Below are 72,089 nucleotides of genomic sequence, written 5' to 3'. Positions count from 1 at the left end.
GCAATTGTGTCTTTATGTGAATAAGTAACAAAGTATTAAATCCTTTAAAACACAAAGTTTCAATTTACAAAAGAACGATCAATATCATCGCTACTGTAAGAGTATGTATGTTCTTGTTTGAACTGCTCTCTAAAGATGTGTGCGATTAGATTGCATAAAGAGCAATATACTTCGTAAACAAGAAAGATATGAAATAGGCATTTTAAGAAAGCTATGAGGTGGTTTTTTTTGTAACCAAAAAATTTATTTAAAGTTAAAAGAGAGAAAAAAAGAAGTAAGAGAAAGAGATAAAATAAGAGAAACCGACAAAGAAAGCTGTAAAATTAAAATTTTTTAGAAAAATTTCTTCAATGTTGTATATGTCAAAAGATATTAGAAGTGATAAAATAATAAATGGAATAACAACCCCCCCCCCCCCTTCCCAAGAAAACAAAACTGACCCTAATTGCTATTTTGAGCCTCAGGCCTCGAACCATAGGCCATAGTGACGTTTTTAAAATGCGTGAAATTGGCTATATTAAAAACATTCAAAATGGTAGAATTGTTCTATCTAATTAAAACTCTATTTCAATTCCTCTATAAGACCTTGATTTTAATGACATACATCATTTAAGTTTATGTCGACGATATTTAGTTTTTCAAAAAGAATCCAAAACTGACACAATTTTTTCATTTTTGCGACGATAATAAGTTAATCATTAATCACTACATGTAAAAATATCCTACGATGATAAAATTACAGCCATAAAATTAGAATATATTCAGTTTTTGTTATTTTCAAAAAACATTGTGTATGATTTAATTAACGTATTTTTATCATCTCGCCTCTAGGTGTAGATGATTATATAATCCTACCAAAATAACTTTAAACTTTAAAATACAAATTAAAAACATAAGGTTGTTCCGTTAAATTGAAGCTTTTTATAGGCCCTAAAAAGGTTTTCTTCTCATTGGGGAGAGGTAAGCTTACCTTCATAAAAAGAGAAATATCCCCTTAAAAAAATTAATAGTTATTTCTCGCATCGTATTATAAACGGCTTTCCGATGATATAAAATGTACAATTATAAGATTAAAACCAGTTTTTTAGCCCCGAGATGATTGTACATTTTTATATTCGTAGAAAGCTGGATATAATACGATGCTAGACATAGTTTTTTCCTATGAATGAGAACCGGTTCCTATCCACCGGATTCGAATGAATACGAGAATAGTTATTTCTCGTATCGTATTATAAACGGCTTTCCGCGGATATAAAATGTACAATTATAAGATTAAAACTAGTTTTTTTTAGCCCCGTGGTGCCGAAGGCACTGGCTTAAAAAACTAGTTTTAATCTTGTGATTGTACATTTCTATATTCGTAGAAAACTGGATATAATACGATGCTAGACATAGTTTTTTCGTATGGATGAGAACCGGTTCCTGTCCACCGGATTCGAATGAATACGAGAAATAATATTCTTTTAAATAAACACGAATAGTTTTAATGGAAACTGATGTCTTTGTGAATTGAAGAAAAGACTACTGTTTTTTTTCGTGTAAAGATATACAAAACCAGTGCCCAAGATTTATTATGCTTGATTAAATGATTATAAAACTGTAAGAACCATTGTTATAACCCAAGCCAAGTTAGAGTTTTTTGTTAGCTTACTCGGACTAATGGATGTACAAACGGACAGACATACAAGCAAGGCATAAAAATGGTTTAATACTCTCCCCTATTGTTTCAGGAATCACTGGAGGCATGGGTACTCTGAAATCAATCAAAAAACAGCCATAATTATGATGCAAGTAGTTAAACTTTTATCATCATCGGAAAAACACTTTTATAGGTGTTTCAACTATAATTAGAAAATCTTTATACGGTCAAAACTTTTAATTAATGAGGCGTAATGCAGGGATGGGGAACTGGCTTTGGAATAATAATTATTTGCCTCATTTAATTTATATCTGTCTAAGAGAGAGAGAGAGAGAGAGAGAGAGAGAGAATGATTAAAAAAAGAAAAAGAGATACATAGAGGGAGAAAGAGAGAAGAAAATATAGCGAAAAAAAGATAAAAATGAAAATTGTTTTTTTTTTCAATATAGCAATTACAATTATTTTTCCTGAATGAATGTTCTTAGATTATTATTTAGATAAATTGTTTTTTTTTTTGCTGTCTTCTTCATTATAGATAAGACAATTCTTAATCGGGGAGGGAGGGGACAAACGGCTGTTTATTACACTAGTCCCTAAAGTTTTGTAATAACGTTTTCTAATTCTTTGGTTTAACAACTTTGGTGACTTAAATTGAATTTTAATTGGTTGGTTCATCAAGTTGAGGGTTTAAACATTTCAATCATTTATTGTAATTTACAGAAGGGGTAATTTTGTGGCCATTGTCTTATCCCTTTATTTCCCTTATTAAGTAAAAACTTTTATATAATAAAAGGCAATTCGTCTGTATATATACACTTTGGTAGAGCTTAAAAGCAATTGAAATATTAATTTACAGAATATTGTCTTTTTCAGATTTCTAAAACCAATTTTGACAAACAAAATTTTACATTTTGTAGAATGAAAATAAAAATCCATAAAATTGTTAATCCAACGAACTAGAGAACATGTATATAATTATTTAGAGACCTCTCTCCCTAATCTATGCTTCGCTACTTATTAATTTTGTCATCCTTGTAAAAAAATATTACATTCTATTATGATATTGCTTTCTTTTCATTAATTAATTAACAAAGATCTTATTTTTATCACTTTTTTACGTAATATGAGAATTATATATTTTTATAAAAAATTTTCTAGGCAATTACCAAAAAATAACAAGAGAAAATTGGAGGAAAGGTTAATTTATCGTCTGGTGTCCTCTCCCTGACTTTAATCTTTGTCTGTATTGTCCTACTGTTTGTTTTTCTAAATACCTATCCCTAAAAGTAGAGATACCTTTCTCAAAATTCTATCTAAAACTGCCTATAGGCATACATTGATATATTTTCTTTATCGGGCATTTTCCATTTTGGGTAGGATTCGACCCTCACCTACCCCTCTCCGCCCTACCGAAAAAAGTATCGAAGTAAATCATTAAATCCGCATATAATTAAAACAGCACAAATTACTCAAACTAACAGCTATGCATAAGAACTTAAATTTTTGTAGGGGGGGTCAAGCGACAAAAATTAGGAAACTGCTATTTTTCGTTACAAATCGTTTTAGGCCAGAAATTGTTTATGGATATTTTCTGTTTTTTGAGAAATTCAGTGATAAGACAATGGCCGAAAAATTCATAAACATTCCTAATGATGATAAGTAGAATTATCCCTTCTGTTGATTAGAATCATTGGCTGAAACGTTTAGACACTCAACTTATTGAACCAACCACTCAAAATTCAATAAAGTCCCTAAAGTTCTTGAGCCAACGAGCTAGAAAACTTTATCATAAAAGTTTGGGAACTAGTAAACTAAAAAGCCAATTATCCCCTTCCTCCCTGGAGAAATTCCTTATTTTTAATAGTGCAGCTACTACGTAACTTAATTTATCTTTTAAATTGTTTTTAAAGAGAATGACAGAGAGAAAGAGAAGAGAGAGAGAGAGAGAGAGAGAGAGAGAGAGAGAGAGAGAGAGAGAGAGAGAGAGAGAGAGAGAGAGAGAGAGAGAGAGAGAGAGAGAGAGAGAGAGAGAGAGAGAGAGAGAGAGAGAGAGAAGAGAGAGAAAGAGAGAGAAAGAGAGAGAGAGAGAGAGAGAGAGAGAGAAAGAGAGAGAGAGAGAGAAAGAGAGAGAGAGAGAGAGAGAGAGAGAGAGAGAGAGAAAGGTGAAAAATGAAAGAAAGAAAGAGCCAAAAGGAGAAAGAAAACAGGAAACTGAGAAAAAGAGAAAAGCGGGATGAAATTTGAGAAAAAAGAAGCATAAAGATAAATAAAGAGAGAGAATGAGAGAAAAAAAGAGAGAAAGAGTGAAGAGCAAAAGACAAAACTAAGAATTAACGTTAAGATACATTAAATAGAAAGCTATAAAGAAAAGAAAAAAAAGAAAACTTGAAAATATAAAATAAAATTATAAAGGAGAAGGGATAATTAGAGGGAGAGAAAGAAAGATATATAAAGATAGAGATAGAGAGAGAGAGAGAGAGAGGGGGGGGAGGGCGATATTACTAATTTAATTTATCTATTTATCTTTCTCAAAATTTTATTCTTTTTCTCTCTCTCTCTCTTTATCAATAGTTCTCCCTCCCACCCCATAATCAGAAATAAGAATATATATCCTTAAAATAAAATTTTCAGTTCATAAAAGGGAAATTCAATTGAAGATAAATTAAGCTTCTTTCCAATTATGTTATTTGATACCCCTGGATTAAAACTAGTTATGAGTCATACTGAAAAAACATGAATCGCATTGTGTTTAATTTATCTATTTATCTTTCTCAAAATTTTATTCTTTTTCTCTCTCTCTCTCTTTATCAATAGTTCTCCCTCCCACCCCATAATCAGAAATAAGAATATATATATCCTTAAAATAAAATTTTCAGTTCATAAAAGGGAAATTCAATTGAAGATAAATTAAGCTTCTTTCCAATTATGTTATTTGATACCCCTGGATTAAAACTAGTTATGAGTCATACTGAAAAAACATGAATCGCATTGTGTTAAAGATGCTTTTTTACAAATGATAAAAAAATAATTACAGTTTGTTTACTCTGGCCAACAAACTCAGCCAACTAAAAATTCCTTATTATTTTTCATTTTACTGTCTGTGGAAGCCTGTCTATAATACGATGCGATAAATGACTATTCCATATTGATTTTCCATTCTCACATCTCTGTTCTTTATAAAATAAATAAATCAAATTTATTTCTCCCCCCCCCCATCTGTAGTATACATCAATCCTGCAAAAAAAACCTGTTTTTTTCTTGCATTTTTAAAATTGCAAATTTCTTTCAACACCACAAAAACGAGTTAGTAAAATCTGCTGGGAAAACGGTAGAATAAATTTGCATGTTTCTGATTATTGGTGGAAAAGTTTGGCCACTGATATTTTGTACAGAACAATCACAAATCAACCCTAACCCCAAAATTTGTTATCCAACGAATGACTGACCGTGTTTATAAACTTAAAGAGGTCAATCCCCTTTAAATGCACTATAAAAATTGGCTGTTTTTGTTTTTATTTTTCTACATTTTTGTATTACAACTCTGTGTGGTAAAAAGTAAAAAGTCACAAAAAGAAAAATTACACGGAAAGGAATGAGCAACCCCAAAAATCATCTTGCCGTTAACTTTTCCGCCAGAGAATAATGTCTTAATTCCAAAAAGAAAGGATTTATACGTGGGAAGTGAGATTTTATGAGGTAGTGTTTTTGGTAGAATCTTACAATTTCTTGACCTCTAGAAGCGCTTGAGGAAGGAGAAGGGGGTGGGTCGACCCTACATTTTTCAATTTAGTTTAATAAAAAAAGTATTTTTTTTGAGGGGGGATTTTTTTTCTAAGAATTGAGGTACCATCACAAAATTGCCTTATTTGGACTAATATGAAGCTTTATTGTATAGGAGAACTATGTCTGTCAAGCGGTTTTAGCGATATCTTATTCTGTAGAGACACAGACAAATAGACACATAGACATCATGTTACTTATATAAAGATTAATATTTCCCTGTCCTAGAGTTTATAAAAAGTGTGAGGAAGAAAAGTGGAAATAGAAATTACTCAAATTGACGAGTCTCCAACTCAACGGGGATAGACTAATCTAAGATAAAATAATCTCTCCTACAAATTTAAATATGACTTTTATACGTGTAAATTAAAAAAAAGAAAAAAGGAAAATTTATAAAATTTTTAACAACAAAAGGGGTAATCTTGATAATCATAATTAGAAGTGTAAATAATTTTATCGTTCATTGTCTTGTCCATTAAGATCCCGGGCAATTTTATCAAAATAAATGAGATATACTCTCAGTATGAGGAAAATCCTTAATTTTCTAAACCTGCGAATTAATTTCTAATCCATTAATTCAAAAATTTAATCTTTCGTCAAATCAGAGTTGAGTTCTACTTACGAAGTATTCTGATTTAATTCAGAACCTCCACCCCCCCCCTCTCTTTAATTCTCTCTTTGAATTTGATGTTGCTTCCAAAGAAACACTATAGTGCCTCCAAATTTCGTCTAGTAAAAAATAAGTTCTTTCTTCAATAAAAATTTTAAAACAAAATCTTACTTATTTATCAATGTTGATTTTTTGAGGACTTTTCACTGTAATTCATTCTTAATTTTTTTTCATTTTTAAAAATCTGAAAATAATAAAGATATTTTTAACAAATCTTAATAGTTGTTTATCGCATCGTATTATAGACAGCTTTCCGCAGATAGTCAAATTAATAATTAAAAGATGAAATGTAAAGAAGAGATGTAATTTGTAAATTACACAAACTTTTTCTGAATAAAACTTTTCTCAAAGGGATCTTAAGGAACAAGACCATGGATGATAAATAGATATGCAGCTCCAACATTCTAGATTACCCCATCTAAAAATTGAATTCGATGGGAGGTATGAACCAACCAACTTAGAATAGTACCAAAAAAGGACCTAAACTTAATAAATCATTAGTCAATGTATAAGAGAAGCGTTTATAAAACTTTGGGTACCAGTATAATGTACACTCCAATATCATCTCCCTCTCTGGTAAGACCGTAGACGTGTACAGGGTTTTCTAAAGTAAGAGATAAGACAGCTAAGGTTTATGGTTACTTTTAAAAACAACCAAAAAAATGACTGATTTTATAAATCCAAAAAATATATTGCTACATTAAAAAATGCATTCTTAAAGTATTTATTAAAGCCTGCTAAATATTTACATACAGAAGTTAAAAACTAAACTTTAGTTAGCTTGTTATTGCTGCGCAACTTGTCCTTTTATAAAAGTAACAGGATGTCTTCTGTGTGTCTGTATGTCTGAATCGAAGGATCTAACTAATGAACTGATATAGTTCAATTTAGCTTCTTATAGGAAGGTTAATAGCTATTTTGAGGGAGGGTTCCACCCTCCGGAAAGAAAACGCCCGAAGAAATGGCCCCGCAGAATCTTTTAAATTTTTCTTTTTAAAACAAAAAATTTAAATGGGGTTGGTCGCCTCTAGGGACGTGGCTGTTAATAAACATTATTGTCCTTGATATGAAAGTATGGACGTATGGACACTATGCTGATAATTACAGAGTAGAGTACTTATTAAACCCCTTATCTTGTTTTCAACCCAAATACCAAATACACATAACATAACAACTTTCATTATAATCCAGGGACAAGGGACAGTGATTCTGACAAACAATTCTAAATGAAAATTTTCACATAACCTACCTCCTTCTCCCACTTCCCTTTAGTTACAACAAAAAACAAGTAGCACAAAATATAAAACATAAACATAAAACTAGCAATTTAAAAACAAACTTTATCTCATTCGTGAGCATTAAAACTTAGGGTACTTTATTTAACTATGATTGGTTGGTTTAAACTAGCATGTTTAAAGGTTTCTACCAATAGTTTAATCTACAGATGGAGGATAAAAGATGTTCATTAATGTATCAATGTTTCATCCCTCCTGTAAGACTAAAAGGGAGATTTAATATCAGTGTAGTTTTCCAGGATGGTTTTAGGCTATTTTTAGGGGTGTTAGACATAATATATAAATCAGAACAGCTAAAATTTAAGATATTAGGTTTACATTTAAATTAATTCGAATTTATTTTTGTAATTCTTATTCTAATCCCATTTCTAAAATCTCGCCGCCCCCATAAATAGCCAGAGGGAAAAGAATTTTGACTCTTTGAACTTCATATATCTTAATTTCTATTATTTGTTGATCTTGTTGTAATTTTATCATTTTCTATTTGTTTTCTTGGTCCTTTTTCTTTTTCTCTTTCTTTCTCTTTTTTTTCTTTTTTCTAACAGAGAGGGGTGAGATATTGGACAGTAAATTTTACAGTTAACCATTCTTTTAAAACCGCGATATCTTATTCGTTAGCTCAAAAACTTCAGTAGTTTTATTGAATATGATTGGTTGGTTCCAAACTAGTAGACTTCTAACTTTCCCACTAAAAATACTAATCTACCAAAGAAGGAATTTTGTTTATCATAATTGGGGATAGTAAGATTAATTTATCGTCTATTGCAAAATCACCAGGGATGAAGGGGATATTAGAATTCAAAATATATTGGTATCTATAATGTCAAAGCACGTTCTCTTAAACGTTAGCTTAGAAACTTTCGAACTTTTAAATTGTTGGTGCAAATTAGTAGGGTTAGTAGGATTAATTTTGTTTATCTTTATTGAGGGATGTACATCAATTTATCTTCCATCATCTTATGCCTTAACATCCCTGTTAAAACCTCATTTAGTGTGCTGTGCATTGACTTATTTACATCTTATACATTGATGAATTGTCGATAGGGAGGGTTCATATGACGACCAACAAAGGTTAAGTCGTTGTATTTTTGTCAGTTGTATAGTTTCGTCAGGGAGGGAGGGGACATTGGACATTGGACTGTAAACAATACTGGTACCCAAAGTTTTATAGCACTTTCTCTCATTCTATGTCCTAATAAAGTTGATTTAAACTAGCAGTGTCCAAACTTTTCAGCGAACAATGATTATGTTGACATAACAACAGCTAAAAGCTTTACAGGGTAAATGTTTTAGATTAATGAAGAGTCATTTCTTTATTCCTTCCTACTAATGATTGTGGTGTGTAGTAGTGTAGCTCTTAATAACTGGATACTGGGGGGGGGGGGGGGGTATGCGGGGAAAAGATAATGGACGAGAAATTAATCTCTCGTTTTCCTATAAAGTTATAAAGGGGGGGGGGGGGGTCATTTCTTTATTCCTTCCTACTAATGATTGTGGTGTGTAGTAGTGTAGCTCTTAATAATTGGATATTTTTTTTTTTGGGGGGGGGGGGGTAATTGGATATTTTTTTTTTTTGGGGGGGGGGTATGCAGGGAAAAGATAATGGACGAGAAATTAATCTCTCGCTTTCTTATAAAGTTTCTCCTTTGGTAAACCAAAAGTATCGGGGGGTGGGGGGAGTTTTGAAAATAATAGTGTTACCATTTTGATCCATATCCAGCCCTTCCCCCAACAATTTAAAGCTAACAAATGGCAGAACAATGTTAAAAAGAAATTTTAGAGAAACATTTATAGTCAATTGCTCTTTCCCCCCACCCCTAACTCGCAATGACATAAATAACACAGAATATCAAAAATCTCAAAAAACAAAAAAATAAAGAATAAACAATTTAAAAGAAAAAGAACAGTTATCTGTTATACAGAGTATATGAGCATAAGTCAAGTTTGACGGTCGAACATACTTTAGTAATAGAGTTGCATATACAGATGTTTAATTTTTAGAAAAGTTGGGGGAAAAGCAGTTTTTTTTCTTGTGCAATATCCCTATATAGTTTGATTAATGTTATGTAGTCATGTAGATATTGGCATAAGTAGTTACTAATTATTCAGGGATTACAGGGATAAGAAGACAGTGGAAAATATATCAAGATACCTAATTTTTTAGTCTATTCGCCAGTCCGGCTGTTACACTGTTAAAAATTTTTTTTTTTTTTAGCATCAGGTAATACTATATATTCTTCACATTAATGTATAGTATCAATCTGTACATACTAGGAAAAAAACCTCATTACGATACAAGGAAGTTTTCAATGCTGTTTTGAGTATTAGGTAATGTTCTGTGAAGTAACAAGTAGTACTAAATAATGTATTTGTCTGTAGAGTATTATCCAATACGCTCTTGGGAATAAAATTCAGTACTGTAGAAGTAATTTTTCATTACGCTCCTTCGCAATTGTTGTTACCCTATATCATAATTTTTGATACTCTGGAGAGTATGAAACTGTTTTACTTTGTATGAAAGATCAGTTTATAATATATGATTATTATATGTACATATACATTTTGTTATATCAACAAACATACCAAGCAGAGCCATAAAACATAAATTTAAATGTAAATTTAGTAAAAAAATTATTTTAAAGATGTTTAGGACTAAACATTATCCTTAAAAATAAAAACTATGGTCAGTCATAATTACAAAAATCAAAATTATAAATCTGAGCATAAATAGTATCTTTTCATCTTTGTCTAAAACGACCAAGCATTGAAACACTTCCATGAGAGGTGTGCACGAATGGTGTCTGTTTCAATTATTCTTTACAGTACAGATTCGTAACCTAGAACGTATGAATAGTTAGTATTTTAATAAACCATTCTCTTGCGTATTGTCTGATATGCTACAGCGTATGAAATAGTACTAAATCAAGAAACATTTCTACAGCGTATTTTCCGATACCCTACAACGTATAAAATATTACTATTTTTATAAACTTTTCTACAGTGTATTCTATAGTACCCTAGAGCGTATCAATCGATACTAAAAAAATGTATGGGTTCTGTATAGTAATAATTATTGTCTTATATAGTATTACATAGTGTTATATATTAATTATATAGTTGTAGGGTACTTACGGGTCCAATACTCTCCAGAGTATCAATTGATACTAAATAAAAAAATTATTTTTAACAGTGTAGCTACTTGTAGAGGGAAAATCGTGATTTTCTTGGCTGCTATTTAGTAAAGTGGCTGAATTTTTTGGTTAAGTTTCTGCTAATCAATACACGTCCGACAGTCTATCTGTACTGCTCTTGAGCATATTTAATTTTATTGAAAATATGTTATTTTCTCAGCTGTAATCAAAGATAGGTTGTTTAATTATGATTTAAATTAGATTCAAATGGCCAATATATGAGTGTCTACTTTACAAATAAGTATGTCCGTATGTATGTCTGTCTGTTATGCTCACTTTTCAATACAGTAAGAAAGTTAGAATAGGGGAAAAACGTAGAAAATATTAGAATATTATTTCAACTTATTTTCTTTTTTTCCCTAGGTTAATATCATTTGTCTTTAAGGTTTTTTTTTTAGAATATGCAAAATATAAGTTTTTAAAATTATTTTCAGTTAGATAGAAAAAAGAAAAAAAAAATAGAGAGAGAAAGAGAGAGAGAGAGAGAGAGAGAGAGAGAGAGAGAGAGAGAGAGAGAGAGAGAGAGAGAGAGAGAGAGAGAGAGAGAGAGAGAGAGAGAGAGAGAGAGAGAGAGAGAGAGAGAGACAGAGAGAGTGAAAGAGATAGATAGAGAGAGAGAGAGAGACAGAGAGAGAGACAGAGAGAGAGAGAGAGAGAGAGACAGAGAAAGGAATAGAGAAAAAAAGAAAAAAAAGGTTTGCTAAGTAATGACGAAAAATAGGCATAAAAAGGAGATAAAATTTATCTAAAAACTGGCCTAATCCTCTTTGGACTATTATCCCAAAAATAACTGCATTTTCCCAATGGACACTTGATAACATTGTTTTATATATTACATCATCTAACTAGCTAGGGAAGGAGGGGACATCGAATTGTAAATCATTCTGGTTCCCAAAGTTTTATAAACATGAGCTTTCATAAGTTGGCTCAATAACTTTGGGTACTTTTATTCAATCTATATTATAAAAAGGTGTGATTTTTTATCATAATGATAAACTATGAAAAAAATGATCTTTTAAAATGACTTCCTGACTTCCTTAAAGAATACTATAGGGACTATTTTCATTTTGTGTAGCAACCTTAAACTTTTTTTCTTCAAGAAAAAGTAAAACAATTTGATTTTTACAAAAATTATCAAAATAGTGTCCTTTGTAGCAATTATGTATATATATATATATATATAACATAATATGTTATTTATGTATTACAATAAGTATGCCAAATAGCACCATAATTACCAGAGGATACAGTCATAGAACAATGTACGATGAATCAATCTTTAGTCCAAATATTCAATTTGAAAATCAATTATTATATAGGTTGCGGGTTAGTTTTCAACTTGTCAAATTGTATTAAACGAAAAAATTATTAAAGATGAGATTTATAGATAGGATTCAGGGCTCTAAAGGGATAAGACAATAGTCGATAAGTTGATGCACATCCCCAATGATAATCCTCGACTGTATACAAATTTCCTCTTCTATAATTACAATTAGTTGTTAAAACGTTTGAGCACTCAACTTTATGAACAAACCAATCAAAATTCAGTATAGTCCCCAAAGTTGTTGAGCCAACCAAAATAAAAACCAGCCCAATGTCCCCTTCCCTCCCTGGATAGGATAAGAGATGAAAAATTAATCTTCCAACAGTTAAAAGAAAATCTTCTATTTTTATTTTGGTAATATTATGGGATAACTTTTAAAAATGATTTTACCCCAATGCCTTAGTTTTGTATTTCTTTATCTTAGCTAAAATTTTTCAAAATTGGCTTAATCATTTAATTAGTAGGGCTGCATTTTAATGAAAGAAGAGATAGAGAGAGAGAGAAAGAGAGTGAGAGAGAGAGAGAGAAAGTGAGAGAGAGATAGAGAGAGAGAGAGAGGGATAGAGAGAGAGAGAGAGAGAGAGAGAGAGAGAGAGAGAGAGAGTTAGAGAGGGGGAGAGACCGAGAAAAAGCAAGAAAGGAAGAGAGAGAGAAAATTGGTTGATACAGAGGTAAAATAGAAATGTTTGTATAAAGGACAAAAATTAGCTTATTAACGCTTCAATAAATGCACGAAAGTGAACCAAAAAAAAATTTGATTTCCATCTAGAATTTTTTATGGAATAAATAGTAGGTAATTCCACAGGAAGTTTCAAACCTAAAATTTTGAATTAGTATCATAATATATATATTTGTCCTATGTAGAATGAATGACAGACCAAACGGACAACATAAATTATACACTGGATTTTCATTTACATAGGAAATCTAAAGTCATATTTTAGCTGTCTATCTAAAATAGAAACGAGAAAAAAATGTTTTAAAAAATATATTACAAACATTTCAAATGATATTATAGCTTCGCTACAAAAAAAAATGAGAGAGAAAAAGGGGGGAAATTATAACCAAATCCTAATATCATAATAATAACTAAATATTTCAAATGTGGTTGTCCTTTATATATATGTCATTTTAACACTCCCCCTTAGTGCCAATGGGTAGAGGGTAAAGGGATGAATACATAAGCAACTTACAGCAATATTTTTTTATTTTTCTATATCTTTGTTGTCCATTATGATCTCGCTAACCACTGCAATGTGAGTTCTTCATTATAAGGAATCTTCAAATCTCATGTGATTTTTGGTATATTACTTTTAAGTCTTGCTATGATTTTAGGCCTTCCATTTCAAATGGTCAAAATTAGATGAAAAATATCTGAGATAACCTACAATTTATTATGACAAAAATACAGACTTTCGGAGACATCTGTTTAAGAGGCCCTTTCCAAATATTTGAAAAACATTTACATTTCTTTAAATCCCTTGATTGGGTATAAAAGATTTTTCACTGTGAATAGCAAAACCTAAATTATACCATTACTAATAGCTATACACAGGGAATTAGGGATAGATAAATATAAGATAAAAATACCCCCCCCCCCTCACATTTATTAATGTCAGGTTTAAGGAATTGATGGCTATTTGCTGTTTTAAAGATGGTAGAATTCATTGACGTCCATGGGTGGGGGGTAAAGGTAAGTTTACCCCCCTCCCCCAAACTTTGAAATCTTTCATTTTACCCCTATCAAAATTTTAAAAAATAAATTAGATTACTCCCACCTAAACTTTTAAAACCCCTTATTTACCCCCCCCCTAAAAAAATAAAAAGATTGGACGACCCAAACTTCAAAAAATCTGCCAAGAATAAAATTTTACTTATACCTTTACTCCCTGGAAAACCTATATGTTATATTTAATATTTATTGTTATAAATATGTAACCTTCATTCATTCAAATTTAGAAATTTTGGCTTTTTATGGGTTACTTGTAAGGGGGGGGGGGGGGTTCTTAAATCTTATTCGTTGAACACAGTAATAGTGTCTGACTGATTATGACGTAACAAAAAAAAATAGCCAATGAGAGGCCGTTATTGACCAATGGTAAAATTTATAGTGGCCTCTCATTGGCTATTTTTTTTGTTACGTCATAATCATTCAGACACTATTACTGTATTCTTATTCGTTGGCTAAAAAACGTTGGGTTCTTTCACTAAATTTTGATTAGTTGGTTCCAAACAAGTACTGTAAAAAATATTAGCTATTTTATTAACAGAAAGGGCAATTTTGTTTATTGGGGATGAAGATAGTAAAAGAAAAACCTAATTATATTGCATGAAATATCCAAAATTAACCTGATTTGTAGAAACCAAGGGCCTTTCAACAATTGTGCCAAGTATGATTTTCTGGGGATGGTTTCAGGTATTTTGGGAGTGCCTACCTGCGGGTGGGGTGGGGGGATAAATCTAACAATTAGGGGGCATATTCCATAACCTTGGAGGTCCCTACAATCTTCAACAATATTTATACTAAAAAATATGTACACAAAATAGAAAAAGAAATAACGGGTACCTGAAATAACATATTAAACCATCTCTTAAGATCTAATCTATATTTATGTTCAGATAGGAATATGTTTATAGAAAAGAATCAATTAAAATTTGATTGCAATTTGATTGCACGATCTTTATCTTACAATACTAAGTTTGTAAGTCATGAAAAAAATAGCACCCAAAAATACTAGGTATCTTAATAATTTGAGATTGATCCCGAAGGAGGAGTGCAGTAAAAAAGCCTGAAACCAGTTTAATCTTTAAATAAAATTATAGCATAAAACCCTCCTGGAACCTATGTAAAGCTTCCCTAAAATTGATTGTAGTATTTTAGAACAAATAGTTATTTATCGCTTTGTATTATAGACAATTTTCCACGAAAATTAAAATTTAATCCCCAGCGGATATTAATCGGTTTCGAATCGATACTGTAAATACTTTTACCCCTCCTGGAAACCTGATTTTTATTTACCAATCTTTAACCCTCTTATATAAGACACTTAAGTGTTCTTAACCCTTCTTAATCAAAGGGGAAAATACATTAACAAATAACAAAAATAACTTATCTTTTCTGAAAAAATAAGATTTATAAATAACATTTTTTTGTAGAAAAAGTATCAACCATGTTATAATTTTTATTGGTTTTAAATATTTTATAGAATTTTGATTGGTTGGTGTCCATAGTAAGAGAGTCCAAAGTTTTCAATAATTTTAATCTACAGAAGGGGTAATTTTGTTTATCGTCATTACCTATATCATTTCGTTGGCTTGAAAAACCGGAGGTTTATTTTTAATTTTGATTGGTTGTTCCAAACTAGCAGTGTGCAAACTTTTCAACCATTAATTCTATTCACAGAATGGGTAATTTTGTTTATCTTGAATGGTTCTAAAAGGCCTCGGCATCAATTTACGTAATGGTCCTATTGAAAATCAATTACATATTTATAAAATATTAATAAACAAAGCTTATGTGTTATTAATACTACTAATAAAAGCCCCCTTTCAATATTTAGATTATTATTACAAGGAGAAGTACGTCCATAACTAGAGCAGCTATTATAAGCCTAGGTGGGAGGTGTCAAAACCCCCTACTTGCCCCTTTTATATTAAAGCATATATATAGACTTAACAAGTTCACATAATGGAGGTATTAATCTTGGATCTTACAACAAATTTCCATGTTCCCTATAAAATGAACAGTGTAGCGTGCTAAAATAACAATCTTACCACCCCAATACTTTACACCCCATCCCCTCCACTTCTACTGGATAAATGAATTGAACAATAGCTGTCAATTTTCCCCCCTGTCATAATATCCACGCATATTCTACATCCATGGAAAGACGTACGGAAATCCTCTAGTTACAGAAAAGCTGCACTAATAAATAAAGTATAAATCAATATAATCTAAGATTATATCACCTACATATTGATGTATCTATCATACCATGGTCTGAATTTGAATAAAAATAGAAAAAAGAGTGATAGAGAGAGAGAGAGAGAGAGGGGGGGGGGGGGGGAGGGGGGAGAGATATATATGTATAAAGAGAGGAAAGAAGCGATAGAAAGTAAAAAATATTTTTTGTCCATTATTTCATATTGTGACCTATTGTGTACAATAATTGTTAATCAATGAATTAAACATAATTAAATATGGCTTTAGAGTGATGTAATCTATTTTGATAGAAACACTACTCTATACGTATCTGATTAAGTTAGTACGTTTGTAGTATAGTCAGAATTGCAGGAAAGAATACTTTTTGAGAGAGGGAAGAAAGGAGAGAAATAAAAAAGAAGGAGATAGAGAGAGATAAAGATAGAAAGTGAGAGAGAGAGAGAGAGAGAGAGAGAGAGAGAGAGAGAGAGAGAGAGAGAGAGAGAGAGAGAGAGAGAGAGAGAGAGAGAAAGAGAGAGAGAGAGAGAGAGAGAGAGGAGAGAGAGAGAGAGAGAGAGAGGGGGGAGGGAGAGAGAGAGAAAAAAAAGAGAAAAAAAGAGAAAAAAATGAAAAGAATGAGCGAGAGAGAAAAAAAAAAGAGAGAAAAAGAAAAATCAATTTCTAGATATATAGATTAGATATATATTAATATCTCAAATTGACTTCATATATAACATATGAAGTTCTACATGACCAATTTTCAACATTTATTTTAATAGACAGACAGAAAGCGAGATAGAGAGAGAGAGAGTGAGAGAGAAAGAGAGTGAGTAAACAATGTGAGAAATAAGGGAGGGAGGGGACATTGGACTGCAAAGCATACTTGAATCCATTACATTATCTTATTCGTTGGTTACTTTAATCAAAACATGATTGGTTCTGGTTCAAAATATCTTTTTAACCCATAACTATTATCTAAAGAAGGGGTAATTTTGTCTATCATAATTGGGGGTATACATTAATTTACTGTCCATTGTCTTATCCCTTAATATCCCTGAGAAAAAAAGAAAATGAGAGAGAGAGAGGGTGGTATGGGGGGGGGGAATGATAAAAAACATCTGCCATTTTGTCAATTAAGCAAGCTGCATATGGTGGTACAAAGAAATAAAATTTATTTCAAAGAGAAGCTTGAAATATTTTTGTGGTTTTTTCCCTAAAATCGCATATGGACAACAAAAGAATTGTTGAAACGAAAGAATAAAAGTTTTTAAAGCTATTTCAGGTAAGGTTAAGTTAAGTAAAGATTAGAAGACCCCCGCATGGATAGTACCATTTAAAAATGTCTAAACAGGGTTAGATCAACCCGAAAGAGCTGAAAAAATATATAACACCCTTTCTAAATGTAGAAAAATTTCGTTTTTATTAACTATTCATGAAGATCTGTACAAGAAGATGATCAAAGTCCCTCCTCAGGTTATGACGTCATACGATAGAATAGCCACTAAGACTCTAGCATAAATTTTACCATTGGTCAATTACAGTGTATACTGGCCTCTCATTGGCTATTCTATCGTATGGCGTCATAATCTGTGGAGGGACTTTAATCATCTTCTCTGTACAATAAATTGATATTTTTTTGTTATTTTGAAGCACTCAATTAGAATTAGATCCATAACAACAATGAAATTCAATTTAAAAATTCATCACAATCAGAGAGAGACGAGACTTCAACCAGGGAGGGAGAGGACATTGGACTGTAAATTATGCTGGTCCCCAAAGTTTTATAAACAAGTTCTGTCAATCTTTTGTTTATAAACTTTGAGTACAATTTTATAAAATAAAATAGCAATGTTTATACTTTTTGACCAATAATTTTAATGTACTGATGTGGTAACTTGGGAAAATACTTTGAAATATTGTTCATTGTCCCTTAAGATCCCAGGAGGAGAGATGAGACTAACACTTTCAGACAGACACACGGATTAACATCATGAAAAGCTTAATTTTAAGTAGCACTGCTTCTCTTAATATAAGGCCAGTGTAAGAGAGAGTGAGAGAGAGAGAGAGAGAGAGAGAGAGAGAGAGAGAGAGAGAGAGAGAGAGAGAGAGAGAGAGAGAGAGAGAGAGAGAGAGAGAGAGAAAGAGAAAGAGACAGAGAGAGAAAAGAAAAAGGAAGGGAGAGGCAGTAAAAAAACGAAAAAAATTAAATCCAAAATATCAGGGCAAAATAAAACATCAATAATATAAAACGATACAATAAATTAAACCATTAGTATTTTTTCAAATTCTATAAAAGAACTTTTTAAGGGGCTACACCCCCTATTATATGAAGAAAAAAAAAATTCTGCCCTTTTATAAATTCCAGGGGCGATTTTAGGATATTGTAAAGTCAATAAGGACAATTTTGTAGGAAGGGAGGGGACATTGGACTGGAAATTATTCTGGTAACCAAAGTTTTGTATATAAGGTTACCATGTGTTAGTTTTAAAACTCTGTACTTCTAATTAATTTTGATTGATTGGTTCAAACTAGCAGTGTCCAAACTTTTCATTCAAGCTATTATCATCTACACAAGGGGTTATTTTGTTCATAATGATTAAGGATGTACAAAGTTTTTAGTTGTGTTATTATAGAGTTGCTATGAATATATAAAGAAACATAGCTAACCATCACGGAAAATTTAAAACGGATTGACCCTAATTAAAGAAAAAGCTTTGTTTCCAAAAATTTATTGTAAGGAAAACTTAATTGTGTAAGTACATAAAATACTAAAAACAACCTACTTTGATGAAAGACACCCAGACAGACTGAGAATGTACGAAAGTTTAAAAAGTACAAGACCATATGATCGCTTTAGGAAAAGTTTTGCAATATAGCTTCGACACCGATTAATATAAGCTGGATTATAACAGGTTCCATGCTGAAAAATCATTTATAGCATCGTATTACAGACAATTTTCCATGCATATTAAAATAAAAATCATAAAATCAATACCAGGTTTGTTAGCCCGGGCTTTAATGGTTTTAATCATTTAATTTTAATATCAGCGGAAAGCTGTCTAAAGTACGATGCGATAAATAACTAATCAATTTTGGCTTTTAAAATCTATTCGTTTTTCGTATATTGTAGAAAATATTCATTTTTTAAATATTTGTAAATCTCTAAACCCATTTGTACACAATATATACTGTAGAAAATTGGAGCCCTAGTTAACCCTCCAACCATATTTTACCATAAAATAACTATAAAGGTCAAAAGAAAAACATTAACTTAATTCAGTCCAAAAACGAAAAATAGTTATTCAGAAAAATAAATCAAGTACTTTTAAATTGCAATTATCCCTAATCGTCTAAAGATTCCCCAATTATTTGATTAATATTTCATATAAGAAGTAAAACAGACATGATATTAATCTAAAAAAATTAAGAATTTCTGTTTTTTACGATTATACCAAAGTTTTACAGGAATCCTCATTCAAGGTTAGTATTTGATAGTACAATTAACGACCAGAGACATTTAATACGGACATACGGACGGATATATAAAAATATAGAGTATTTTTGCAACCAATAAAAAGTATCTATTGGCCCTTTTTAGGTCATAATATTTTGTTAATGAAATTATTGGCTAAGAAAAGAAAAATGCACTAGCTTTATCTTTTAGCTGTTTCTTTATTTTTCTTATATTAAGGTATAACAATTGATTTTTTAGATTAAAACCTTAAAATGTAAGGGGGGAGTAAGGATGGAACTGGATTGGATTGTATGAATTAACAGTGTCCAAACTTTTCCACCAATAAATTTAATTAGCAAGAGGGATAATTACACATTCTTGAAATTTATCTATAATGCAAAGAAAAATGATTTATGTCTGTCCGTTTGTTCATCCATTAAGATATCTCTACCCACTGTATCACTTTGAAGGTTATAAGCTGTTTTCACTAACGAAAAAGGGGGATAATACCTCCTCCCCCCCACACAAAAGCAGTAAAAGGAACGTAGAAGAATAAGTGCTACCCATGATGTAATGTATCTGAAATTGATTAAGGGGTTTACCCCCAACATTTCTTGATGCCAAGCCTCTAGGGTAAAAGCCACTGGTATTAAATAAAACAAAATTGTACTGTTATACTCATACAATTACAGCCTTTGAAACCAGTCAAAGTTAAACCATTTTTTATCTGTGTCAATTGCACTACTTGAGTCTTTTATTTCTCATTACTTTTGTAACAAAGGGTGGGGGATAAGTCAATGGACGTTAAATTGATGAACTGTATATCACAAATTATGATACACAAAATACCCCTTTCTAAATACTACAATTAGGGGTTGAAACGTTTAGACACTCAACCTAATTAATTAAAATTCAATAGAATTCCCCACAGTTATTTAGCCAACAAATAAGAAAACATTCCTACAAATCTTTGGGGACTAGTGTAAGAACAGCCCAAAGTCCCCTCCCACTCTGTCTACTTGATTCTGTTATTTATCAGTACTTTTGTAAGGATGGGTAAGGGATAAGACAAGGAAAAATTGATGCACATCCCAATTATGACGAAGACCAATCTGTCCTATTTTTGATTCCTGTGACGTTATAAAAATGAGGGAGATGAGAGGGAAAGAAAACCTCTAAAAAAGGGATAGATAATCCCTCATTTTTGTGACGTCACAAGAATCAACAGTAGGGCAGATTTGGCTCCGTCCAAATTATGATAAACAAAATCAGCCCCTCTGAAGATTAAAACCCTTGTTAGAACCTATCCAATTGTCCATTCTGGCCATTTTCAATTCTAATCTTGCCCCTTATTGTAATTTTATGATTCCTTTCAAGGTCTTTATTAATCAGATTAATTCAAGGAGGAAGGGGATATTGGATTGCAGTAATAGTTATTTATCACATCGTATTATAGACAGCTTTCAGCGGATAATAGAATTAAAAATTATGAGATTAAAGCCAGTTTTGTTAGCCCCGAGGGGACAAAGGTCCGTGCTAACAAAACTAGTAATAATTTTATGGTTTTATTTCAATATTTAAGGAAAATTGTCTGTTATACGATGCTATAAGTGGTTTTTCTGTTTGACTCAGAGCCGGTTCTTATCCAGCGGATATTACTCGGGTTGGAGGCCATACTGGAAATAGCTTTACTTGCTCTGAAGAAAACTACCATTCCTTTTGAAAAAACTATTGTACATCCTCGTTTACTACTGTTTTATGAGAAAAATAGCTGTCCGTCTGTTGGAGAATTCGATTCTTGTAAAAAATTAAGATTACAAAAGGTATTGTTTGTTATTTAGCTGTAATGCTGATGACAGACACTCTGTAGACCAATAATGTACGTAAGTTTAAACAGTACAAGGGAAAAATAACTTATGAAATAATGGGTTTTAAAAGCCCTTTGTTTTGTACATTTGTAAATAAACCCATCAAAAACATTTAGTAAAACTCACGAAAACTTCATTTGTACAGAATAAATAGTGTACAAAATTGAACCCTGAACTAGCCCCCAATCATAATGCTATGGGTTGAATACTAATAAGAAACCATAGTAATAATTAACAAGGACACTAAGATACAATAGTAGCAAATCATTTTGGTTAAATTAGGGATCTTAAGGGATAGTACAATGGACAATAAGTTCAAGTACACCCTAACAAAATTTAAGATCACAATTGATGGTGAAAAATTTGTAAAAATTAATTAAAGATTTAAGCCAACCAATTTGAGATTATGTTTGTAAAACTTTAATCTTAATTTAATCTCCAAATCCCTCCTTCCCTGCCAAAGACAGACGAACATGTTAGGCATATATTGTAGTTTTACTGTAAGATAAGTAATGTAATATTTTAATATGGATTATTTCATCTTTATTATTTCTTTATTTTTATTAAAAATAAACAAAAAAAACTAAGAGGAGAAAATTTAAGGATAGGTATAAAGCAGATAGAAATAGATAGAGAGGGATAGAGTTAGATAGATAGAAAGATAGATAGAGATAGAGAGAGAGAGAGAGGAATATATAGAGAGAGAGAGAGAGAGAGAGAGAAACATAGAAAGTAGTATTAGAAGGATAGAAAGAGAAGAAAATGAGATAAAAAAGAGAGAGGGTTAAAAATAGGCGATAAAAATTTTAGCAAAATATTTTTAATCAGAATTTATATGGCTGTTAAAATTTACCCACGGAGGGAGAGGTTAATAGCATTTAAATCAATCCATAACCCATTAATCCATCCAATAATTTTAACTACCAATAGCAGAATTATAGACATAAAAATTGGGGGGAAGATTTACAATTTATCACATTGTCATATCTGGGTATACCTAAATTTATCCCACTTACTTCATTTGCTAATGGTTTTATACAGAAAACAAGGAAGACAACTTCCATAAGTAGCAAAACACGTTTATTTTCCAGAGTACAAATAGACAGATATATCAAATTATAGTTGTTGAGGGGAATCTTTTAAACAATTTCAGAAGCAAATCTTTTACATAAACCAAGAAAACTACATTTACACCCCAGAAATTAAATCTCATTTGAAACAATATTATAAGACAACCGGACAATGCTTATTTTGGCCAGAAAAATCTTCAAAAAAATCAACTGCTTTTCAACAAACAGAATACAGACTGAAGGACGGACGTACGTACGGACACATTGTAATTATATAGAAGCTATACTATTTTAAAAAAGGGGAGTAAGGGTCATAAAATTTATGTGATTAAGATTTAACTAGAATTTATATTCTTTTTACCTCTCTCTCTCATTTCTCTTCCTCTCTCTCTCTCTCTCTCTCTCCCTCTTTCTCTCTCTCTCTCTCTCTCTCTCTCTCTCTCTCTCTCTCTCTTAATCTTTCTTTGTTCCTCTCTTTCTCTCTCCCTCTCTCTCTCTCTCTCTCTCTCTCTCTCTTTTTTTCTGTCTCTCTGTCTCTCTCTGTCTCTCTCTCTCTCTCTCTCTCTCTCTTAATCTATCTTTGTTCCTCTCTTTCTCTCTCTCTCTCTCTCTTATTTCTCTTTCTCTCACTCACTCTTTCCTATCACTTTTTTCATCCATCTCTCTTTTTTGTTTGAAATAATAAAACCAACTTTTACGATCTGTTAGCTGTTCAATTAAAAAGGGAGAGAGGGAGTAATTCAGGGATCATAAGGGATAAGATAATTGTTGATACATCTCCAATTTTGATAAACAAAATAATATCATCTGTAGATTGAAATTATTGGCGGAAAAGATTGAACATTGTTAGTATTATTCAATCAATCAAAATGTGATACTACCCAAAGTTTTAATTCAACAAATGAGAGAATGGGGTTAAAAAACCTTGAGTACCACTTTGATTTACAGTTCAATATCCCCCTCTACCCTTCCCTGGGTCGAGATATAGAAAAACAGGACATAAAAAAGGACGTTGGTTTTGGTGCGAAAAATACATTGTATTTTTTTCACATTTACGACCCCCAAATATAGGAGACAAGTCTTATGAAAAATAGTTTTGACATAGATTTGATATCCTATTATATAAAGTAGTAGGGTTTTATTTAAGACCTCGCTAACTACTGAATCGATTGAGTTTTACGTTTTAGAAAAGGTTTGTTATGATATTGGGTTTAATTCAAGCTATATTATTTTCAGTTTTTCCTTTTTTTAGAATAATTTTCCCTACCATTTATTTTACCATTTGAAAATGTATTAATTCAGCTCATTCTACCTACAAACAAGATACAAACTTCCACTATGATGATAAACAAGATTACCCCTACAGTAGAAGTTTGGTTACTGCTAGCTTGGAACAAGATTGAATAAGTGTTTAAATTTTCAAGGCCAACAAAAGATTTGTAAAAAAAACTTAAGGTATCAGAATAATTTACTGTCTAATGTCCCCTCCCTCCCTGCTTGCATAAATGAATATTTTCTGAAAACGTGTATAGGTCTATAGCTGAAGAATAAATGACGTGTACATATTTAGAGACTGGCGAACATATCCTGATTATTGAGTAGCTACGCATTTAAAAATGGTAGGGATAAAAATTGGGCGAGAATCAGGGATCTAAAGGGATAAGACAATGACCGATAAATTGATGTACATCCCCAATGATGATACACAAAATTATCCCTTCATAGATTAGTAGTTAAAACATTTGGGCACTCAACTACATATACCAACCAATTAAAATTCAAAAAAAGTTCCCAAAGTTCTTGTTATTATAAAACTTTGGGGTCTAGTATAATAAACTTAATGTTCCCTCCCTCCCTGATGACAATATAAAAAAGGGTATGAATTTAAACATCCTTATTTAATGTGGAGATTTTTGTTTGGTTTTTTCAATAGCGCAGATACTGTATAAATGGGGGTCTGTTGTACGTACGTACATCAATCCATACGTCCGTATTATCGAGTCATTCTATGGCATGTTTCATTATTTTTTAGGCTTGATATATAAACTGTTTATTTAATGCTTTTTTGCAGGGATCTTAATGGATAAGACAATGGACCTCTAAATTGATATACATAACCAATGATGATAAATAGGATTACCCCTTCTGTAGTTTTAAATTTTGGTTGAAACACTACAATTTTAGAAATAATCTATCTAAATTCAGTAAAAGTAACCCATTGAGTAAGATAACATAGTTATCAAACTTTGGGTACCAATGCAATTTACAGTCCAATGTCCCCTCCCTCCCTCCCTGCTTTTTTGGTGATGGTGTTAACGTTTGGAATAATTTAGGTTTTGAATAAATTTGTCCTTGTTTCTATATGTGATTAAATTATAAATTCATATCGATAGAAAATGTATTGAAAATGAAACTTTAAATTAAAAGATTTATTTTAATCCTATAAATTCTAAAGTAGTTGTATGTGTTCATTAAAATTTCAAAGACCTCTGAACCGATAAATATGCAATTTTTAGGGAAGTTGGTGGTCGATTGATTTCAGGCTTCCCACATGAGAAATAATTTCAAATAATTATTTTGAGATGTTACTTTAAACCTAACAGAGTAGCCTCACCCCTTCATCACCTACGGGTGATGGGGAGGGTGGGTGGGATGGAATCCTCCCCCACAAAAAGGAAAATCATTTTTATGGTCAAAAGGAAGCTAAATGACACTGTATAGCATGTCCAAAAAATATTTGAGACCAACGGTTTTCTTTTTAACATAATTTTTATGTGTTCAACTCAAAAATACAAATTTGGGGCCATTTGGTCGAGGAATGTATTTTAAAACAAGAACAGTTACGTTCATTATTCATTTTTGTGTGTGTGTGTGTTTAAAAATGGAAAAATTGCACCAAAAAAAATGTAGGAAAGGAGGAAAAGAGAGGGGTACGATAGAGAAAAAAAAATACATAAAAACGTCGACTTGTTTGACATACTAACACGAGTTACTTATAGAGAAGCTTCGCTCCTAAAAATTAGGTCCTAATTTTTCATATTTAGACGTATATTTCTGGTATTCAATAAAAGGGCAATTTCTTTTGACCAATGTTCAATATTCTGAAAAACAATTCTAGTACAAAAATTGAGAGAATATGTTTATAAAACTTTGGGTACCAGTGTAATTTACTGTCCAATATTACCTCCCTCCAAGAGTAAGAGAGGGAAATATCTATATAGAGAGAAAGAGTTAGAAGAGTAAAATTGAAGAGAGAGAGAGAAAGATGGTATGAAAGAGAGAGAGAGAGAGAGAGAGAGAGAGAGAGAGAAAGAGGATATGAGAAAGAGTGAGAGAGAGAGAGAGAGAGATAGAGAGACAGAGAAAAAGAGAGAGAGAGAGAAAGAGAGAGAGAGAGAGAGAGAGAGAGAGTGAGAGATAGAGAGATAGAGAGAGAGAGAGAGAGAGAGAGAGAGAGAGAGAGAGAGAAAGAGAGAGAGAGATAGAGAGAGAAAGGAAATGAGAGAATCAGAGAGGAAATGAGAGAGAGAAAAAGATAAATAGGGTAGTGTATTAAAATCTGTTTGTTTAGAGCTATTTATATTTGGTTTTAATATTACCACCAGAGATCAAAGATATTTATTCTAGCCTAATATTTATAAAGTAACAGGATGTCGGTCGTTATATTTTTATCCAGTAAGATCTCAAAAACTGCTTGATCGATGGTTATAAAAATTTTAAGGGAAGCTTATTTAATATCCAGTGCAGGTTTTAAGCTATTTTGAGAGGTATATGAAAATCTTATATAGTTTTTATAGCAAAACAAGTTTGTAGTTCTAATGTCTTTAGAAAATATTTATTCTGATAATGTATCAATTATGACCACTTTTATTTAGTGTCATATAGTCGTCGTAAAAATGTTAATGGTGTCATTTGAATATGTAGACAATAAGTCAGTATTGGTTACTTCTTAATGTCATATTTTCGACAAAATCATTGAAATTACTTTTTAGATTACTTGCAACCATCTCCAAATAAAATCTAGCATAAATTGAAATTCATATACCCACCAAACTAATCCATCAATCAATCTATTTATCCATCCATCCATCTATCTATCTATTAAATTGTTTAGGTTTAAAATTTTAAATCAAATCTATGTGTATAGAACTTACTTGGAAATTATGACAGGGAAAAAATTGTCGTCAATTTAGGTTGCTAACAAGGACATCACTTTTTGGTCAGTTCGTTCATCTAGTAGGAGGGGAGAGGATGAGCAAAGAGAGTGAATAGATGTAATCGTCATTTTAGCCAGGTACAAGTATCACTTTATTAGGGTAAATTATGATCTGGTTTAACATCCAAGTAATAATAAATCTATTATGCATTCATTGAACAACCAAACTAAATGACTTTTAGAGTAGGTTTATGAACATTTAACACATAAATGGATGGTGAGAGGTACATAAAATTAATTGAAAAAATGCTTAGATTATAATGTTTTGTTCATAATCGACCAAAAAGGTGTTCAAACATTTTAATAAAAAAATAATCAAAATTTTTGTCTTAATCTTTTTGGTCTGCATGTATTTTTCTGCGTTTGGTAGCTTTTAATATTTTATAATCGCAGAAAAAAAGCCGAAGTTACTATTATTTTGTGCTTTATATAGTTACATACATTTTTAGCGTTTGGAATTTTTTATTTAGCTGCTTTAAATAGTAACATTTCTGTACATTAAACAAAATGGGGAAAACATTTCTATTTTGAAGGGGAAAATTGGTGAGAAAAAATATCGATTAACAATTTTTCATATTTTTTATTCCATATATTTTTTTGGAATATGTGGGAATCTAACACTTGAAAACACATAAAAGTGGTACTAAAAAAACTTTAAAATTAAATAAATGTTTAAGAGATCTTGATTAAAATAAAATAGCCTAAACCCATTACAGGACCTATGTGAAGCTTACCCTAAATAGAAAATCTAGCAGTTCAGTAGTAATTCAGACAAAAAACCTTACTCTTTTAAATAATAGTATACATGCTTTCAAATTAGCTTTGACAATATTTTTTCTAGCATTAAAATAATTTTTCACTTAAGGTCATAAAAGCAATAAAAATTTTTACGAAATCATTCAGAAATTACAAATCTATTTATATTATTCATTTCATATGATAATCTTTTAAAAGCTTTTCTATAAATTGGGTCTGTCTATAAGTCTGTCCCTACATCCCTACGTAACGGTTAGCTCTTATTGTTAATATAAGCACGTTAGAATCGTGCATTCGAATTAAACTTTGTATGATGATTCCTGTAACAGTAAGGTACGATTTAAAAAGCAGTCCATACGCCCATTTAAAGTTCTGACACTCTACAAGTATTTATGTTTGTTTGTCCTACCATCTAATTTCAGCTCTTCGCTTTTATGGATGTTGTCATCCTTGTTTTTTTTATTGATGTACAAATATCATTAAGAAAATATGTAAAAATTCAAATTACATTCATTTAAAATCATCAATTTAACAAGGATAATTATGGCCTTAAGTAACAAAGCAATAAGAAAAAGTAAAAATAAAGAAAAATATTTAATCAAATATATGAAACTGTACTGAAAACCCAAAAAAGTATTTTTAAATTTTTGTGATTTAATTTTGATTTAAACCAATTACTGACTTTAACAAAAAATTTAAAATCTTAAAAATTTTTGAGCAATTCAAGAAAGAATTTTAACGTGTGTATAATGGAATGACGTACTGAAAGACTCAAGCTTTGGAGTATTTACGCTACTAAAAAAATATCATATCAATACAGTGATAGTTCAATTGGAGTCAAATATTTTGTATATTTTATTTTTGTTATTTTAAGGAACCACTGCAAACACGAATGTAATGTTTTTAACTGTAAGATTAAAATCTGTTGGTAATTTATGATCATATGATGTATTAAATGGTGCGCTGAAATAAAAACAAGGATGAAAACGTCCACAATATAGTCAAAAAGAAAAAAATTTAAAAAAGTTAATACTTGCAGAATGGCCCCACATAAAAAAATATATTCTGACTATCCATAAAAATCTATATATTACTAGCGGCTTCGCCCCTAGCCTCTAGGGGATTTGCCCAAGATGTAATTAAAAAAAAAGATTAAGTACCTCTGATGCTGCCACCACTAATTTTAAATTAACTGCCTAAAAAAGAATTTTAATCTTTCTGGGTGGTTGGGGGTGTCCCAAAGGAAATAGCCTAAAACCACCACAGAACCAGTAGGTATATTCCCTAAAGAGTAGAATCCAATCGGTTCTGTGGTTACCGAGATCTGAAGGGACGGACAGACAGACAGACAGACATCATTCTACTATGTATTATAGATAATTAACAAAAATGAGGAAGAAACTGTGTCAAAGCCCCCCTTAAAATTGAAATTAGGATGACCTGCCTGCTCCTTTTTTCAAAAACATCCCTTGTAAAACCCTGTGCATGCCACTGTTTTTAAGTCTAGTAAGACCAGAGATCCAAATGGATAAGACAATGGCCGATAAATGCCTGTACATCCCCAATGATAAAACAGAAAATTACACTTAGCTTAATAAACCAACCAATCAAATTCAATAAAAATACCCAAGTTGTTAATAAAAAACGTTATTTTAAAAATTTTAGGACTATTATAAACAGCCTAATGTCCCCTTTCTCCCCGAATCAGAAGAAAAAAAATAAATGAAATGGGAAAGATATACTTGTAGAGTTGCTACGCATCTAGAAACCTATTAATAACAACCCCAGATGCAATTTTTCACAAATATGAAAGCGATACACGGAAAACTCAGAGATGCAGGCATAAAACAATGGAAGATGAATTAATTTTCCCCACAAATCCTTCATTTTACCCCATCAAAATTTTTAAAAATACATTAGATCAACCTCCTTAAACCTTTGAAACACCTCATTTTACCCCAACATAAAAGCTTGGATGTCCTTACTTGGAAACTAGTTTATTTTTGTGAAAGAAAGGGTTGTACAATAATTTAACTGTCGTGTTTTTTTTTTCTCCATATGCCACATTCCTGCCATTTATCATGGTAGCTACTTAAAAAAATAAAAAAAATAAACTTACAAAATATGAGGGCTAGTTTTTTTAAGATAAAGATCTAAGGTTGGGTTCTTTAAAAAATAAAATGAGAAAATCAGATGTATATAGGATACATACAAAAACAAAATTATTTCAGTAAAAAAATCGTCTAAAAAATCCATGAAAAATTATTGAAGAAAATGGGTATAACAAAAAGCTTATTTATAATTATTGAAAAAAGTTTGATTACTTGTTGATTTGTATTATCCAGTTTAATAAACTTTCAAGAGATTGTCCCTTTAAAAAATTACCACTTATTTAAACTTTTGTAAAATTAGTTTTTTTTTGTGAATTTTCAGAACATTTAATGAATTTATAAAACATTTGATCATCAAATTTATGAAAATGTACCACACTATAAAAAATGAACACGTAAATTAGACTTATGCTACATTTTAGAGGCAAAGCTGGTCTATATTTGAAAAGTTTGTCTGTATGTCTGTCGGCTACGTTATTTTCTCTACAACTATTCATGACAGACTGCTGAAATATTTTGTGAAAATTCTTTATAACAATGAGCATCCAGAATATAATATACTTAGTCCGTTTGTCTGTCGGTCAGGCTTTAAAAATAAAATTATAAATCATGAAAAAGGTTTATAGAAATAATTTCTCTACAGCGTAGATATAAAGTTTAAATTGAAATCCTTTAATCCAAAATTTGTTTTTCTTTGAGAAGATATACTTTTCAAATTGACTTCAATACTAAGATTTTAACTTTTTTTAATAGTCACAAAGCTTCTCTATAAATAAGACATGTCCGTACACCTGTATATTACTCAGAACGTTAGCCAAAGTGAATAATTTTTTTTTAGTGACAAATTTAATAAATATTGGAACATGCATAACTACAAAGAGAGGGGTAGGTTTCGGGTAAAATCCGTAAAGGTTATGTGTTATAGTAAAAAACAGTAGTAGAACGATAAAAATTTATGTTAACTTTTAAAAAAAATTGTTGTCTATAGTTCTTTTTAATAAGAAATACACATATTTAGTGAATATTATCGTTCTACTTCTATTTTTAAGCCTTAAAACACACACCTTTACGGATTCTTCCAGATACCTACCCCTCTCTTTGTCAAATTTAATGATTTATTGACAAAGCCTACCTAATTATATTAATTTTTCAATGGTTGAAAAGTTGAAACCTTTTTTTCAACATTTTCATTCTATTATAAAAACAATTCTAATTTTAACATAGAATAGGTATTTATGAATAATTTGCAAGTTAATTTTAAAATTAAAAAACAAAGATCTGAAGGTATAAGACAATGGCCGATTAATTGATGTATATCCTCAATGTTGATTCACCTAATTACCCCTTCTGTAGATTATAATTAGTGGTTAAAACGTTTCGACGCTAAACTGAATGAACCAACAAATCAAAATTCCATAAAAGTCCCTTAAGTTGTTAAGCAAACGAATAAAACTTGTTATTATAAAATTTTGGGGACTAGTGTAATCAACAGCACAATGTCCAATTATTCCTTGTCAAAACAAAGTCTTTATATTTTTAAAATGAACTCATAGTAAAAATGAAGCAAAATTAACAGTTCGCTGATTTTAAGAAGAAAAAACTGTTCTAAACTCAAATATCATGCTTGCAATTTTTATATTTTATAAGCTTGGAAATTATTCTACTAAACTTCACAAAAAAATAAATATTTCACAACTACTAATAATTAAAGTATGTTTGTATTTGAAAGTGGTTTAGGAGATATATATTACTATCTAACATTTCTTAAATATGTCTTTTTACCACTTTATTCCAGAATATCATGGAAAATAGGATTTTTAGCTTTACCCTGGAGAGATGATCGTTTGGGAGCGAAGCTCTCTTAAAACATTTTAGTAACACAACCAATATAAGAATCAGTCAACGATACTATACTAAAAAAGGAAGTTTCCCTAGTTGCATATGAAATGAATTAAACAGGGATGAATTAAAACAAGTGACTTTTAACCAACATTTTAATTAATACCTACTAAACAAGATGTATTATTTTCTGGTAGTAAATCCCTATTCTTTAACCGCGCATCCTCTAACGATCATAGTAGAGGGGTGACTCAAAAAATCAGTAATAAGACTTGTATATATTTATATTGTTCTTTTTTTCATGAAAATGTGGTTTTATTGCTGTGCTACTTATGGATATAATTGTCCTTTCGGGTTATTTTAATTCAACAAGTAATAATAAATCATCAAAAGAAAGCAGTAATGTTTTAATTACTATATAATAATTACCAAAAATTTTAATTATGTGTTTAAACAAGTAAACATTAAAACCGCACAAACCACTGCATAAATCGCAGGAGAAGAATAACAATTATTCTGTATCTAATATCCACTATTATAGAAACCACAGGCATGTAAATATGATATTTATTAACTTGAAATCACTGCTGTTAAGAGATAGGCTTCTGATAAATGTCCGACGAGCATCGCACTGTTAGTTCCGGCGCGAAATCAAGCAAAACCACCGACTGACTGAATTACAGAGCGCAAACAGAGTAGGTTTGGGGGTAGGGAGCTAAAAAGAGTAGTGGGTGAAATTTTATGTGGGAAGGGGCTGAATGCAGACGCATTATGAGGGAGAGAGTGGGAGGGGGAGAGGCTTGAAGTTTCCGCGGATTTTCTAGATCAGTGAATTAGAAAAGGAAAGAGAGGAATGAGAGGGGTAGGGGAGGGAATACCGGTGCTGAGTGTAAATGGAAATAAGGGACATTTTTAAAAGGTTCCGTGATTTTTAAGGGATACTATTTATTGTATTTAGTTTAAGATAGCCAAAAAACCTAGTTATAGAAAAAAAGTATTAGTAATGGCCTAAAAGACACTCACAGAAAATTATATAAAATGTATCATGAACTCTTTCTTTGTAAAAATTTGATAGACATACAGACACCTATAGTTTGTAGCGTAGCTTTTCTGCTAGAAACCGATAAAAAAGTCTTCAATTTGAATTCGGGAAGGGAGGGGTCATTGCAATGTAAATTATACTGGAACCAAAAGGTTATACACGAGTTCTCCTCATCTGGTGGCTTAAAACTTTTGGTACTTTGCTTGATCAAAATAGCAGTATCCTAAATATTCAACCATTAATTTCAATCTAAAGAAGAAGTAATTTTGTTTATTATCATTGTAGATGTACATATTATACACCACTGCTTCGTCCATTGTCTTTTCCCTTAAGATCCTTGAAACAATATTGTAAAGCTTTTATTTGGAATTGAAACTAATCGTGTTAAGATATTAGGATTTTTATTCATACAAGGTTAAAAACATCCTTTTAAGAGTATCGCAAAATATCCATCTAATCCAAAGTCCTTTAATAAGTAGCGTACATAGTGCTTTGTCAGGGGAGTGCGCAAAGCGCAACAGAAAATTTGACACCTCCCAAGATGCTGTGAGTATTGGTGCAAAAAATATGACGTAACAAAAAAATTAGCCAATGAGAGGCCGTTATTGACCAATGGTAAAATTTATAGTGGCCTCTCATTGGCTAATTTTTTTTGTTACGTCATATTTTTTGCACCAATACTCACAGCATTACCTCCCAAACGATTTTGACACAAAAATTGAGGGGGGAATGTTAACCCATGTTAATTTTGCCAAGGTGGTTGATACAACCCCCCTACTCCTTATTGCACGCCTCTGCTTTCACTAGAATAAAACTGATTGGCTTTTTATTACAAACAGAATGGTTGGAAAGATAGATAGATAGAAATTGTAGAAAAGCTTCACTTTTAAAACAAGTAGGATTATGTCCAAAGGTAGAAAAGTTGTTTGGAATAATAGCGCATTCTAATAGAGAGAGAGAGAGAGAGAGAGAGAGAGAGAGAGAGAGAGAGAGAGAGAGAAGAGAGAGAGAGAGAGAGAGAGAGAGGGGGGGGGGGGGAGGAGAGAGGGAACCATATAGAAAGCAACATTACAGACTTAATCAGAATAATGAAGGACAGACAGACGGACAAAATCAAATTTAAAGAAAAGCCTCTCTTTACAAAAAAAACTCCCCTGAAATGTAATATGAATATATGATTTACTAAATCTAATAAAGAAAACTTCTTTAATTCCGTTTCTCTAAACTAGGGGGGATAAAAATAATTCTTTTAAAAAGATTTTTTATTATTAAAAAACGGAGCTTTTTCTTTTGATGAGGTCCGTCTGCAAGTCTTTAACTTTTATCATTTATCATGGCTTGTTAAAATTGACCATGGAATGGTGATTCCTGTAAGCGTTTGGTATATCGATTCCTAGAACAACAAGATACAATGTTTAAGCAAAAATACTCTTTAATTAAACAGCATCATGTATCAAAGCAATTTTGAAACATATTTCCATACAATTTTGTTTAGACTTATAAATATATATTCTGCTTATTAAGTTCTGACGCGTTACTCGTATAGTCTGATTTGAGAGCCTTGTTTTTATGGGTGTTGTCATCCTCTCTTCTGTATAATTGTTGGAAGTGTTGAAGTGTCCACTGGCGATATTCCTGGTGACAATGATGACAACATCCATAAAGAGAAGCTTCAAATTAAAAAAAACATGAAAGTGTGTGAGTGGGTGTCCCGCCCTAAATCATAAGAAATGCTGATTACATACACAAATTTTAAAAGTACAAATAAACACTAAAACACTGCTTCTAAATGCATAATCAATAACTAGTTTTAAATTATCTTTGTCTGTACATAATCTGACTCTTAATTACCCCCCCTCCCCCCCACCCCACAACAAATATAGAAGCTTTATAATAGTCTTTTTGTGAAAGTGAATATCTATCAACAATTTTTGAGTGGCATTTGAACCGTCAGCCGGACGTACAACATACCTCTTATGACTAAAGAATTGTAGGTGCTTTTACACAATGTACCTGCTGAGCACGAATAACCCCCCCCCCCGCCTATTTTTTTTATTAAATTGAAAATAAAGGATTTGGGTAGCTTTTATCCCTATATGGGGATTTCAAATCCTGCGGGCCCCACATCTGCAGTGCCTAATCTTGCAAGTTATCAATTACCCAACTCAATTACCTAACCTCAAACTAAACTAATAAATAACAAAACCAAAAACTACCCTTCCCCCTTATTTTCAATTTATTTCAAATAAAATGGGAAAGAGTTATCAATGCTTAACAAGGTACTTTGTGTAAAAGCACCGAATTGAAAGTTGTGTTGCTATACAAAAATTGTGGAAAGAAATGAGAAAACATAAATCAAAGTTCTAAAATTGAATTTATTATGAAAACTATTTTCATACATATGTTACAGTGGAGAATTTGAACTTTTTATCCTTAAAGCTAAAGCAGTAGGATGGATGTTTGTTTGCCTTTATAAGCGATTGTTAATTTTCTAACTATTAACTTTAATTACAGCAAGCCCCCAAACGGCTGGCAGCACAGTCTCTGTACACACATCTTTAGAACAGGAATTGAAAGAAATAAGAAATAGCTAAGAATTAAAAATTCACAGGAATGGCACAGCAAACTAAAATGCGCGGTAATTTTAAATGTTTACGCGCATTGCTGTGTGCTGTGCATTTCCTGTGCATTCTTAGTTATTGAATATTAGACATTTTGAATTATAGAGTAGCTTTGTAAAATAATAAAAATATAAAAAAACATCACGAAACCTTTGCAAATTCCAAACTCAAAATAATGCACATTTTGATAATTCTTTTTAAAATATGGCAACTGTGCTTTAAAATCGCCAAAATTGGGTAACCATGATTTTTATTTATTTTTAAACCTTCAGCTGATTTTGTTTACAGCTAAGCCTAGAATTGTCGCGCAATTATCAAATAAATGGTGATTTTAAAGTAGCGAAGATCTAATTGTTAATTTTCTTAAAATCGTATTATCGAATATTGATTGTTGAATGGTGTTTCCTAGAGCGATTAGGCAAAATTATAAAATAGCAAAGCAGCAACCGTATTATTTTCAAATCTTAAAAATATAATCATGACCCCGAAAATATGAATAACCCTTAAAATTTAAAATATTAATTGTTTTTGTATTTTATTATTAAAAAGTATGTATTAAGACCTCGTAAACGGTAGGACCTATGATTTCACCATTATACGTAGATTTACGGCTTTAGATAGATTAATTCCTTAGGGGGTTCGCCACAATGGAGGCTGGATGTTGCCCCCCAAAAATAATTTTTGTTCTCGTTTTTTTTTTTAAGGGAAAGGTAGATTGCGGGTTAAATCCGTAAAGGTTGTGTTTTTTAAGTTGTTAAAAACACTAGTAGAACGCTAAAAATTTATGTTAACTAAAAATTTTTTTTTGTCTATAGTTCTTTTCAATAAGAAAAACACATATTTCGTAAATATTATCGTTCTACTACTATTTTTAAGCCTTAAAACGCACACTTTTACGAATTTTACCCGCAACCTACTTTTCCATTTATTATTTTTTCAGATGTCAAGATGATGTACTTGAAAACTGAGTTCTTGTATAATATTTTAAGTTTGTTGGGACAGGCAAGTTAACATAGGGTTAAACTTGGGAAAAATCGTGTTCATAGTCCCCAATGGTGATACACAAAATTGCCCCCTCTCCGTAGATTACAATAAGTGGTTGAAACGTTTGGACACTCAAATTAATAAACCAACTAATCAAAATTCAATAAAAAACCTCAAAGTTGTTAAGCCAACGAATAAGAATTCGTAATTATAAAACCCTGAGATCTAGTGTAATAAATAGCTCATTGTCTGCTCCCTCCTTAATATTATTCGCATCTTCTACAAAACCGCCATTAACATTTCTGACCATAAAGTTTTAAGAATAGTTGGATTTAATAAAAATATTAATTCAAACAGCTCGATATTATTAAAATTATCATGAGTTTTATTTTGAATGCCAATTTTTTATGATGTAATATTTTAGGCTTGTGTGAAACCAGAAAATCTGAATAAACAGGGAATATGGAAAATCTTCTAAATGGCAAAAATTAAAATTGACAACATCCATAAAAAACGGCTCAACTTAAAGATAATATAATGGACAAACGAAAATTTCAAATTTACTTTTTTTAATTATCAAACATTCAATAAGGGAAGGGGGGTTTAATTATCAAATATTGAATATTTATATATGTACAATTTAGGACGTTCTTCTACATTAAATAACACTTGTAGAGATTCTTTGCTTTTTGTAATGTTCCTATTTGCCTTAGGAATCAACATTTAACTCTTCGAAAGATGATTTTAGAGGCACGACAAGTTAAATATTACACCTTATTGAAACAGGAATCTTCGTACAAAGTTGGATTATGGTTTAGACTACCTTATTTAATCAAGGTTATTTGTTACAGACAAATCCCAAATAAAGAAATGCTTCGATTAGAAAATTTATGAAAATTTGATATTTCCTATTTAGAATATCACTGAATCAATTAATATTACAGCTGGATTAAAAAACGAAAAGCATTGCAGTTTCTTCGATCAAAATGGGGTAACTATTTAATATTTTATTCTCTACTATCGAGTATGCCTCTAGAGGCCTTTAGGTATACTTGAGGAAGGGGGGTTACCATAAGAGAGTAATTTTTTAACGTCTTTAGATAATCCAAAGCCTGAAAACAATTTCGAGCGGATTCGTTTTATTGTTGATAAGAAAAAGTTACATTTCTACACTTTATGTATTCTTATATAAAATAACATGATGTTTGTGTGTACCAAAGTATCTAGCTAACCTCTGAACCTATATAGTTTTCCTATACAATGTAGCTTCTCATAGGTCCTGGGAAGGTTATAACTATTATGGGGGAGGTTACCACAAACGTCCCTAGAAAAAAATATCATCCAAAATTTTTTCTCTTTTAAAACTAAATATTAAGTAGGAGGGAGAGAAGTCGACCCCACACCCCCCAAAAGGCCTCTGAGGTCGTAACCACGTGCTATACAAATAGTGACTGACTGGACAAAACTGATTTTTCTCTTTTTTTCAGAAATCCCTGCTGGTTATTACAGAAGACGACGTTTATACCAAGGAAAGCTCAGTCTTATAGTAGCGCAGCTAAGCTACAATATTTATATTTTAGTCCAATTTTAAATTTAACCTCTTTATGTTACTGCCAAATCCAGAATCGTCTGAATAAAAAGATTTGCCTTTAACTTTTCTGATTTTTAAAGTTCGTGTTTATTAATGTTCTTAGTAGCTAAGTTACTCTTTAATCAACTTTTTCTGTCCGTCATTCCGTCCGTAACTTTATGTGGGAAATACGATTTTCTCGGCTGCTATTGAAGATAAACAGCTGACATTTTTAGCTTAAAAGACATTGAAAATATTTGTTATTAATATTTCAGAAAGGTTTCGTGATTTCTAAGAATGCATCAACTGAACATCTTCTCTACAATTCATTTTGTCCTTTTTTCCTTCCATGAAATTTTAGTGCTACCCTACTAATTGATGTTGTTTTTATTTGTTTTAATGATAACAATTAAAGTATTTATTTTGATAGCGGATTTTTTTTATATCAATGATTAAAAATCATTTAAAAAAACATATTGTTCAAAGATGAGCTTTTTTAACAGGACAAGAAATACAGTTTTCGAGAATCGCTGGGTCTTGACTACATGGATTATAGGTAAAGAGGGGACTATGCATGAACGAGAGCAAGTGATTCTAGGCAACTTTCTGTAGTGATTCTAAATGTATTTTTGGTGAATATATTTGGGTTATGTTTAATATCGTTGTATCAATTTAAAAATTTTGTAGCGAAGCTACTCTACAATTCACGTTGTCTGTAAGGTAACGCTATGGAGGAAATGTTATTTTTTCTGCTGCTATTGAAACCAGACGGCTAAATTTTTTTACTAGTATTCCCTTTACTTTTTCTGTCGGTGAAAAATAAAAATATGGGAAAAGGTTTCTTAATTTTTTTCTCCCAATATATTTCTATTTATTTTAACCAATCTTCAAGTACTAAATTCCTTGATATTCTCTTATTTATTTCTTAAAAAGCTTACAGCTACTTTCTTAGGGATAAGACATTGCAAGATAAGTTAAGGTTCAACCCCAATTATGATTAACAAAATTAACCCTTCTGTAGATTGGAAAAGTCGGACACTTCTATTTCCAACAAAGATGTAATAAAAGTCTCCAAAGTTTTTAACCATGCGAATGAAAAAAAGTTGATAAAACTTTGAGTACCAGTCCAATGTGGAGGGACATCTCCATAGTGCTCAGTACCTCTTTAACTATCATTAATCTGTTAGTATGTTCTTCCGTCTTATTTTTACTACCTGACTGTAAATTACTGGTTTATTAACGGATTATCATTTTGTAGAATTTTGATGAATTACAGCCCTTTGGAAGTACTGTTCTACTCCATGCTAGAAGAACAACAACGCCAAGATTTTATCAAATCATTTGCGGTAATTTCTTTTTCTTTATCGTTAGATGTAAACGTCCTTGTCGACAGGACAGTTGAGCTGATCTCCAAGCACTTGCCTGCCCCCTGCCTGTATAAAAGCAACATGTTTAAAATGGACGTACGACTACGGACATTCTGGTAACGATTATAGAGTTGTTACCCTTTCTTAGTCGTACCTACTACTACAGGAATCATTATGCAAAGTTTGAAATCGATAGGACAATTCTAACATAAATTAACGAAAAAAGGTATCCGTGACGGACGTACTGATCGACCCTAATTATAGAAATGCTTTACTTTTAACAATTATTCCTGCTTATGCTTCATTATTTCTACATTTATTTTTTAGTGGCGAAGCTACTCTATAATTCGCTTTGTCCGTCAGTCCGTCAGTCAGTCCGTAAGACTATGGGGGAAATGGGATTTACTCAGCTTGTATAAATGATAAAAGGCTGAAACTTTTTTCAACATTCCCATCATTAAAGAGCACAATTAATTATAAAACATCAGTGGCGGTCAGACCACTTTTTAGCAGGTTTTAGGCTATTTTTATATTTTTTAGATTTTTCTCCATATCTTTGGTGTTTATGATCCGATTTTCAAAATTTTTTCAGATATAGATATCAAAATTAAATTTCCCGTCGATTACAGGAAACAACCATGACAATCCAACTGCCTTTTGCATGTTTTAGGCTATTTTTAAATTTTTGAAAATTTTTGAAAATTGAAAGAGGTGATACAAAAATGCTACTTCAATAATCTATAATTGACATTTATCAATACACTAATATAAATTAGTTTTTCAACCATGTATGTGAAGTTTTTTTTGTGAGTGTTGCTCCATGAATTTGAGAGGATATTAATCAGCTAATTCCAAGAACGAAACTAATTCGGAAAAAAATCACGAAACCTATATGTGATTTTCAGCTGTCGTTGGGGGCAACACTTTGTAGAATTGACGACCTTTTTTTCAGCTCCCAAAATATTTCTTTATAGTTTTTTTCGCATATTGGCTATACCTTATTTTCTGGAAATTATTTATTGATCTTATACCTAAATTTCTTTTTCAGGCAACTTTTCGGCTGTTTGTGACCCGTAAAACCTGTCTGTGTACTGTTCAAAATCATCCTGGATTTTCAGCTAGCAGTAGTGGGACTCAACAACAAGTCATAGGAATGCTCTACATACTACATTACTCAGCTGCTATTAGAGATATATGACTGAAACTATTCTATACGAAAAAACAGAACTAGAGGTCTCTAGGGGCACTTCAGAGGGAGAGAGAACCCTCAATCCTTTTTCAATTCTAGTTTTAAAAAAAGTATACCTAAAAGATTGGGAAGGGGGGGGGGTGGATTGATTCCTTAGGCGATTTTTCCCAAACTAGTTATAGATATTTTCAGGGCCTAATAGAAGCTATACTGTAAAGGAGAACCATATTAGTTCAGCGGTTATCAAGATCATGACAGAATTACAGACATAGATCCTGTTACTTGTACATAAGGATGTGATGAACCAATTACCAAATTCCTAGCCTGCGGCGACTCACAAAAGCATACTTTAATCCTGTCTTCGCTCCTCTGTGAACAGATCTATAGTATAGATGTATATACAGACAACTACCTCCCTTCCTTTTTTAAATACCTCTTTCGCCTGCTTCTAAATTATTTTCTGATACTTAATTGTGTTATTATAAGCGACACCATTGGTTGATTTTTAATGGCCCAATTGAAAGGTTGCACAAGGTGGTTGCGATGAGGAGATACAGTTATTTAACCCTTTCTCCCTCTAGTGTTTTACTCTAATCTTCTGTGTACGGCCGGCCTTGTAGAGGATCAATTATTAGCTGAAACAACTGATACTGCTGAACCTGGATTCTTGGATAAATATAAACTAGCAGACGACTGGTGGTATATTGTCGTTGGTTCAGGTACCTTTCTTTTTAGCGATTGCTACTTTTGTGTTGACTGTAAAGTGTTCTCAAGTATAAGGGGTGAGATACAACCATGGGAAGGAAAGGATTGTTTTTTTTTTCAGGATTGAAAATGATTAATATCCGCTGGAATAGAACCGGTTCTCAGTCATACTGAAAATCATGTTTAGTTTCGTATTACAGACATTTTTCACTGAATAATATAGTAAAAATTTTAATAAAAACCAGTTTTTTGGTAGTAGTTCAGCATTTGGACATTTATAAAAATACGGCCCCTAAAAAAAATAATGCCATCGATTGACTATAGGTTTTCTGAAATAGATTTTCTGAATGGACATAAATGTAGAAAAAACGTATAGACTGCGTGGGGACAGGGGAATATTCAAAATCAAATAAAAGTGGGGCTATTTGATATGATCACTTATTAACAAAAAAATTCTAAAATGATATCAGGAAGTTCAGATCTAAGCTAAATAGAAAAAAATTGGCAAAATTTACTTTTTTTTTCGGTGTTCTCTCCAATTTAGGATATTTTTTTATCGAATATACTCTCTCCTTTAAGTGTCAAAACGGTAAAACCTTTAAAAAATACCTTTCTTGTCAATGTTATTTAAAATTTTGAAGATTCAATTTAGTTGTATTCTGGAAGTTAAACCAATCCTGAATTCTAAAAAAGGTGGTCTCCAATCCCCTTCTACGCCCCATGTAAACACCCTTCCTAATCGACATTGGTGAACGGAAGTCATACATGTCATACATATTACATGGTGTTTATACAATTTCCATTTTTTTTTATTGGCAAATGATAATAAATACCTTAAATTGTGTAAAAAAGAGATAAAATTATCTTAAAATACTCAATAATCTTGCTTAGAAAAGATTGCTTCTAAATACAAAATATTGAAGGGTCTCCAATGAATTTAGGGAATACCAAAATGAAATGTTATTATTTTCAATGTTTTGTTTTTTATATAAAGTATAAAAGACTTTGGCTAAACTCGTCAACTCTAAGTCTATAATATCCAGTAATGTTTTTCTGGACTGTTTCGAATTCACACTAAATGTCCAATAATAGTAGTAACTTGATATTGATTTCATACACAGCGACAAATAAACACTACAGCAAATATTTATGTATTATTGTTTTACAAATTTCTTACCGATATGTTATAAATCTTATTGCTGAATTTTAATGCATATACCTAATCATTTTGTACTGTCTTTCTATTTTTTAATTTTTCTATAACTGCTCACAAGTTCTCATAGAACTATATACTTTATTTCTTTTAATTCAAAAAAAATTTATTTTGTTGTAAGAATAAAACACCATAAGAAACAATTCTCACCTGTCTAAGAAAGCTCAGGGATTTAAAGGAATAAGAAAATTACCAATAAATTAATGTACATCCCTAATATTAATACCCAAAAATTAACCCTCTTGTAGGTTATAATTAGTGGTTGAAACGTTTGGACACTCAACTTAACAAAGTTACCAAAAGTTATTAAAAGTTCCCAAAGATGTTAAGCCAACGAATAAGAAAACATTATTATAAAACTTTTGGTTTTTAGACTAGTGTAATAAATAGCCCATAGTCCCCCCCACTCTCTCTCTTTGAGTGAAGCTACTCAATAATTTGATCGTCGATCATTCCGTCGGTAAATAGGAAAGGTTTTTCTCTGCTAGTAATTTTCAATTTAACTCACGACCGTTGCTCAAAACAAAGCGCATCCGCTCGTCGTCGGGAGGTGATAGGTTTAACACTGCGTCATAACAAAAGACATCAAAAGTTGTTCCTACTTGTACTATGTCAGGTGCGCGACATAAATAGATAGAGTTTTGGGAATGCCTTGGCTCAAAACAGGAGCAACTCATACCATGCACTGTTAGGACTTCGGAGACAAAGGTCGTGTAATCAAAGAGTTAGTTGTCTGATGGATGTTACTTAACCTGATACCCTGGGTGTTTGGACAGAAAAGGATTGTTTTCCTGGGTTGTTTTTGTAAAACTTTTGGGACTTGTTTAAAAACAGCACAATATCCCCCCACTTTGTTTTTGTAATGTTATAAGCGAAGCATATTTACTAACAAGACTTTAAAAACAGGGATGACAACATCCATAAAAGCGAAGCACTGAAACAGTAGGACAAACGGACATCATCACTTGTATGATGTCAGAACTGAATAATCAGAATATAAATGTATAAGAGTAGAAGCAAAATTGTAAGTAAATTTTGTTGAAAAACTGCTTGATACATAATAATGTCTATGTACATACTTACATTTTTATGACTTGATTGTAGAGTTGCTTCACTTATAATAATGTACTTTGCTGTTCCAAGAAATCAATATACCAAAATTCAGATCAATCCAATAATTACATCACATAAAAATTTTTTGGTAAAAAAGTAAAAATTCAATATGTTTATAATGGACGTTCTTGTAATGATTATAGTTTGCTACGCTTTCTAAATCGTACCTAACTACTACAGGAATCACCATGCAAAGTTTGAAATCGATAGGAAAATTCTAACATGCCTAAATTAACGAAAAAAGCTATCCGTTACGAACGGACCGACACTAATTATAGAAAAGATTCGCTTTTTGAAAAGTATGTCAAAATAAAACGCCCTTTAATTAGTTAGCCCTTTTTGTTAATTTAAACAGGTGTGTATTGTCCAATCAATTTCAAACTTTTCATGATGATTCCCATATTCCTATATTAAATTATCATGACACTCTACTTGTTTTAATGTTCGTTTGTCGTACCATTTTAGAGCTTCGCTTTAATGGATGTTGTCATCCTTGTTTAATCACCATCTGGAATGTACGTCAATCTATCGTCCATATTTGCATAGGATAACATTTATTTATAAGGGTATTAATACATATCATTGATTACTGTAATTTAAAATCTTATTTTTAAAGTAGCTTCGCCCCAAAAAATATAATCTGTATGGGTTGTTTTGTCCCGCCATTTATAATGTAACTCCTACTTTTTTGTCAGGGATCTAAAGGGATAAGACAATGAAATATAAATTTTTATAAAAATGCAATAATTAAACACAAAATTACCCCTTCTGTAGATCACAATTAGTGGTTGAAACATTCGGACATTTAATTTAATGCACCAACCAATCAAATTCAATAGAAGTCTTTAAAACTGAATAAAACATTATTATATTGGAGACTAATTTAAAAACAGCACAATTTCCCCTCCCGTCGTTTTTTTTAATGTTTTAAGCGAAGCATATTTACAAGCAAGTCTTATTGGTATCCATAATAATTACCCTTTAATTAATTAATTTTTGTCCGAACTTGATATTTAATGTCCTATTACTCTACATGTGTTTATGTGTGTGTATCCGTTTGATTTATTGAGCTATACTTTTATGAATGTTGTTATCCTTGTTTAATTATCTCAAGTTTATATTCTAACAAGGATTACAACATCCATAAAAGTGAAGCTCTGAAATAATAGGACAAACAAACATTAACACTTGTAGAGTATCAAAACTAAATAAATTTAGTATAAATGTATATGTCTAAATAAAATTGTAAGTATATTTTTGGCAAAAATGCTTTAATACAGGATAATGTGTAAGGCCATGTTTACATTCTTAGGACTTGATTATAGAGATGAATTGCTTATATCATTGTACCTTGTTGTAATGGGTAAAAATCAGGATAATTATATCATATAATAAAATTTGCTGTCAAAATTTAAAAAAATAGCATGTTAAAATGGACGTACTGACTTTCTGTTAACGATTATAGAAATGCTACGTTTCCTAAATCATACCTAATTATAGAAAAGCTTCGCTTTTAAAAATGTCAATAGACGTGCAGAGTAAAATGAGACAAATTAACAAGGACATTCCTGATTCATGGACGTGAATAATAATTTGTTTGATGAGATGTTAAATCACATAAATAATACACAATTTTTAAGATAATTTATGTACTAAAATATGGCTCAAGAGGCAGAAATTTTTTTTTTTGATTGTAAAAGTTTTAAAATCAAAATTTCTCCTATTTTACTTTTAAATGTTATGTTGTTTGAAGATCATTTTTACAATTTAGCTGCGCTGCCAACTTAACATAACATCTTGTATTGGTATTCTCCTCATTATTAATTACATTACTCCTCCCCCTCGTAAAGTTAAGGATCTGAACATAAATTTTATTTTAATTTGTCGTAAAAATGTGGAAAATACGCGATATCAGTGGCATGTGTTAGGATTGTGTAGAAGGGTGTCAAGACTCAACACCCCCCTTAAAACTAATATTGGGAAGGCCTGTCTTTCACTTTTTTCAATCGCTAACGGTTGCACCAACTCCTGGTGAAGCACTGTGCACGCCACTGCTTTTTTTTTTAGATATTTTTATAGAAAAGTCGATCCGTAGATTTAGAAAATCTTAGCTAAAACTTTAATTGAATTATAATTCGATATGATTTTCATAAAATAATAATTTCTTAAAAAGGTATAAGAAGAAAATTATCTTTAGCTTGTTTACGCTGTGAAATTATGGTAATATATATGTTTATTTGAAATTCATCTGCTTTTCCTAATTACATTAACTCCCCAACTCTAATTTTCATACAGGAAGTGTTTTATTGTCCAAAATTTTTCTGTCAAGGATAACTAACAAACAAGTTTTAAAAGTTAATAGCATTAAATGTGAACACAAAATAACGCATAGGGTCCTGCAGGGTAAATGCCCTATTGAAAGTACCAGAAACATTTTTGGTCCATGTGAGGGAAAATATCCCAAATTGTTTTTATTTTTTAAATCTTTTTTTAAACCTAATTAAAAACACTCTACTAAAAAAACTAATTCTAAAGCACTATAATTAAAAGTGCTGAGTTTGCATGAAAGGTATGACTTTAATTTTTAACCTGATGGTATAAATTATTGAAAACTGCAGTCTGCACTTGTTTCTTGTAATTTCATCCTTACTCAGGGATACAGGGATAAGTAAATCAAAAATAAATTTTTCCACTAAAATAATTTAAATCTTTACAAACAAAGTTTTCTTGTAATGTAAAGGTTGATTATGTTATCATTTAATGACCTATAATTGTTTATAGTACTTCAAGATACTATCACGTTTAAAAAAAAATAAAAAAAAATAAATATTTGCAAAAATTAAATTTTTTAAAAATCTTAAATTATTTTTAAAATATATGTTTTTACCTTTAAAAATACATTTACTCTTAAAATGAGAAAAAAGTTGTATTTAATACAATAATATTTCTTTAAAATTATGATCGGTTTGCATAGCATATTATTAGAACTATTATGAATAGATTATGATTAGACCTTTTCAGAAATACTACTATTCAGAAAATCTACACAAATGCAAAATCTACGCATGACCATGCCATCCCCTCTAAATATTCATTCTCTTTTGACAAATGTGGACTTTTTGGTAACGAATATTTAGTTGCTAGCTTTCTAAATTGTACCTAACTGTTAATCCTCATCCAAAGTTTGAAATTGATAGAACAGTTTAACAATGCCTAAACTAAACCAATATCATAGTTTGGATCTTGGAAAGAAAACGATGTAGCGGGTTTCGTTGTATTTTCACAGTAGCTGTTGATAGATTATTTTAGGTTAGGTTAGTAAATGATTGCCCCGCCGGGTTAGGAAATTGGTTAAGCAAGGTTAGAGCCCCCCGTAGTGGCTAGAAATAGGATAAAGCTACTTAAAAATACCATGAAACCGGCTACTTTGTTTTCTTTCCATGATGTCATAGTTTTTTAAACCCTATTTCATCCTAAATTACTCACTTTCCTAAAATATATTTATTTCAGTTGGAAGTGTCTGCTTGATCAATATACTCTTTACACTGGAACTTATGAGAAAATATTTAAAACTTAAACAAATGATTAAAAAGAATTTACACTCAGACTGTATTATTATTGATAAGAAAAATTAATATTTTATTGAAAATGACTCAATATTTTAACATAATGTAATAAAATAATATGAAATATATTTATTTATCATAAAAATATTTTATTCTAACTCGAAACACTCTTAAATTTATGCTGAAAAACAAAGTTACTTTTTCTATAGATTATAATTTTGGGGTTGAAAAGTTTGGATACCAATTAATCAAAATTAATCAAAGTCTCTTTAAAGAGGAACAATGAGGAACTGTGAAGAAATGGCAGCAGAACCCCCGCAATCGCCAAAAACCGCCAAAATTGTTTTGTCTTTACCGCAAAATTAGACAATTTTGAATCATCTGAGACAACTTATTTATACTTCTGTTTATATATACTTATTTATATTTTTACTCGACACTTGTAATTTTTATGAAAAAAAAATATGTTTGTTTCAAATAAATCATTATTGTTAGATTTGATAAGAAAAGACAAAAAATATTATGGCGGGAAACGACTGTTTTCGGCGATAGTGGCGGTTCCACCACCGTTTCCTCATTGTTCCACATTGCATCTCTTTAAATCAACTGGCATGCCAAATTTCAGTGCTGTAACTCTTTTTAGTTGAGTTAATTTGACTTTTAGTTTTGGTTTCCATATGTGTAGCAGCACTCGCCTCCCCCTTATAATTAGTTTTTTTTCTATTGTCTTCAAACTACAACCTTGGCAAATGTGTGAAGACGGCTCAAAAGTTATCATTGAATTGCTACTCCCTATAAGCCAAGTTTTTGAATTCTACTGTAGCTAGGTCAATAAAATAAGTATAGAGGAATGTCTTTAACCACAAACTGGCACAATTCGACACCCTTCACATCTAAGCCAAACATCGGAAAGTCGATGGGTTTGTTGCCTACAGTATATTTTTTATTATTAAACAATTCTGATTAATATCCACTTGTTCAGCTGTTTTAAGTTTGTTCTTCGTTTTTATGGATCAAGTCACTTTTGTTGTTAAATAAAATATTATTATGTTTATTAGCTGTACTTATAAATTGATTATTACATTAATGGATAAATGAATCTTGTGACACATGAAAGTTTGTCGTCAATTTAGTTTGCTAATTTAATCCTTCTTTATTGGTCACTACTTTTCTTCAGTAGGAGTGAAGAGGATGGGGTGGATGTTGTGTATAGTTATATTAGCCAGTTGGAAGGACCATTTTATTAAAGTAGGCGAAAATATGGTGCAACGTCAAAGTAATTATATTACTACATTAATGGCAAAATAAATTGCAACATTTATTAAAGTTCAATATATCTATTACAGATTATCAAATGAAACAGAAATATAAATAAAGCAGAAAAATTTTTCAACCTGATTAAAAGTCATAATTCGTCAATGTTTGAGTCCAGTACTCTCTTTCTGAATTAAACAGGAATCTGGTAGAACTTTTGATTTCCTCCACGATGTCTCCACCAAAATTGACAACCTTGTCCTTCATATCTAGCCCTATTACAGTCTACAACCATGTTATTACTTGTATTGATGAAGTACATGATACCATTGGATTGGATTTCAATGTTAAAAGCACTGACTCCACTGACAGAGAGTGGTTGGCCACTGGACTCATTGATCAATTGACTTTGATTGTTAGCAAATCTCCATATTTGGTTGGGTTGTCCTGTTTTAGTTGCCCAGTCATAAGCTCCTGTGGATGGATTGTATTGATAAACCTTGCCTGCTAAGGGACCAAAGGGGCTGGCAATCATGAAAGCTGATACAGGAATCTGATAGAACTTCTGGTTATGACCTCCATGTCTATCCCAGAAGATACAGGGGTGTCCAGTGTGTTGGGCATTCCAACAGTCTACAACCTTATTGGAATTTGAAGGATTTACAATCCTGATATTATCATTGCTCTCATTCTCAAATTTAAAACTTGTAACACCTCCAACAATCAAAGCTTGGTGAGTTTGTTCATTAATAAGTTGGCTGCCAGAATCTGAAAATCTCCACAACTGGTTGGGCATTTGAGTGATAGCAGCCCAGTCAAACTTCCCAGAAGTAGGATTATACTGGTAGACCTTACCACTTAGTGCTCCAAGTCTGTTTCCAATCATGAAAGCTGGACCATTGCCAACTTTATCTAAGATGTAACAAATTCCATCTGATGCCCCACTCAAATTTGGCATTGGGCAAACTAGGTTAGTGTGAATGTCAGCAGAGTTTGTCAGTCCATTAGGATATCCATTTCGCATCATTTTCTCAAAAGCTAATGTGAAGTCATCAATCCACTTGGTTTGATCATTAGCATACTCTTCCATGATTGTAGAAGTTGGTGTTGACCCAGCTGGCTCTGCTATCATTTGTCTGCCACATTCTGGCTGGGAGAAGGACCATCCCTTTTGTCCTGGTAACTGTGACCACACAGAATAAGGGGAGTCACTTTGCATGGAGGCATTAAAGTGTTCCAAACCATGGCAACCATGAGGAACTCCGTCTGTAACCTGAAAATCGAAAACCAGGCCCATCTCACAGCTCAGAGCAATTTCATCTCTTCCTACAATCAACCTCCAAGCTTCACAACCACCGTGAGGGTTGCCATCAGCCTCATCAGCTGTTCTAGGACGATTGGCTCCTGCTGGAGGATCTGGCCTGCATTGTTGGCCAGCTTGGGCATCAGCTGCACACTGCTGTTCAAATTTATTCATATGACCATATATGGATGGGCAAACATGGTTTTGATGAATCCAGAAAACAGGGCCACCTCTCTTTGTCATTTTCCTAGTATGAGCCACCCATCTAGTTTTGGGTTTGTTTCCATAAGCATCTCCAACACGTCTGCATTGGTTATCATCAATAAACCATCTATCTTGACCAGTCAAACTTTTGTAGTAATCATTATTAAATAGGTTTACAGCTCTTGAAGTCCAAGTGTAGGGAATCAAAGAGTTTTGAATCTTTGGAAATCCAAATGTATGGGCTCCCATGATTGCAACAGTTTCTCGGCCAGTAAAACTAAAGTCATCTTTGAAATATTGGACAAGGGACTTTCCATCTCCTGTTGGGTTGGCATGTTTCTCTGGTGATAAAGCCTTATAAGGAAAGGCTAGATCATAATTGGTGCAATCAGCTCTTCCCCACTGGAATTGAATAGGTCTTGATGGTCGCACAAAACATTCATCAGTATTTGGTTCATGAACACAGGAATCCCACAGCATATTAGGATAAGTGGTGTTGTGACAGGCCAGGTTATTGGTTTCAATTCCATGTTCAACTGCAACAATAGCAGCATAGGACCACAAATCTGCTCTTGACTTTCCAGAATCTCTGAGAGATTGTGCAAGCCATTGACCATCATGAGGATAATTAGTCTCTGTATAAATTCTTTCTAGTTCTCTAACAATAGGACCAAGTCCATTGTTGTTACCACTATCCATGTTAGGAAAGTTCTTGGCGTATTCAACAGCTTCTAAATGAACATCAACACCTTCCCAGTTAAGGCAACCATCACAACCACCTGTACCATCTTTATACTTAACACAGTCATGAAAGGATAATCTTAGTACCTGAGGAGCCAAAGCTCTTCTAAATAGACTGAATAGCTTAGATTTGACAGCCAGAAGTTCCTGCTGGGTCCAGGGGCCACCAGGAGTTCCAGGAACATATACTCCTGTAGCAGCTGCTACTAGAATATAAAGGAATATCAATGTTGTCCTCGCCAACATGATTCCAAAGATGACTGATACTAACTGAATATTGGAAGACATATTTATTTAGATGTCACACTTGTTTCTCTTTTTTTTCTATTGCTTTGTGCTATTGTTATTTTTAGTTTTTTGTTAATTGATGTACTTTAAGTATTTATTGAATAAAAATACTATTCATTTATATTGTTGACTGTACACTATTACAGTAGACCTGTTCAGAAATCATTTGGTCAAATATGACCTGGCGTGTAAGAATCATAATTTTACACATTGAGACCTGTTTTTATTTGCTTGGATAGGAAATGTATGACAGCATCAATAAATGGCTAAGCACAAAACAACATGGATGAGTTATATAAAAGATGATTTTGAGTTGTCTCAAACAAGAAATAGAGAGAAAATACAAAACTCTAAGAAACCAGGAAACTTTTAAAAATTAGTACTTTTACTCATAAAGCATTAATGACAGACAGAATATAAAAAACATTATATAGAGTAGATGTACAGTGTACACAGGTCATGAGAATCTTCACTGATAATTTTATCCGATTATTTTAAATAGAAGCAAAGTAAATCACCCCCAGTGCATTACAGACTGACTTACGGACAGATAAAGTACTTCGCTTCTTAAAATATTGTTTTTTTTCTAGTATTGAACAAGTCTACTGTACAATTTTACTTTGCAATTTATGTTAAAAGGTTTGCCAAATGTGTCCATGACCCTATGATGACACAAAAGCTTTGTTTAATTCATTTAGGGTATGAATATCTATAGAATTTCTACATATTTCATTGTTATTGTTTAGGTTGGAAATCAGTATTATTTTGTATATTTCCTTTAAAAGTAAGAGTGTGTGTGTGTATGTAGCTTATATCTCACTAACCACTGGACCTACGTGGTTCTCCTTTAAAGTAAAGCTTCTTATAAATCCAGGAAAGGTTTATAACTATTTTGGAATAGCGCTCCTAGACCTCCCACTTGGTTAATATAAATAGAATCATGCTAAAAGTGAAAAGTCAATAATTACAGCTTTAACATAGACAGATCGAGGTAATAAGATCTTTGAACCCCTTACTCCCCCCCCCCCCCCTAACGAAATAGAGTTAATGTATATTTATTCATTTATACATTAATTTCCAGTATTTGCAATAAACAAACAAGTGTTTATCTAAATAGCACTTACTGATCCATTATCAAAGGCAGAATTCCACAACTTTTCATCACAAAAATAAAAAATATTTAAAAATTTAGAACATCCAAAGTATATTGAGTTTCTAAAATATTTATGCTGATTGTTTTGCTTGTACAGATATGTTCATCCATAGATTTTTAATCTTAATATATAAAGTTATAAGCTTTTTTGTCTGTAGCAAAGAATCTCGCTAACCGCTGAACCGATATGGCCCTCCTTTACAGTGAAGCTACTTAAAGGTTTCGGAATGGTTTTAGGCTATTTTATTTTTATAAAAAGTTCTGGTAGGTATAGTATTAGTCTATTTTTCTGCCATTCCATATTCCTTTGATATAGAGCCCCTAGATGCTAGGGGCGTAGCTGCTAGTTTTTTAATAAAGGAAAGACATTATTACTATTCAATCATTTATTTACAATAAGTTTATACACAATTAATCAACTTTGATTTTGAAAATTTTTACTATTTTGATTATTTGTCTGTTTCGATGTCCAGTATAGAAAATCTAAATAATAAAGCAGTTATTATCAATAAATCTTTATTAGATAAATCATTAAAAAGGGAACTATGACAGCATAAGAATGATTGTAAAAATTGTTAAGCCCCTTCCAGCAGTTTTTTTGGTTGATATATTTGGTTTCTGTTTATTATGTAGGGCTAAATAAATCTATAATACAAAGTAGAACGATGTCTATCTGTCTATTTGTTTGTAGCAAAGGATCTCGCTAACCGCTGAACCGATCGGGTTCTCCTTTACAGGGTAGCTTCTCATAGGTCCCGGGAAGGTTTATAACTATTTTCTTGGGGGTGGGACACTCCAACCTCCCCAAAAAATAGAAAATACCCCCCCCAAAATTTTTTTTTTAAAACTAAAATTAAAATAGTGGGGTCGACTTACCCCTCACCCCCCCCCCTCCCAAAGAAATTTTTTTTTTAAAATTTTTCTTTTATATCTAAAATACGAAAAATTGAACCTCTTGGGGCGAAGCCCCTAGAGGCTAGGGGCGAAGCCGCTAGTGAATATATAAATTATCAAATGCTTTGACACATAAGTATACTATTATGATAAAAGCTATATATTTAGTATATAAAAGTTGTTGTAAATTGTACTAATATAAACATTTAGTTTGTTGTACTTCTGCATTTTACAGTGTTTGATGATTTTTTTTCGTGTTATTTTATCTAACACTTTGAACTCAACAAAACAGTTGACTATATTTTGTCAAAATCGTCTAACATTTAAATTTTTTTTCTCATAAGAAACCATGGTAAAACTTTTATATTAATCATCTATAATACAAAGTAGAACGATGTCTGTCCGTCTGTCTGTCCGTCTGTCCGTCTGTCCGTCTGAAGCTTAAGATCTCGGTAACCACTGAACCGATTGGATTCTACTCTTCAGGGTATATACCTATCGGTCCTGTGGTGGTTTTAAGCTATTTTCTTGGGGGGTGGGACACCCCCAACCCCCCCAAAAATGAAAATTTACCCCCCCCAAAAAAATACTCCTGGTGCTGCTGGTGCAGCTGGTGCAGCTGCTGGAGCTGGTGCAGCTGGTGCTGCTGGTGCTGGTGCAGAAAATTATTTTTTTTCTTGGGGCAAAGCCCCTAGAGGCTAGGGGCGAAGCCGCTAGTATTATATAAAGTAGTAAACTTTTTGTCTGTAGTGAAGGATCTCGCTATCCTCTGAACCGATATGGTCCTCCTTTACAGTGAAGCTTCTAACCTGACCTGAGATGGTTTTAGGCTATTTTATTTTTGTATGGTTTTAGACTATTTTTCTACCCTTGCATATACCTTTGAACAAAGAGCCCCTAGAGGCTATGGACGTATCTGCTAGTTTATAGTAAACTAGCGGCTTCTAGAGGTAATTAAAAAAAAATTAATTACCCTTGTTGGTGCGACCACCAAAGTTTTAATTACCTGTTTAAAAAAAGTTTTGGGGGGATTGTTTTTTTTTTTTTGGGGGGGGGTTTGGTTTGTCCCACCACCAATAAAATGGCTTAAAATCACCACAGGACCAGTAGATATATTCCGTGAAGAGTAGAATCTAATCGGTTCAGTGGTTACCTGAGATCTGAAGAGAAAGATGGACGGACTGACATCAAGCTACTTTGTATTATAGATTTAACGGAAACATAGTAGGTATATATTTACTAAAAAAATGCCCAACACCACCTGCTATCGTTCGTACACAGTCCTCTTTATGAAATTACTGCAATATGAGGAAAACCACTATCCTTTCTTCTGAGTAAATGTACATTTCATTAGCAAGAAACGGTAAGCACCTGCCGCAGCTGGCAAAAATGAAGTCCAGTTTGCAGCCAAGAATAAACCAATATTTCACCCTATTTCAATTCAGCTGTCGCTATCAAACATAGCTTAGGTAGCTGAAAGCTAAAATATTAATGGCTGCTAATTATTTTTGTTGTTGAACCAAAGGCATAGCCGATGATCTCAAAAATTAGCTGCCCTTTTTAACATTAAACCTTTAATCAACAATCTGCAGCCAAAGGGCTGTTGAGCTATGTAAAAATGATAAAATTGTTACCTTACTGAAATTGAGTTACACTGGAGAATCGTCTATCTGGTTGCCATTACTCATCTTAAATAAAATTATAATAAATTACAGCTAATTTAGGTCCAAAAGACTTGATATTTGGTAAAATTTTAAGAATTAAAAGAAGAAAAAAATATTTCAGGGAGATATTTGTAGGTATTTTTTTTTCTTTACTTAAATAATTTATTAGTGTGACTACCTGGCCATTGTTGGAAGTTTGTTGGGAATTGGCTGCATTTCTATATCTCCATTGTCCTATAAACATTTCTAGATTATACTGACAGACAATAGTAAATCTATGTAATAAAACTCAGGTATTATGGATGTTGGATTCATATATTTACATCCCAATGTTGTCAAAATTATAGGTTAAAATGTTTGAACAATACTGAGCTGGATCTTTAAATCGTTTAGTGGTGCGCTGAATCGGGGCAATCCAGTTCGGCGCACCTAGATATTATTAGATTTCAATCTTTAAATCAGAATGGAATGGGCGAATCAGCGCGCCTAGTGGCGCGGCAATGGCACTCAACGAGTGACATTGCCGCGCCAAACCGGGGTGAACTAGATTGCCCTGATTCAGTGCACCACTAAACGATTTAAAGATCCAGCTCTGGTTTGGATACAAATTACTTAAAATTTTTGAACCAACCATCAGGAAAACGTAGTTATAAAGATTTGGGTACTAGTGAAATTTACAATAAAAATTTCCTCTCTGTACCTGAATAAAAATACATTTTTAAAAAATTGCTAATATGGGGTTGTTTTATCTTAAAGCAAAGGATGACTAATTTTTTATTTTAATTCACTCATTGAAATGTCCCTTTTAGATACAGAGCATACCTACAATATCCACAGAATTATCATAGGAAAATAAAAAAGTTATACCCGGTGATGATCTAGTAAAGGTTCGCCAGCAGCACTTGTTTCACCTAAAGGTTCAGACCTTAAACATTTAAGAAGTAGAATTATTTTAGTAATTATAAAATAAATTTCAACATTTAAGAACATAACATAATATGAATTATTAGGTTATTAAGTCTAAATAACACATGTTATACAATATCTAACCCAAAAATAAAACAAACAATCAAATATTAGTCTATGATATGAATAAAAGACTCAAACTGAAAATCTTAACCCAATTATACTAATCATAACCATCACTCATAAAAACCTGTATTTCAGGGATAAATATTGCATAACAACATATTTTTATTTAATTTTTTTAATTCAAAGATTTTTATTTATCTTTAAAAATAGTTTTTCATGAAGTAATAACTTTTCCTTTGCACTTGTAGCTTGGAAGGTGAAAGCAGTTTTTTGAAAAAGGCTATCTTGGATAATTTCAGATTATGATTCTTACATATAGGCTATCTAAAATAATCCTAAATAGTATGTTTCAAAAAACTAGCAATAAGTGTTTGACCTTTCCAAAAAAATTCAGCATCAGCACTTTTTTGTAATATCCCTAAACTTTATATTTACTAACCTGTTGTGTCTCTGTGATTTACAACAGCAATGATTGGAACATGATCTCAATCTATGGAAAAAATATGTTCTAGTTTGAACAAACTTATTAAGCTTTTTGAATGGAAGTTCCCTTCAGCTTTAGATTTTGATAGTTGTTCATTTTGAATTTAAAGGAAGCCTGCCAGAAATACCACGCTTTAACTACTAAAAGACTGCCACAAGTAAACCAAATACCCCAAATTTGAAGCCTTCAGCTTCTATAACAAAAAAGTTCTAGGCGTTTTAAAATGACATTTTATGTACAATGAAAATTTTGAAAGAATTGCAATGCTCATGTTGAAAACTTTGAAATTAAACTATGTGGTCTAGAAACAAAATAATAAGCTTATTTTTGTCATAAATTTAGGTTTCCAGTAACTAATTATATTTTTACAATAAAAATACCCATTTTTATAGTCAAAATCATTAAAAAAAATTAAGTTTTACTTGCGTTTTACCAAATGTACTGTAGCCAATCAGAAGGCTGAATCAGCTTAACAACCAATCACAGCTAAGCTTGTATTAGTTTACCCCTTTGTTTCCGCTATGATTTTCGTTTAAAAATGCAATTTAAATCGATTTTTATCATAGATTTTGACTATGAAATGTGGTGTTTTTATTGTAAAAATGTAATCAGTTACAGGCAATCTAAGTTTCTGACAAAGATAAGGTTAGAATTTTGTGTCTAGTCGACGTAATTTAATATTGTTTTTTCTTTTATGAGCATTGGAAATCTTTCAAAAATTCCATTGTACATAAAATGCTATTTTGAAATGCCTAGAACTTTTTTGTTATTGAAGCTGAAGGCTTTATATTTGGGGTATTGGGTCTTCTTGTGGCAGTCTTTCAGCAGTTAAAGCGTGTTTTTTCTTGCAGGCGTCCTTTAATACTAAAAATTTGCAAGTATTTAAAAGTTTTCTTTTACAAAATAATCACCTTTTAGAAATTTTTCTGAAAAATTGTTGGCAATCCAGTCCATCCAGTTTTAGTTCAGGTCCATTCGCAGCAGCCATAGGATGGAGGTACTTGTAGTAGATGACCTTAGGTTCAACAAAATTTATGTTTTTATAGAATGTATATTAGGGTGGGTCGATTTTGGAATTTCACATTAATACACATTGGCAAGGGTTACTGGGCCAATATAAAACCCTGTGAAACTTGAAAGAGGTTTTTTAATCCAAAAACAACGGGCGCGCGGGGGCTATAAAATGTGCCCGCCCCCTTGTAAAACCAAAAATTGAAATTTCTTCAAACACAGGCATGTTGCATATCAAAATGATCACATTGAAATGCTGATTACAGATCTAAAAACCGTTTTGTAATATTGATTCAGTCTGAAATGATTTTCAAATAACCTACCAAAATAATCAATTTTGACTAAATCAGCTGTTTTTAGGTACTTAATGAGATCTTATTCAAACTAGGAGAACTATTTCAAAACGAGTTTCAGATTCGTAATCAGCATTTCAATGCCGTCATTTTGATATGCAACATGCCTGTGTTTGAAGGAATTTAAATTTTTTGATTTTATAAGGGGGTGGGCACTTTTTATACCCCCCGCGCGCCCGTTGTTTTTGGATTAAAAAACTCTTTTCAATTTTCACAGTGTTTTATATTGGCCCAGTAACCCCTGCCAATGTGTACTAATGTTAAAATCCCCAAAAAATTGCAAATCGACACTTTATATTTAAAAAATGATTGAATTTATATTGTTTTCTTCAATGATTAGATACCAATACATTTACAAATAAATATTAACAAGCATGAATGTTTTTAATCATGAAAGTTTAGAAAATGAGGTTAAGACTAAATTCCATCTGTCTTTTTTAAGTTTAAACTTTACTTACTTGAAGAACAATTCCAGCCAGCCACAATAAAAAAGCATATCGAACTTCTTTCCGGTCAAAATGGTAACAATCTTTGTTGGGGTACAGTATTGGAAGCATAGCAGGAAGTAGCAACAATGCAAGGTTTTCAAATAGGATTGAACATTGAAACAGAGCCTGTTTTACAAACGACTGTTTGCCACTTTTTGCATGAAAGGTGATAATAAATGTATGTGATGCAAGACAACTCATCACCGTCTTAGTTTTCTCGGAATGTAGAATATTTTTGATCTTTTCTTTGGAAGGAATAAAACAATTTTTGAGAGACTGGTTACAATCATTTGTTTCATCTTCTCTAGGCTGATTGACTTCCTCAGTATTAAAACCAAATGATGAATTACCATTTTGAGCGGATGATTCATCTTCATGACATACATTTGTTTTGTATTCAGATTGTGATGTTTCTGTAACTTCAGAGTCATCATTGTTGAATGATTCTAGTTTATTGGTGCACCAAAGTGTAAAATAATTCATCAATGAGTGAAGTAAAGTAAATACCAGCAAAGCAATAATTGGGTTCTCCAATGAAAAAAGTGGTAATATTGACATTATTCTTGCATAACAGAGGAAAAAGTAACTTGCTGCCAACACAAGATTTTTCACAGACTGTCCAAATGGTTCTCCTTCTTTGGTGGCTTGACGAGAAGATAAGCCAATTGATAAAGAAATTGTAGATAAGAGTAGTTTTCCCAATGCTGCTTGGATATTTTGCTGGCTACAAAATACATCTGGTAAACTGAAAGTACTGATGAAATTATCCCAGTTCACTAAATCTTTAAATGGTAGTTTACTCAAAGACTTCAGATAGGGTGACAACAAATAAAGTTGCAACAATATTTGAAAATAATTTTCAAATCCATTTTCCAAGTTCTTTAGTAGTTTCCATGATTTTTTACTTTTCTTCAGTTCATTTGTTTTTTTGAATTTAGGATCCATCCTGTATTTACAAACTTCTATCACATAAGATAGTGGCCAGAATAAACAAGATAGAAGTTTAGCATAAAAAGGAAGTTTGTCATCAACTATTGTGTTGAAAGCAATGCCCAAATATGATGAACAGGATAGTATGCTGATAATAAGCATGATCACAAAAGCAGCAAGGTATTGTGAATCTATAGTTTCAGCACTGCGCCTGATGCATGGTGTCCAGTAATTAAACTCATCACAAGTACCATTGGAAAAAATTCTTGTTGCAAAAGATAATCTGTCATCGTTATCATAACATGAATAGTTCCCATCAACTGGGCAAGATTTACTTTCTAACTGATTCAAACATGCTTGTTCTATCTCAGTAGAATTATCAAAGGCTATGTATCCGTAACTGATGCACGATATGATATCAGTGTAGAGGTCAAAGTAAACAAGTATAATTGATGGCATTACTGTTAATGCCACAATTAGACAAGTTTTAATCTGGCTGAACAATCCTACTGAAGGGTGAATAGTTTGATATGACTCAGTCAGCCATGGATCAAGTTGATAATAATCATCATCATGTCTTATACACAATAGGGCATCTTTTCGGTTATTATCACCATGAGCTACTTTTTCCAGATGAAGCAGTGCTAGCCCATTCATTAGCCGGTGGTTTAGCTTAGCATAATGTAAAGCTCTGTGGTTATGGTTATCTTTGAAATGAATAATAGCACTCACAAATTCTTTGTATGTTTCATCTTTAACACAAATTTGCATAGCGTTTGATTCTTTTTCCATTATCACACTACATATTTCAGAAACCAAGGGATATTTTTCATGTTGACTTGAGTAAACTAAAACATTTTTAAAAAATTCTTCAAGAAAATTCTTCTTTCCAGCCTTCTTTGCTTTGTCCACTTTTTTATTCAACACTGTAGAAAATCCAACTTCATAAACTCTCTCAATAAAGTATTCACCTAAATTCATGTTTCTACCTTAAGTTTATGTAAAACTAATAAATAAAACCATTTTGTTAACAATTATGGGATCTGCAACATATCAATATTAATTATTAATTATAATTTTATAGAATTACTTACTCCAGTGTTCTTTCTTATCTCTTTCAAGATTTTCATGAATAAACTTGAATAGTTCAATAGTACCATCATCAACTGCCATTTGAATTATGTCTTTACCTTGAAAGAATAAATATTTTAATTTTCTTATTATTTATAACCTATGGGAGGCAGCCAAAGAATTATCTAAAGCTTAATGTGCTTTTTGCAATGATAAAATAATAATAGGTTCACCAAATCTTAAAGATGTTTTATTTCTATGTATATGTATATTGTGGTATTCGGCAGCCGTGAGCCATGTTCTATGGCAACCCTGACCTTGGTTCGGAGAAGGGCCGAGGGCCCTCCCCTGAGTACTGGGGAAGGGGTCAGCCGACCCCCTCCCTATGCCTAAAATTAATGATAGATTTTGACAGCCTTATTATGGTTAAGCTGTATTGTTAATTCCCCCCACCCTTTCCAGGGATGGGGGATCATTATTGCCCAAACTGATTATTGTATATGTATTTATATTGATTCTGTTTATGATTACTTATTCCAATCTGTGTATTTATTGTTTGTTGTATATAACTTTAGTAAACCTTAGACCCTGAATAAAGGAACATCTGAATAGATTCTGTTTGTTACTTAGTGATTGCTAGAGAAGCTTAGCTTCTCTATAATATATGTGTCCACGTCTGTTCGCACTGCCGTAGTCATTTGAACTCGGGTGTCTGCCATTTAACCTAGGCGGATACCACAATATCACATTTTTTAGAAAAAAAACTGTCCTAAACAGGTAATATGAAAAAAGGAATTAAAGCAAAATTCAGCAGGTATAAAAAAAATATTATTAAAACAAGCTTGAAAAATGAATCTTAGAAATAATGCCTCAACCTTTGCTTTAAAATCCAATAATTACCATGTTTATTTCTTGTTTTTAAAGATGCTCCGTTCTCATAAAGAAATTTAACTATCTTTAAATTTCCAGATACTGTTGATCTCTGTAATGCAGTATTACCTAAAAACATAAAATTTTCTCCCTTATATTTTACGAGTAAAAGATTAAGTATTTCCTAATTTAAAATTTGCTAACCGTCTTTGTTTTCTAAGTCTAGATTAATTCCATTTTCTAGATAGTAGTTGATGATAAATTTGACAATTTCCAAATGTTCATGTTGAGCAGCTTCGTGCAGAGGTGTATTCACTGAAATATTTTTCTAATTAAAATGAAGTTTAATAATAGGCTATATAGGTATTTAAAAAGAATTAATATTTTTCTTTCCTTACAGTAAGTAATGAAATAATTAGTATTTTATTGGAAATTTATATTGCTTTAATAGAAAATTGTATTAAAGCTACAAAAGATACTAATGTGTTCCACTTAGGCATTGGCAATCTATCTAACGCCATCTTGAAAAATATTAAATGGGGGTCTTTCAATTATTTCTGGACATTTTGTAATATACATGATAATTTAAAATTTTAAAGACATCAAATTAAGATAAATTATAAACATACAATTTCTATCTTGAACTTGAAGTGGAATTCCTTCATGATGACAATATTGTACAATGTCTAAACTTCCTGATTTTGCAGCTTCATGGAGGGGGATTTTCTCTAAATAATAAAAAATAAACTTTTACTTAAGTGTATTAAATTTTTTTTCAAAAATTAGAAATATGATGCTAATCTTTTATTACAAGGTTTTTGTATAAACAACAAATTAGATGAAAGGGACAAACAAACATTTATCTCAATTAATCGTAAAGTACCTGTGCTTTAGAACAACTATATTTTGACAGGGAGTAAGGGAGGGGACAATGGGCAATTAATTCAATTTAAGAATTTTCGCTGAAAAGCAATGAAAACCAGATTTATCCAGAAAATTTGACCCAAAATTGTAAGGGGATCATGGTAATATAATTTAAAACAAAATTAGTTCAAAGAAAAAATAATTCACTTGAAAGTTAAATTACCAATACATCACAATGTAGTAAACTTTCTGTAATTAATCACTAGAAAAATCGTGTTTAGAACTTTGTCAACCCTTCTCATATATTTTTAACTGCAACCTAAATTCAAGGGGTTCTTAGATTTTTAATACATAAATATCACAGTAGAGTTTCTATATATGAAATGACATTTTCTTGGGAAAAAATATTTGTTAAAACCAGCCATCTTTCTGTATGCTATATTCAAAACTAACTCAGCTAGTTAGCGGGGCATTGATGCGCTAGTACCCAAAGTCAGTCAGAACCTGCTGAATTCGTGCACATTCCCTTTAAGCCAGTAACCAAAGTCTGAGACTCTTAAAAATTGAATATTCGATCCATTGACCCCTCCCTTACTCCCTGATATTTTGATGTAGAAAAATTATCTCAAAATATTTCAAAATATCAAAAAACATACAAACTTTTAGTTAGTGATTAGAGTTTCTATGCTTTCTAAATTATACCAAACCATTACAAGAATAAACAAGTTAAGTTAGAATAGACAGCATGAATATAATTTGTTTTAATTAACCACCAGAGCTATTCACTATGGCCAGTTGAAAGATTAGTCTGACCTTACCATAAAGAGCTATAATAAAAAAAACTCACTATTCAAGTCTTTTTGTTGAAGATCTGCACCCTTAGCTTGTTGATGTAAATATTGAAATATTTCAAACTTTTTCAGTCTGGCTGCAACATGAAGAGGAGTTTGACCTAAAATTAAACATTGTTACTACTAGTGCTGCCAATAAAACAAGGACCTTTAAATCAAAATGGCTAGGAGAGCTTGTGGGTGTTACCCGGCTCACCACTGCCATTTTGAATTTAAGAACAATATTAGGTGAGCCGCATTCCTAATAGGCTCACTAGAGACTCTGGTAGTGGCATTGCTGTGATTTAAAGATATAGCTAAGATAAGCTTTCATGAAAACTAATACCTTTTTTGCAATAAAAATAGATAACTATTCTTTTGTGTACAGAAATACAATTTACTACTTTTGTACATTCTCGGTCTGTCTGGGTGCCTGTCATATATTATGAAATCAAGCCTTTATCTAAAACTTACCATCCTTCCTAGCTGTTTTTTCATTAAATGGAATTCCTCTGTCCAAAGTAAATTTGACTGCAGACAACCCACACTTCTCCACAGTTTCATATAAAGTATCTAAATAATAACAAAAATTGTAGTTATATATATACACAATGCAAATATTTAATGAAATTCTTGATGCAATTTAAATAAAAATGAAGTTCCTAAATAATACGGCAGGACATTATGTATATTAACAGTTGTAGAATGTCAGCATTAATAACAATGATATCAAATTAAAAGTCTAAACAAAATTTAATGTACATTTGTTGCAAATATTGCCTAAAAATTTACAGGTTGCTGTTTAAGGACATACTTGATTTTCAGTAATTTAATAAAGAGATGCTTCTTGTCCTTATTTTCATAAGAATCATTTTTCCAAAATTAGATGGATAAGATATATCCATGATTTATAAATATAAGGTTTTTAATTTATTCAAGTATGCTTGTCACAATCCTTTTCCCTGCCATTTATTGGAAAAATTGTTATGATTTTTCATCTTCTGTAGATATAACAAAAAAATAGGTTTTTGTTTAATTACTTTTCACTGAATCCTTTCTAGTTATGTATTTTGTTATAATATCCATAATAAATTAGAACATTTGTTTAGATAAATAAAAACTTACTTGGAATAACAGTGTAGTCTTTTTCCGTTAGATTAGAAATTTTTTGCAAAAGATCTCCTTTAATGCCAATCTTGATCTTTTCTCCATTGACTTCAACTTCATTGTGAAGTTCAATATAACGTCTTAAATCAGGATCACCTGGCTCTTCAGGAAATTCATCATCCAAGAAATTCCCTGAAGAAAGATTTAATATTTTAAAGATGTTTATGGTAGATAGTTATCTTTGGAATAATCCTCTTAGAAAATTCTTTTTCAATTTAAAAAAAAAATTATAACCCCTCCCTCCCCTCAACTTGACAAATAATGGCCATGGTCGCAGCATTCGGCCTCCTTGCATGTCTAGCTGCAAGCGCTCGGCCCCTTGGCCTTATAACCTAACCTAAGTTACCATAATTGGAAAAAAAATATCGTTCTCAGGGGTCGCTTATAATTTTAACAAAATAAGAAAAAAATGAGAAAAATTAAAGTGGATAACGCTTTATCTTTCTTTAAATGAATTCTAATATTTTAAATTACAACTTACCCCCAAAAGGGAAATCAGAGTCTTCTTCATTCATACCCAAAATCTAAATTATAGATTATAAATCATAGGGATACAAAAATCGATAAAAGGGTTCTCCTATTCATATCATGTAGATGAATCATGTAGATGAATCATCTGCTACAAATGGTTATTTATTAAATGAAACAAATGGTTATTTATCAGCTGAAACGAATGATTATTTATCAACTGAAACAAGTGGTTATTTATCAACTGAAACAAATGGTTATTTATCAGCTGAAACGAATGATTATTTATCAACTGAAACAAGTGGTTATTTATTAACAGAAACAAATGATTATTTATCAACTGAAACAAATGGTTATTTATCAACTGAAACAAATAGTGTTACAGTTCCTCTTCAATCTCAGTACAACAGAAATGCATGTAATGCAGATGAATCATCTACTCAGAATGGTTGTTCATCAACTGAAACAAATAGTGTTACAGTTCCTCTTCAATCTGAGTACAACAGAAATGTATGTCATGTAGATGAATCACATGCTCTAAATGGTTGTTCATCAACTGAAACAAATAGTGTTACAGTTAACATTCCATCAGAAAATATATCGGATGAACGTCATATTGATGAATCATCTGCCCTTAATGATTATTCATCATCTGAAAATAATGGTGAGGAAGTCAATCAGGCTAAAGAAGATGAAACTAATGATAGTAACCAGTTTCTAAGAAATTGTTTTCTACATTCTGAGACAGCTAAGATGGTGATGAGTTGTCTTGCATCACATACATTCATTATCACCTTTAATGCTAAAAGTGGCAAAAAGTCGCTTGTAAAACAGACTCTGTTTCAATGTTCAATCCTGTTAGAAAACCTTGTGTTGTTGCTTCTTCCTGCAATGTTTCCAATGCTGTACCCCGACAAAGATTGTTACAATTTTGACCTGAAAGAAGTTCGCTTTGCTTTTTCAATGTGGGTGGTTGGAATTATTCTCCAAGTAAGTCAAGTTTAAACTTTAATAGTTATTTCTTTCATCGTATTATAAACCGCTTTCCGAGGATATAGAATGTACAATTATGAGATTAATACTAGTTTTTTTTAGCCCCGTGGTGCCGAAGGCACCGGCTAAAAAAACTGGTTTTAATCTTATGATTGTACATTTCTATATTCGTAGAAAGCTGGATATAATACGATGCTAGACATAGTTTTTTCGTATGGATAAGAACTGGTTCCTATCCACCGGATTGGAATGAATACGAGAAAAAAAAGATAAAATCTAATTTAACCTTATTTTTTAAAACTTTCATGATTGAAAACATTTCTAAGGGAAAGGTAGGTTGCAGGTAAAATCCGCAAAGGTTGTGTGTTTTAAGTTGAAAACAGTAGTAGAACGATAAAAAGTTATGTTAACTTTTTAAAGAAAAATTTTGTCTATTGATCTTTTTAATAAGAAATACACATATTTAGGAAATATTATCGTTCTACTACTATTTTTAAGCCTTACACACACTTTTACTGATTTTACCCGCAACCTACCTTTCCTTTTTTAATGTGTTATTTTAAAATAAATATCTAATCATCAAAAAAATTTAAAAAATTCCCTTGTTGAAAATTTAACTTTTAAAAATATCTTTAATCAAGGTTTCCTACTACAAGTTCCTCCATCCAATGGCTGCTGCAAATGGACCTGAACTAAAAGACTGCAAACAATTTTTCAGAAACATTTATAAAGGGTAATTATTTTGTAAGATGAAACTTTTAAAATACTTTATAAGTACCTAGTACTTAATTCATAATGAACAAACATCAGAATATAATTTTAAAGGAACCTATTATTCAAAAAGCTTCATAATTTTGTTTAAACTAGGACATATTTTTTTCATAGATTGAAATCATGTTTCACTGATTGCTGTAGTAAATCACAGAGACATAACAGGTTAGTAAATATAAAGTTTAGGGATATTACAAAGAAGTGCTGATGCTGAAATTTTTTGGAAAGATCAAATACTGGTTGCTAGTTTTTTGAAACAGGCTATCTGGGAATATTTTAGATAGCTTGTATGTAAGAATCATAATCTGAAATTATCCCAGATAGCCTTTTTCAAAAAACTGCTTTCACCTTCCGGCGACTAGTGCAAAGGAAAAGTTATAACTTCATGAAAAACTATTTTTCAAATATAAATAAAAATCTTTGAATTAAAATAATTAAATAAAAATTTCTATTATATTATGTTCTTAAATTTTGAAATTTATTTTATAATTACTAAAAATAATTCTATTTCTTAAATGTTTAAGTTCTGAACCTGTAGATGAAAAAAGTGCTGAAGCCAAATCTTTACTAGATCAACACCGGGTATAACTTTTTTATTTTCATATGATAATGATATTAATTCTTTAGGTATGCTCTGCTCTGTATCTAAAAGGGGTATTTCAACAAGGGAATGAAAATTTTAAAGTAGTCATTCTTTACTTTAAGTAAACAGTGTGTATGTGTAAAGTAAATGTCCCATAAGCTGTTCTGTTCATTCTATTCTTAAATTTATTACTATAACCCTCATAAGACAACCTCATATTAAAAAAATTTTAAACTGTAAAAGTTTGAATCATGGACAAAGGAGCATTGGACTGTAAATTTCACTAGCACCCAAAGTTTTAAACCCATTTTTTCTTATTCATCTGCTCAAAAACTTTGAGTACTTTAATCAAATTTATTTGGTTGGTTTTAAATTAGTAGTGTTCACACTTTTTAACCTATAATTTTAAACTACAGTTAGGCAAATGTTTTTATCAACACTGAGTTGTAAAAATCTAACATCCGTAATACCTGAGTTTTATTACATAGATTTACTCTGAGATGGGTTCTCATAAAAAGAATGCCGCGTTTTTTTGACATTTTTTAGACATTGATTGATTGAACGAAGACGATATCGTTATACAGAGTATACAACTTAAGAATTCAAAATTTTAAAATTATTATTTTAGCCATTTGTACAATGTCTAATACAGCTCTAAAAAGATGCATTAATTAATATGCAGCAAAAATGGATTGAAGATAATTTGTTTTTCTTCTATGAACGCCGTACCTACAAAAGCAAATTATACAAATGGCTAAAATAATAATTTTAAAATTTTGAATTCATAAGTTGTATACTCTGTATAACGATATCGTCTTCGTTCAATCAATCAATGTCGAAAAAACGCGGCATTCTTTTTTAGAACCCATCTCTGGTCTGTCAGTATAATCTAGAAATGTTTATAGGACAATGGAGATATAGAAATGCAGACAATGTCCCAACAAACCTCCAACAATGGCCAGGTAATACATAATAGTCATACAAAATAATTTATTAAGAAAAATTGCATATTATTAATCCTTTAGCTTTATGATTGGCAAAAAAAACTATATAGCTTAATTTTACTTCAAATTTTTTTTCTTTCTAGGTTTTTTATCGCTAAAAGTCTATTATTGCTAATCAAATTTGCTGTATATAAAGATTTTTCCAGATACATTTTTCGCTTCTTTATTTTCAATTGTTATTAGTTAAACATTTCTTATGAAAATCGGCTAAAACCTTTCCTAATTGATAAAAAGATACTCTATAACTATAATTACAAACTTACCTGAGGTATATCTAAGAGACTAGTAGGTGGAAATACCCCTAAACTTTAAAAAAAATATTTTTTCTTGAAGAATATTACTATGTTCTATAAGATTTGATTAGAAATTATTATTTATTTAAGATGAGTAATGGCAACCATACAGACAATCCAGTGTAACTCAATTTCAGTAAGGTAACAATTTTATCAATTTTACAGGGCTCACTAGCAGCCTTTTGACTGCAGATTGTTGATTAAAAGATTGGGGCAGGGGTTTGTTGACAGTGTCAGCTTTGGTTAAAAAAATAAACAGCAGTCGTTAACATTCTAGCTGTTAGCCAACCACAATTTTTTTATGGCTGCAGCTGAAGTAGTTTTTTCTTGGCTGCAAACTGGACTTCATTTTTGCTTACAGGTGCACACTGTTTATTGGAATTATGCACGAACGAGAGCAAGTGAAGTTGATCATTATAATAGTAATTATACTAGAATCCCGTTAAATCTAGTTATATTAACAAGTAACATAAGTTTAACTATGTTTTATTTGAAAAAAACATGTAAATCATAAATGTTAAGCAATTTTTACAAAATATTGTCAAATGTTTTGTTGAGTTCACGGTGCAAGATAAAATAACACAGCAAAAAATGCAAAAGTACAACAATCAAACTGTTTACTTTAGCACAGTTAACCACACATTTTACTAAATATATACCTTTTATTGTAAAAGTATACTCATGTGCCATAGCATTTGATGATTTATATATTCATTCATTCAGCCCTTAATAACAGAAAGCAAGTATATCAACAAACAAAAAATGCCTTAATTCACTGCTGGAAGGTGCTTGACATCACTTTGCTCTTATCAGTACTTAGTTCCCTTTTTAATGAATTATCTAATGAAAATTTATTGATAATAACTGCTTTATTATTTAGATATTCTATACTGCACAACGAAACAGAAAAATCAGATCAAAATAATCAAAAACAACAAAATCAAATCTAATGTAATTATGTACAAATTCAATGTAAATAAATTATGAAAATACGTCTTTTTAATAGCGAAGCTACTCTATAATTCGAAATGTCCGTCTGTTAGAGACAAAGTGGGGGAAACGTGATTTTCTTTGCTCCTATTAAAGATAGACAGCTGAAATTTTTAGTGAAAATTCCTATGACATGAGCTCATCTAATCTATGCATTGTTTTGTCCATTTGTTTGTTAATTGGGGTGCTAGATAGATTCCTAGATTTTTACATTTTTGTAATTTTTTCAATTCCTGTTCAAGATATACGGCTGGAATTTTCAGTGATTATATAAATTCACGTTTTACATATTTCCATCAAATTTTATAAAGATGCCTTTATTGGGAGGGGTGCTAGATCGAATTCTAGATTTTTCAGTTTTTATGATTTTTCGATCCCTATACAAGATAGTCAGTTGAAATTTTCAGGAATTTAATAAGTCTACACTCTACATATTTCCATTAAGTTTTATTAAGATACCCTTATTGGTTGGGGTGTTAGATCGATTCCTAGTTCTTTATGTTTTTGTGATTTTCTCAACTCCTGTTCAAGATAAACGGTTGGATTTTTAATTGATTAATTAAGTAAACATTCTACATATTCGATTTTTTTTTAGTTTTATAAAGACTTACTATTAGCTGGAACTTGGGGTGCTAAGTCGAATTTTAGATTTTAACGTTTTTCTCTTTAGCTTTATGCTTGAAAAGAACATTATACATTATAGGATATATAAGTTGGAAGGAATTTTAATGTTAGAGGGAATTTGAAATCTGCATCAAATTTTAATGATTTTTTTTATAAAATTCGTTTTTTGTATAATTCTTTATCTAAAAGCGGAAATACAATTTAAGTTCATAAATTTTGACCAATAGGATAGGTGGATTGGAAACTACATTAATAGTGAGAGCAGTGCACGCCAAGCTACAATTGAATCATGACAAGAAAAGCAAAGATTATTTATTTAAAATTTTGAACAACTTTGCTTTTATAAAGTTTTTCATAAAACTACTCCTGAAGGGAGTTAATTAATTGCCATTTTTATCAGTTGCTTTGCTAAGGTCACGAAAATTTAGCCTTAAATAAATCATATATAGAGAGGTTTTATGAAAGACTTCATAAAAGCCAAGTTGTTTAAAATTTTAAAAATATAATCTTTGCTTTTCTTGTCATGATTATGCGGCAACTCCCAGGGGTGAAAATTGAATTTGAAATTTTCAAATCTAATTTTCTCAAAAAGATCCCGCTGAAATATTTTGGTTTTACCTGGAATCATCATGGTTTTATGTCTAATTTCACCATACAAAGGTCACAGAGCTCGGCACTTACTTTTGTCTTGATTCAATTGTAGCCTGGCGTGAGTGGCTATGACTTGGTCTAAAACAGGTACATCTGCACTGTTAGAACTTCCAGACAAAGATTATTCAATCAAAGGGTTGGGCGTTAACAATGCAATGGTTGAAATGTTAGTGCCTTTAAACCAGGGAGAAAGGTGACATTTGGAGTTTATTACACAAATCCCCAATGCTTTATATGTTTTAATTTGTTGGCTTCACAACTTTGTAAACTTAAATGGATTTTTGATTGGTTGGTTCATTAAATTGGGTTTCCAAATGTTTCAACTACTAATCATAATCTACAAGAGGGGGTAAATATGTGTACAAGCATTAGGGATGTACATCAATGTATTGGTCATTGTCTTATCCCTTTAGATCTCTGCATAGTCTCTGCAGAGACTGTATCCTTTACTTTCCTGGGACTGGCAGTCGGACACTGTTACCAAAATTATAGAACAGCTTCGCACATGTACTGCTAAAATACGTTTTTGTCTATATGGATAGAACGTCAATCTTTCTAGAATGTTGTTGATAAAATTAAATGAGTAAGACCCAAGCCTTTAAAGTATACTCCCTGACTTTTTCTTATGCCTTTCTGGGAGGGAGTAGAGACATTGGAAATTATATTATACTGGTACCCAAAATTTATCAATTATTGTTGCTTTAAAATTTATGGGTACTTTTTATCAGTTTTGATTGTTTAGTTCAAACTAGCAGTTTACCACTTGGGAGCAAATCTTCTCTATAATTCCAATCACAAACTTTTAAAGTTTAAAAAGAAAAGGACGTTAAGCTTTCTTATTTTTGGAGCGGGGATGATATTTATATCATATATGGAAGGATATTCAAACTTTTTTATTTGGGGGGGGGATAAAATAGTAAATTTTTTGGGTAATTCATTTGGCGTGAGGGGGGGGGTTCACCCCTTTACCCCAACTTCCCTTGGACGTCCCTAACTTCAGAATTGATATTGAAACAAGGATGACAACATCCATAAGTTGCGAAGCTCAACAATTTTAAAAAGACATCTGGAAAAATTTATCTGTAGAGTATGTCATAAAAACTTCAATAATAAAAATCACGAAACCTTATAAAAATATACAATGTATAATAAGATATATAAGTTGGAAAGAATTTTAATGTTAGAGGGAGATTTGAAATCTGCATCAAATTTTAAGGATTTTTAAAATAAAATTCGTTTTTTGTATAATTCTTTATCTAAAAGCGGAAATACAATTTAAGTTAATTGGAGAAGCTGTCGCACATCATTCAACCAATTAGAGCGCAGGTAGTTTCCAATCCACCTATCCTATTGGTCAAAATTTATGAACTTAAATTGTATTTCCGCTTTTAGATAAAGAATTATACAAAAAACGAATTTTATAAAAAAAATCATTAAAATTTGATGCAGATTTCAAATTCCCTCTAACATTAAAATTCCTTCCAACTTATATATCCTATAATGTATAATGTTCTTTTCAAGCATAAAGCTAAAGAGAAAAACGTTAAAATCTAAAATTCGACTTAGCACCCCAAGTTCCAGCTAATAGTAAGTCTTTATAAAACTAAAAAAAAATCGAATATGTAGAATGTTTACTTAATTAATCAATTAAAAATCCAACCGTTTATCTTGAACAGGAGTTGAGAAAATCACAAAAACATAAAGAACTAGGAATCGATCTAACACCCCAACCAATAAGGGTATCTTAATAAAACTTAATGGAAATATGTAGAGTGTAGACTTATTAAATTCCTGAAAATTTCAACTGACTATCTTGTATAGGGATCGAAAAATCATAAAAACTGAAAAATCTAGAATTCGATCTAGCACCCCTCCCAATAAAGGCATCTTTATAAAATTTGATGGAAATATGTAAAACGTGAATTTATATAATCACTGAAAATTCCAGCCGTATATCTTGAACAGGAATTGAAAAAATTACAAAAATGTAAAAATCTAGGAATCTATCTAGCACCCCAATTAACAAACAAATGGACAAAACAATGCATAGATTAGATGAGCTCATGTCATAGGAATTTTCACTAAAAATTTCAGCTGTCTATCTTTAATAGGAGCAAAGAAAATCACGTTTCCCCCACTTTGTCTCTAACAGACGGACATTTCGAATTATAGAGTAGCTTCGCTATTAAAAAGACGTATTTTCATAATTTATTTACATTGAATTTGTACATAATTACATTAGATTTGATTTTGTTGTTTTTGATTATTTTGATCTGATTTTTCTGTTTCGTTGTGCAGTATAGAATATCTAAATAATAAAGCAGTTATTATCAATAAATTTTCATTAGATAATTCATTAAAAAGGGAACTAAGTACTGATAAGAGCAAAGTGATGTCAAGCACCTTCCAGCAGTGAATTAAGGCATTTTTTGTTTGTTGATATACTTGCTTTCTGTTATTAAGGGCTGAATGAATGAATATATAAATCATCAAATGCTATGGCACATGAGTATACTTTTACAATAAAAGGTATATATTTAGTAAAATGTGTGGTTAACTGTGCTAAAGTAAACAGTTTGATTGTTGTACTTTTGCATTTTTTGCTG

The 72,089-nt window shown here is 31.4% G+C and overlaps 4 protein-coding genes across 6 annotated transcripts in view; 2 read left to right on the top strand and 2 right to left on the bottom strand.

The window, feature by feature from the left end:
* Positions 1-35,741: 35,741 nt before the first annotated feature.
* On the top strand, positions 35,742-46,731 carry LOC145306266 (uncharacterized). Its single transcript, XM_080148338.1, has 9 exons — positions 35,742-35,800; positions 36,207-36,239; positions 36,699-36,773; positions 37,270-37,313; positions 37,858-37,908; positions 38,611-38,698; positions 39,768-39,870; positions 40,544-40,627; positions 46,450-46,731. Exons 1-9 carry the CDS (start codon positions 35,747-35,749, stop codon positions 46,572-46,574), a joined length of 657 nt encoding a protein of 218 aa, XP_080004464.1. The 5' UTR covers positions 35,742-35,746; the 3' UTR covers positions 46,575-46,731.
* Positions 46,732-51,819: 5,088 nt separating this feature from the next.
* LOC145306556 (uncharacterized) lies at positions 51,820-63,688 on the bottom strand. The gene is made up of 15 exons (XM_080148739.1): positions 63,588-63,688; positions 63,065-63,238; positions 62,414-62,512; positions 61,957-62,061; positions 60,875-60,973; positions 60,450-60,560; positions 60,276-60,374; positions 59,399-59,494; positions 57,345-59,275; positions 56,434-56,537; positions 55,478-55,528; positions 54,874-54,931; positions 54,185-54,240; positions 53,977-54,030; positions 51,820-51,931 (listed from the first exon to the last, which is right to left on the bottom strand). The coding sequence occupies exons 1-14, from the start codon at positions 63,619-63,621 to the stop codon at positions 54,027-54,029; spliced, it is 3,021 nt and encodes a 1,006-aa protein (XP_080004865.1). The 5' UTR covers positions 63,622-63,688; the 3' UTR covers positions 51,820-51,931; positions 53,977-54,026.
* Positions 63,629-68,210, top strand: LOC145306557 (uncharacterized). Of its 2 annotated transcripts, XM_080148740.1 has the most exons (7): positions 63,632-64,564; positions 65,209-65,300; positions 65,453-65,503; positions 65,863-65,920; positions 66,827-66,883; positions 67,309-67,359; positions 68,099-68,210. In XM_080148740.1, exons 1-6 carry the CDS (start codon positions 63,701-63,703, stop codon positions 67,342-67,344), a joined length of 1,158 nt encoding a protein of 385 aa, XP_080004866.1. In that variant the 5' UTR covers positions 63,632-63,700; the 3' UTR covers positions 67,345-67,359; positions 68,099-68,210. The 2 variants fall into 2 exon arrangements, with proteins under 2 accessions (XP_080004867.1, XP_080004866.1); XM_080148741.1 differs by lacking the exon at positions 66,827-66,883 and having other exon boundaries at positions 63,629-64,564.
* A 3,469-nt stretch (positions 68,211-71,679) lies between these two features.
* LOC145306555 (uncharacterized) overlaps positions 71,680-72,089 on the bottom strand; it is a 12,432-nt gene continuing 12,022 nt past the window's right edge. For both annotated transcript variants that reach the window (XM_080148738.1, XM_080148737.1), the window contains one exon: positions 71,680-71,791. The gene's annotated coding sequence lies outside the window, so the exon portion shown is untranslated. The remainder of the gene's footprint in view (positions 71,792-72,089) is intronic.

This window comes from Acartia tonsa, chromosome 14, assembly GCF_053477335.1.
Source record: "Acartia tonsa isolate MP-2025a chromosome 14, ASM5347733v1, whole genome shotgun sequence".
NCBI classification, from domain to species: Eukaryota; Metazoa; Arthropoda; class Copepoda; order Calanoida; family Acartiidae; genus Acartia; species Acartia tonsa.
Note: the sequence above shows the minus strand (reverse complement) of the source record. Positions and strands in the feature narration are given on the sequence as shown.

What these genes read in the sequence shown, in the direction of transcription:
- LOC145306266 (XM_080148338.1), top strand. Translation starts at nt 35,747, where the DNA reads ATGATGTACTTGAAAACTGAGTTCTTGTATAATATTTTAAGTTTGTTG. An exon ending in GACGACGTTTATACCAAGGA is followed by an intron (nt 37,314 to 37,857) that starts AAGCTCAGTCTT and finishes TTTTTAACAGGA; the next exon opens with CAAGAAATACAGTTTTCGAG. An exon ending in CTTGACTACATGGATTATAG is followed by an intron (nt 37,909 to 38,610) that starts GTAAAGAGGGGA and finishes ATCATTTTGTAG; the next exon opens with AATTTTGATGAATTACAGCC.
- LOC145306557 (XM_080148740.1), top strand. Translation starts at nt 63,701, where the DNA reads ATGAATCATGTAGATGAATCATCTGCTACAAATGGTTATTTATTAAAT. An exon ending in TGGTTGGAATTATTCTCCAA is followed by an intron (nt 64,565 to 65,208) that starts GTAAGTCAAGTT and finishes TCTTTAATCAAG; the next exon opens with GTTTCCTACTACAAGTTCCT. An exon ending in AAATCACAGAGACATAACAG is followed by an intron (nt 65,504 to 65,862) that starts GTTAGTAAATAT and finishes TAAATGTTTAAG; the next exon opens with TTCTGAACCTGTAGATGAAA.
- LOC145306556 (XM_080148739.1), bottom strand. Translation starts at nt 63,621, where the DNA reads ATGAATGAAGAAGACTCTGATTTCCCTTTTGGGG. An exon ending in AAAAACAGCTAGGAAGGATG is followed by an intron (nt 62,062 to 62,413) that starts GTAAGTTTTAGA and finishes GTTTAATTTTAG; the next exon opens with GTCAAACTCCTCTTCATGTT. An exon ending in AGACTTAGAAAACAAAGACG is followed by an intron (nt 60,375 to 60,449) that starts GTTAGCAAATTT and finishes TTATGTTTTTAG; the next exon opens with GTAATACTGCATTACAGAGA.